This window comes from Blastomyces dermatitidis (assembly GCF_000003525.1).
Source record: "Blastomyces dermatitidis ER-3 genomic scaffold supercont1.6, whole genome shotgun sequence".
Classification (NCBI taxonomy): domain Eukaryota; kingdom Fungi; phylum Ascomycota; class Eurotiomycetes; order Onygenales; family Ajellomycetaceae; genus Blastomyces; species Blastomyces dermatitidis.
In genome coordinates, this window is record NW_025544779.1 from 3,924,501 (window position 1) to 3,985,482 (window position 60,982).

The 60,982-nt window shown below is 31.3% G+C and overlaps 2 protein-coding genes across 2 annotated transcripts; one reads left to right on the forward strand and one right to left on the reverse strand.

Moving 5' to 3' along the window:
• Positions 1-48,349: 48,349 nt before the first annotated feature.
• BDCG_06361 (uncharacterized protein) lies at positions 48,350-49,054 on the forward strand (the record flags this gene model as incomplete). The annotated part of the gene is made up of 3 exons (XM_045422095.1): positions 48,350-48,410; positions 48,470-48,541; positions 48,618-49,054. 3 exons carry the CDS (start codon positions 48,350-48,352, stop codon positions 48,929-48,931), a joined length of 447 nt encoding a protein of 148 aa, XP_045277814.1. The 3' UTR covers positions 48,932-49,054.
• Positions 49,055-54,202: 5,148 nt separating this feature from the next.
• On the reverse strand, positions 54,203-55,476 carry BDCG_17290 (uncharacterized protein; the record flags this gene model as incomplete). Its single annotated transcript, XM_045426431.1, has 3 exons — positions 54,203-54,448; positions 55,212-55,351; positions 55,410-55,476. The coding sequence occupies 3 exons, from the start codon at positions 55,474-55,476 to the stop codon at positions 54,203-54,205; spliced, it is 453 nt and encodes a 150-aa protein (XP_045281647.1).
• Between the last annotated feature and the right edge of the window lie 5,506 nt (positions 55,477-60,982).

The window sequence follows — 60,982 nt, forward strand, 5'->3', positions numbered from 1 at the left end:
GTATCAAAATTTGGTTCTTGAAGAAGTACAAAGTCAACTTTTTGTTCAAATGCAATCTGAAGACAAGAATAAATGCAATTTGAGTTTCTATTCACATTATTTTGAATAAATGTGATTTTTGAAGAGTTTTTAAACTTTTTTTGTTGTTTTTGTTGTACATTCATACTAAAAGAGAGTGAAGATATAGTAGAATCTAATCACTATCACCAGATAGTAGATTATAACTATTTTGAAAAGCAGGAATCTCAACTGCTTGCATTCTATCTAGTTTATTATCAGAGTCATTTCTCAATTCTCTAATCTTAACAGATGTTTGAGGATTCAAATTCTGTTTACATTTAGCTGGAGAATTGAAGTTTGAAGACCTAGATAGTGGAGAGTTTCTTCTTTTTGAGCTTGCAGTTGTGAATTTACTAGCTTGACTTTTCTCTTCAGTTTTAGATTCACTTTGAGCTTCATCTTTTCTTCAGTTCTTCTGAGTTCTTGGAGCAAATACACATTCTTTTGAGCTAGATGCATGTTTTTCTTTGCAATTGAAGCACTTAAGCAGAGTATGTTGACATATTTCACCTCTTTTTGAGCATGTTTCATATTTATGCTCACTAGTTCTGTGATCTCTAGCATAGAATGTGTATTTTGAGTCTCTGAAACAAGAGATTGCAAAGTGTTCATATCTTTGACAGTTTGAACACTGTGTTTGAGCTTTGAGATTCATTCTTGAATCTTTGTATTCATGAACTCTCATTTTCAAACCTGCTACTCTTACTTCAGAGATTCTTGATTGTTCAAGTGTCTTTGTATATACTAGAACAGAGGCATTTCTTCTGCTCTGTCTGAACTCAATTGAATTAAGTCATACAGGCTCTTTTCTCAGTTGAATAGAATTGTATTCTTCTAATTCATTTTTGAGAAGCAGCATTTCTTCCTCACAGTCAAAAATTTCAACTGGAATATCATAAAGAATGAATTTGTCTCACTTTTCATCTCTTTCAGATAGAATTGTTGTATTCAGTAGAGATTCTATTGCTGATTTCCAGAGATTCTCATTCTGAATGAGAAATTCTGCACTGAATTCAGGCATTGTAGTCAAAATAATAGAGTTTTCAAAGAAAGATGACTCAATTGAAGCTATGACTGGTTTTTGAACTTCAATATCAGTCATTAACTGAGAAAAGAACTGCTGATTAATTTCATTTCTAATTCTGAAAATGAGATTTGAGTTTAGCTTGTTTTTTTACAAGCTCTCCTGATTTGAGACTTTGAGAATAAGTCTTCTATTTCTGAAGATTTGAAAGTTCTTCTCTTTTTGCATTTCTTTTTTTTCCTTTCTATGAACAGAGGTCTGAGAAATATTCTTCTCAGTTTTCTCAGAATTTTGAGCAGATTTTGAACTAGCAGGTTTGAAGACAGCAGATTCTGCTACTTGAGCATATATTTTCTTCTGATTTGAAGAAGAAGATGAAGAAGTAGAAGATGAAAAAGAGTCAGTGACTGTACTGAAAGATTTCAATGTTTTTTGAATTGTGTTTGAAATTCCAAGTTTGAACTTGATCACTTCTTGTAGTTGTCTAGCCTGAGTATGAAGAATTAACAGAACTTCTTCATTCTTCTCACTCAGACACTGTTTTCCAAGAATTTTGCTTGCTTTTTCCAGTTTCTGTATTTCAAGAACTTGTTATTTCTCTATTTCTTCCTTCTTTCTTCTCTTTAGAATTTCAATCTCAGGAATGACATCTGGGAAAACATCTTTTTCCACATCAACTGAGTGTACTCTTGAACTCATTTTACTCACTGAATGAAAAGTTGATCAGACTGTTTCAATTAAGAGATTTATCAGTATATTTTCAAATGAAAAGTTGGTCAGACTGTTTCAATTGAGAGATTTATTAATCTATTTTCAAATGAAAAGTTGATCAGACTGTTTCAGTTGAGAGATTTATTAGTCTATTTTCAATTGAAAAGTTGATCAGACTGTTTCAAAAGAAGAATGAAAGACTTTTGTGTATAAAACATCTGATTTTTTTTCACACTAGTTCAGTAACTAGATTAGATTTTTGAAGAGAATCTAATAAACTAAAAGTGATTTTTAAGATAAATCAATAAAATCTTTACAAACTCTTTCTTAAAATACAGTGAGGAAAAGTATGATATTAATTGATAATAAATCAGATAATATGACAGTTTTTAAGAGAAAAACTGACAAAAAATAAGTCAATTTTTTACAGAGAAATTGATTAAAACTATTCAATTTTATTCTAAATCATTCAATTCTCCTCACACAACAAGTATGCAACTCAAATCAGTTAATAAAGAGTGTAAAAGAGAATTAAGTATTAATGAAAGCTCTTCAGTCACTGAAAAAGTAATTCTTACTTAAAAGAATATGAAATTATGATAGAAAACAACTCTGTTTTTAATTCTTTGTAAGAATATTATGTAAAACTCAGAGAAAAACATCTTACTTTTTCAAGAGAAGTAAAAAACTATTTCTAAGATCTTTTTTTTACATTAACTGCTGCAGAAGAATGAGATAGAAACTGCTAAGATATGCACTACTATATATCTTCTATCAAGACTTTCTCTCTTCAGAGTCTTGATATTATAGAGAATATAAGTCTGTTTCTATATAATAATATAAATATTATCAGCAGGATGTAGAGGAACTGATTATTTATATCTCAAAATAGAAGACTTTGTCAATGATTATATCAATATAGAGTTAATTCTCAAATTCAATAGAAATCTAGTGTTGCTGTTCTCAATTCCTTGCAGAATCTATTAAATATTGAGATATTAAAACTAGATTTAATATATCTCACTGTGCAGGGATCAAAGACTCAGTCAGATCTTGAGATATACTGATTTTATAGTTGTTGATATGCTGTTGACTCATTGTTCACTGATTATGTATTGAATGCTGTTGTCAAGATATCTTTTTATATCATTCTGCTGAGAATGGGTCAGATTGAGAGAGGTAGTACAAGGGTGAGACTTGGTGTTGAAGTCTAGATACACTGATGATGAACTGTGAAGATTGCACTTCAGAAGAGTTCATTGATTATGTACTTGATATTATCATCAAGATATCTTTTTGTATTTTTCTGCTGAGGATGAGCCAGATTGAGAAGGGCGGTACAAGGGTGAGACTTGATGTTGATGTTTTGAAACATCAAAGATGAACAGGGTTTTCACAGAGATTGCTTCTCAGATATCTCCACAACTACAGGTTGAGAATCTTTCAAAATCGAGAAGATTGATGCATATGACTAGGTCACTTCACCTTACAATTTGTATGGCACTCTGGCCTGGGGTTGTGGTGTGGTAGGGGAGAACAGGGGATAATCCCACACAGGAGTTTTGAACAATGTCCGGTTCACATTTGGCTGGATAACTCCACCACCACACAGGGTATGCGGTCAGCGATGGGGTCAGAATGCTCGTATGATCGAGGGCTTTTCGATGGATCTATCGGCGGGTTCTTATTCGAAAAATCGAGCGAGTTCGTGGTAGTAGCTAATTCTTTTATTTCGATAATAAGATCTTAATATAGTCAGAGATATGATAATACTCTCTTCTTTAAAAGCATAGTTCTGATGCTTTTAAGATTATCAGATTAGAAGTTATCTTTATTATATAGTAACAGTTACTAATCAATTAACAGCACATGTGCTGCAGTATAAAGAAATAGATGAGTTTCTCTACTAACTCTATAGATCTTTCTTTCTCATCTCTATTCAAATTAAACATGTGATATGTGAGTTTCTTATATATCAATTTGAAATGTGAAAAATGTAGTTAATAAGTAACTTACAGATCTCTTATTATATTTTATTCTATGTATGAAATTCTCTGCAAAAGTGATGTGTTTCAGAGACAAAGTTAACAGTAGTAGCAGGATTTTTCAAAAAGATCTTCTTCTTTTTTATAACACAGTTTTTCCTCTCTCTTTCTTATCTTCAATAGTGAGTGTATGAGAGCATCATTCTTGAAATATAATAAGAGACTTATTCTGATATTTTCTAGTGAATAATAAACATCTTTATAGTGCAGCTGCGGTCTTCATAACTGTTAAGAAAGCCAGATTAAAGGCAGAGACAGTGATGTCAATAAGCTGTGAGAGTATCACTTTTATTATTACATCTTCTTCTGCATCTCTTACAGCTGCAGTGATAGTAGCTGTATCTTACAGTGAGATATTATTTCTTCTATCAGTTAGTTTATCTGTATTCAGTTCATTCTCTGCTCTTCTTATCACTGTTGTAATACTGCTCTTCTCTTCAGTTAACACAGTGATGTATGACTCTGTGTGATCATTCAGAGAGAATCTCAGAGAGAGCTTGATTTCAGAGACAGCAGCTCTGAAAAGCTTAATTCATAGTTTCTCTCTTATAATATATCTGAGCCCTGCTCAGAATACTGCTGAGTTGAGTTCACAAAGTTTTATAATTTCTTTATCTTCTCTCTGTGAGAAGACTCTGATACAGTTTCTAATTAATACTGCTACTTATCTGCACTGTGCTAAATAGCTGCAGAAAGAAGAGATTTTATACATCTGTCTTTTCTCTTACTTTTATTATTTTCATTATATCTGTAACAATAACTTCTATCTCTCTGTAAGTACTATTTATTCTATAAGAAGATATCATATCAGTTCTGACAAGAAGCTCAGATGCTTAAGCAGTACAGAATGAGAGTCTCAGAGCTTTAAGTATTAACAGATTCTGTTAAGACTGAAGAGATCTCTCTTACTTATCTATAAAAGAAGATGAAAGCATGAATCTCTGAGATGAAAAAATATCTCAGAATAACTAATCTTAAGAAGAAGTTAGTTAGTACTGCTGTTGAAAGCACTGCAGAGATAAATCACTGATTAAAGAAAATCTCACTTTAATTAAAGCAGATAACTGAGATATTTTATAAATTAATAAGTTAATACTTTATATATCTCTCATACTCTTCTGCAGTGCTGCAGTACTAACTTCTCAGTAGATAAAGATATCAGTACTGAAGACTTTAATAATGAAGAATGAGTTTAATAAGAGTATAATTATTAATAAGTAGACTCTGAAGTTTCTTCTTTTTATATCTTGATAACATTCTAGTCTTTTTAAACTCATATAATAAATATCTGAAGTATCTTGATAAAGTGCTTATAACTCTGACAGAGTATAAGCTCTACATTAAATCAACAAAGTATGTGTTTGAAATGAAAGAGTTGAAGTTTGTAGAATATGTAGTGAGTGATAACTGTATACATCTCATCTCAGAGAAATTGAATATTATAGTGAATTGACTGTGATTAAGAAACATATATTATGTACAACAGTTTCTTGAGTTAATCTCATATTACTGCAGATTTATCAAGAATTTTATATGAATATCTGCATCACTCTCAGATCTCTTAAGAGAAATGAATACAAATCTGTGAAAGAAGAAGTTTTAATTAATCATCTGAAATACTGTATGTGAAGAGGCTTTTCTCACACTGAGAGAATATATAATAACATTCTCAGTGCTTATTTAATCATATTGTGATAAACCTTTCTATATTAAGACAGATGTATCTGAATGAGCTATTGAAGACACTCTTCTACAGATGAGTAAGAATGACAAGCTGCACTCAGTGATGTATAATGATAGAAAACTATCAGACACTGAGCTCAATTACTCAGTGTATGAAAAGAAATTGCTAGTGATCAAGCATGCACTGGTATTATGAAATAGATATATCAATAACAAGTATACAACAACAGTGATCACAGATCACAAAAGTCTTATCTATCTATAATTGATAATAAAATCTTTCAAACACTTAGTATGTTGAATCTCAGAGTTTCAAGTGTATAATCTTTATATTAAATACTGAAAGAGATTGAATACTGTGATATCTGATGTAATCAGTTACAGATCTGATTTCATGAGTGAGAGTTCTGTGAATCAGATATAAGAGAAGTTCACATTAAATGCACTGAGAGAGTGCAAGAAATCAGAATAAGTAGATGTTATAATCTCTTATTTAAAGAATGACAAGATGTCAGATAATAAGTATCTTATAAAAGTAGTAGAAGAGATGCTTCTGAACTTCAAGCTAAGGAAATTGAAAAATAATGTTATGCTTTACTGTGATCTAGAATATGCAGAAGCTCTCTATCTAGAACATTTATTTAGACATGACTTGATAACTCACATGCACAAGGAATTCAGTCACTTAAAAAGCTCTGAACTTATGAGTGTACTTGAATCAAGAGCATACTGATCAAGCATGACTGAGGACATTCAGACATATACTTACAAATGCCTGAATTATCAGGTTGTGAAAGAATCTAAGAAAGGATTAGAATGTGAGAAAATATAACATCAGATGAAGTGTACAATACAACTGTTTAAACAATGAGAAATAAATCTTATAGACATATTGCTGTGAATGTCAAATGAAAATCAATAAATAATCACTGCTATTGATTATGCTACTGACTAGTCAGTTGTGAAAGCAGTTTCAGAGATAATAGAGAAGATGATGATAAAGTTTCTACATAATAAAATCTATGTTAACTATGAAATGCTGTGCAAGATTCTAACTGATAACAGTGTGAATCTCATAGAAGAAGTAGTGAGACATTTCATAAGCCAGTTACAGACAAGATATTATAGAACAACATCATATCATCTGTAAATAAACAGAAAGATGAAATACTTGAATGAAATCTTGAGCAATATGCTGATGAAATATCTAGTGAGTAAGTCTATAAGATTATGAAATGAATATCTCAGTCAGATGCTATTAGTCACATGAATTCAGCAGCATGCAGTCTTTAAGTGTTTATCATTCTATCTGTTGTATGAATTGCATCCGCGCATCTCAGAGAATGCTTCAGAAAAGATGAGAGAGAGAACAGCAGTTATAGACACAGTAGTAGCAGTTGCAGATGCAACAGTCACAGATACAGAATCAAGATTGAAAGAGATCAGTCACACATATGTAAAAGCTAATAAGTTACTTCTAAACTGAGCAATTCAATTGAAAAGAATATGAGACTCACTAGTTAAGAAATCAAGTCTCAAGATAAGAACATGAGTTCTTGTATGCAATGAGAGTTCTGAGAAGTTTCAATCTAGATAATTTAAACTCTATAAAATACTCAAATCACATTCTTTGAGAACTTATACATTGAAGGAATCAGAGAGACAGATCTTATATAACTTAATAAATAATTTATAACTTGTGAAAGTAAAGATGCAAGATCTGAGCAGATTATAATTATTCACAGCACTATCATCAGTATTGAAAAAGAAGAGACTTATAATTAAAAAGTCTTACAAAGTAAGAGAAATCATAGACACTTACAAATCAGATGATTTCACTTATTTCAATCTTTTCATAATTATAAGAAAAGAATAAGAAGCAATGAAGAAATCAGATGAATATCATACTTTAATAAGTGATGAGACTGTAGTCAGTTGTATAATAACACACTGCAGACAGTGAGTGTAATACAGTAAAAAGCAGTCTCAAAACAGCAGACTTACACATGAGTCAGATCACAGAAGAAAAAGAAATTCAGAGTTAAATTTAACTATTTATACTAGTTCAATTACAGAGATCACAGAGAACAAACTATCTGAAACATCTACAGATATGTGAGATCAAGTCATCTCAATCTCTGAGAATGCTCAGAGATTGAGTGAGATTAGTTTTGATGAGCTGTTCACTGTAGTGATCTGAGCAGATGAAGAGAGACAGTATAATGTGTAAGATAGAATTATAAAAGATGAAAGCTGCTGAATCTAGTCACTGAACACTGTATTATATAGAGATCATGTAAGAGTAGTGACTAGTAGACAAAGAAAAAGTGTAAGAAAGAAAAGAAATAATGAATTAATTATCAACTGTAAGAGTCAGCTGTAAAAGATAAATGTTATTATACATATCTCATTCATTTTCATACATCACATGTTTAATCTATTTTCAACATCATATCATCTGAAAAACATCAAAAAACAAAGAAAATCTCAAAACTTGAGATCTGCAAGAAATTCAAGAGCTGTAAGCTGCTCTTATAATAACACTATACATGTCTCTGATTCCTCTATCACTCTGTATACAACATTAATGTCATTTATCACAAGATTGACTGGAATGCCAATATAGAAATACATACACATATGTGTAGAAAAATTGAAGAAGAGTGTGAGACCTGCAGAATCAGAAGTCAGAGTACAGGAGATAAAGATAGAAGAAACAGAAGAAGAAGAAGATGCAGAACTGAATAAATGACAGTAAGAGTCACTCAGAACTGAATACTTATAATTCAGTATATGCACAACCTTCTCTGCAGAAGAGGGAGAGAAAGTGATAAAAGAAGCTTGAGAATAGAAGAGAATAGTCTCAGTGATATTATTATTTTTGATTAGAATAATCTCTGACACTGAAGCAACTAAGAATCATTGTTAGTGTATAAAAACTGCAAAATCAGAAGTGAGAATAGTTATTAAATAAACACCTGCTAATCTTAAAGTTGTACATGTAATTACAACATACACAAGACTTCTCAGAAAGAGAGAGAGAGACACAAAGAAATGCAGAAAGCAGAACACAGCATATGAACAGCTCATTTTCATAACAATATCTCAGACAAGGTGTACAAGCCTCATATTCACAGATATAAAAGAGTACAACATCTGCATTTCTATTTCTGAAAACATGAATATCTTTTATCTGTATCACAAAGTCAGATGATAGATACTAGAGAATAGACTGATACAGATCTATCATTCTGAAAAAATTTATCAGAGTGAATATCTCTGTAATATTAAACTTTACAGTTGTAAAAAGTTTCTTGATATCTGTGAATATCATGACTTTATGTATAATAAAACTCATAACAATTTCTTCTAAGAACAGAAAAATCAGTGTCAGAAAGAAAAGATGAAAAAGAAAAAGTCTTATAATTTAACACTGTTAAGAGAGAAGATGATTCTCTGATATAAATGAATAATTATCTCATTATAAATATTTAAAATAAATGTAATAATCAGTATTTATAACTGAGCTTCAGATAGTTATATTGTACACTGTCTTTGTACAATAAATTATTCTAGAAGTTAGTAAGAAGAGTGAGAGTGTATACACTGAGAAATATAATTTACTGAGTCTACATAACATCTTCTTAAAATGAGAAGAGCTAGTAACAAAGACAGTGACAGGAGTAGAAGTAGCAGAAGTCAGAGTCACAGAAACAGAGATAGCAGAAGCAGAAGAATCAGATATAGAGACAAGTATAGAAGATTAAGAGAGAGCAGTAGAGAAAGAAACAGAGAAGAAAGTAGTAGAGAAAGAAGCAGCAGAAGAGACAGAGAGAGATATAGAAGATCTGATTATATATAACACAGACAATTTCTTTATTATCATATTCTTCAAGTTCTTAATTAATAATTCAACATTGAGTTCACTATTATTAATAAATATGAATCTGTCAACATGTGAAGATTCTACATGAATAAAAACAAATATATCAGTATCTGTGTTTATATAAAATCATGTCAGAAAACATGATCAGAAACCTGCTGAGAAGAAAAACAGTTAAGAGTATATAAGAAGATAAAGAAGATGTGTTATTCATGATAATACATTCTGATAATTGTTAGAAGATAAACAAGTTCTGATTATATACATTTCATAACATATTACACTTACTGCTAACAAACTGCTCAGTATAAGTACTATAATAACACTTATTATGAGAATAAGAAGCTATTATCAGAAATGTGTATAATGTAATAGATAAATAAATAAAAGGTGTTGAACAGAAGAAGAGACAGTAATCTTGAATAAGATAATAATAACATTCAATGATGACAATGATGAAGAAGATAGTTGAAGAATGAGAAAAGTGAGTGAATAAGTAATGTAATATAGTGAAAGTTTCTTTGTGAGAGTGTATATGAAACACTAGTCAAATCAGAGATAGATTACATAATCATGAACACTAGTGACATGCTAATTCACATGAAGCTAGAATGAATGTTATGATTATGTGAGTGTGACTGAATCTGATGAGAGAGAATGTGATTTGAAAGAATGTATAACTGTCAGATAATAACGCGGCTGCTTCTGAACTTGCTTACAAGTGTAAAGGAGTCATAGCGGCCACTAATTAATTTAGCGTATAATATATAAGAAGCCGGCGTACCTCTGTAATCATACGCTGGCGGAAGAAACCTTTAAATCACACATTTCTGATGAAATTCAGAATGCAAGAGAGCAGTAAGAGCTGATAATCTGATTGAATAAATCTTTGAGTATTTAATAGATTTGATTAATAAGTCTGATCAACAAACATTCTTTAGAAAAGATATGAAACAGAAATCTATTATAGATCTAATCTTCATGTCATAAAATCTAATGAAAAAAAGACTTGTAAACTGGTGACCGAATGGTTAATGCGGCCACCTGGTAGCGCCTTGGCGTGGGAAACCAAGGCGCGTGGGTTCGAAACCCGCAGGGGATACATTAAATCCGGAACTCAAGCACCTCAGGTTTCTAATAAATACAGAGGTGTACAAATCGCTTCAATGAATCGCTCTATGTTCCTGGGCTGAGAAGTTATTATCGCATGTATCTAATTGTCACTTCTTTGTATTTCCTATGTTCTAGTTATCTTGGCGTGGTCTCAACATCTGTATTTCCTCCTGTATAATCAACACTTGGCCTGTATTTAACATCATGCAAGGACTCATTATAAGCTCCGCTTGCATATGAGTATAATGAAAGAATAATAATAATAATAATAATAATAATAATAATAATAATAATAAGACTTGTAAACTGATTTATTAATTTAAATGAGACATCAGAATCAGATCATGAGATTATTCAATTTGAGATTGAACTGAGTGAAAAATAAATGAGTGAAAATCCTCTTCTCTCTAATCAGTTTAACTTTGAAGAAGCTGATTGAAAAGCAGTTGAAGAAAGTATAAAGCTGTTAAAATCTGAAAGACAGAGTGAGCTATATTGAAATTCTGATCAAGATATTTCAAATGAAATACTTGAGAATAGAGTGAAGCTCATTACATCTATTATTCTAATAAGTGTTAGAGATAATATTTCAAAGAGAAAATCTTCTAAGTATTTAAAATCTTGATGAAATGAGAATATCTCATCTAAAAGAAAAGAATTAGCTACTATTAGAAGAGATTGAAAGAATGATATAATATCTGATAAAGAGTTCAAAGCTGTCAGAAATGAATATTTTTCAGATATTAAAAGAGCTAAAACAGACTACTGAAATAAATTTCTTAAAGAAGCATAAGAAAAGAAAGTTTTTAAAACTTTTAACTATACTAAAACAAGAAGTGTAGTAAAACTTCCAGTCTTAAAATATAAGTTTCAGAATGAATTATATACAGTAAACTCTTTTGAGAAAAAATGTCAAGCTTTTATGAGAATTCTCTTTCAGAACTCATCAGATTCAGATTCAGAGAAAGAGAATATATCACTTCTCAACTATATTAATGAAAATGACTGAGAATGACCTGATCTTACATAAGATAAGTTAGAGTCAGCTATCTTCTCAAGTTCTGTTAAAACTGCTGCAGAGCCTGATTCAATTAATCACTTAATTATTCAAAATACATATTTCTACTTAAAGAATGAATATTTTGAGCTCTTTTTCAATCTCTTGAAAAATAAATATCATTCTGAATGCTGAAGAGAAGTCACTGAAGTGATTCTTACAAAATCTAATAGAAAAACTTTAATTTCTAAGTTATATAAAGTAATATCTCTATTGAACTGTCTAGAAAAGGTTTTAGAGAAGATAAGAGCTACTCAACTATCTTTTATAAGCTCTATTAATAATTCTCTTTTATTCAGTGAATAAATGAGAGATAGAAAGCAGTGTTCTGTAATTAACACTGTTCTCTCAGTTGTTTATAATATTTGAATAGCAAAGTATGAAGATCTGGTCTCAACTGCAGTTTTTATTAATATAAAGAAAGCATTTGATCATGTTTCAAAGTCAAAGCTAATTCAGACTTTGAAGATATTAAAACTGTCACTTTCTCTAATTAAATGAGTTAACCACTTTATATTTAAAAGAATCATATAACTATTCTTTAATGAAATGAAATAAGACAAGACTGAGATAAAAATAGAAGTATCACAAGAAACTTCAATCTCACTCATTTTATTTGCAATATACAGTATATCTATTCAAAAATAGAGATATGACAGTAGTGTGATCTCTGAGTTATGTGAATGATATTGATCTAGTCTACAGCTCAAAAACAGTGAGAGATAATTTGAAAGTGATTGAAAAAGCAGCAAAGAAAATCTTTATTAGAGCAGATATCAATTAAATTCAATTTAGTATGAATAAAACTGAGTTAAATCATTTATTTTCTAGATTCAATGAGAAAGAACTATGTCTAACTCTTTTGAATAGAGAGACTAAACCCAGTTTAAATGTTAAATAATTAGAAGTATGATTAAACTCCAAGTTGAATTTTAAATATCATATTCAATAAAGAATTATCAAGGCGGAGAAACTACTGAATAGTATAATCAGACTATTAAATACAGAGAGAGGTCTATTCTTTCAGACTATAAGACAGTTATACATAGCCTGTATTATCTCAGTAGCTGATTATAAAGTTCAAGTTTGATGAAATAATCAGAGTAATTTCACTGAACTCTTTCAAAGTATATAAAATAGAGTTTTGAGAAGAATTCTGAGAGCATTCAAATCATCTTTTATTAAAGTAATAAAAGTGAAAGCTTTAATCTCATCTTCTGCTATTCAATTTGAAAAAGCCTGTATGAACTATGCTCTGAGAGTTATAAAGATGAGCTCAAATCACATAATCAGAAAGAGAGTCTCTTCTTCATTTTCATCAGTTAACTTAGGAAATGAACTGAATTAAAATAGATTTCTTAATTAAAATGAGAATAATGCTTTAAAGAAAATGCTCTCTCATCTGTATAGACTATGTTCACTTATTAAAAATTAATTTTCTGCATTAAATGTTGAGGAAATTGATCATGAGAAGATATCTCTTATAGACTTATAAATAAGTGAACTATCTAAAGAGAGAGAATATGAACAGCATTTAAAGAAGATCTCTATAATCAATATAAAAGACTCTATTCTGATTTACTCAGATGACTCAAAAAATGAGAATTTGAATAGATTAGACACAGGCATTACTTATACTGAAGATAATATCAATTTTATCTCAGATTTCTGAAATTTAGACTGTGAATCTGAAGTCTTTGATACTGAACTATTTGTAATAGTGAAAGCTTTCAAACTTATTGAAATAAAATCTCATAAAAGAGAAAATAGTTTGAAAGAGATATGAATATTCTCTGATAGTCAAGCTGCTTTAAAAAGACTTAGAAATAGTCAGATTCATAATGATCAAATGAATCTTGAACTGATCTTAAACTTCATTTTAAAAATTCAAAAGAGAAGAATATCAAAGCTGATAATTCATCTGCACTGAGTTCCTGCTCATATGAATATTCATGGCAATGAATTGACTGATTCAGCTGCAAAAAAAGGTTCAGAATTAAGCAGATCTATTTAAAAAATTATGTTCTGATCTTTTATAAAGAGAAAAATAAAAGAATCTTATTTAGATAAGTGAAATGAAAGCTGGTGAAAATAAAAGAAGAGTATACATTATTCAAGATTTGAAATAAAACTCAAGTGAAAATCTTGTTCAATTAAATGTAAAAAGAAAATATTCTCATCTATAATTCAGCTGAAACTAGGACATGGTTATTTCAAATCTTATATATAAAGATTTGATGATAGATTTGATTCAATAGAATGCTCATTCTGCAATGCAAATGAGAATTCTGAGCATATTGTAATACACTGTGTATTATACAATAGTCTCAGAGTCAGATTGAAAGACAAGTATGATTTAAATCAATTAAATATAAGATTCTTATTCTCAACTGAGACAGGAATTAAATACTTAATAGACTTTCTATCAGAAACTCAAGCAGCTACAAGAAAATGACTGAATTCAGAAATATCTGAATATGAAGAGAAGGAAATTGATCAGATATAGTCTGTTAAAACAGCTATATACTATCTTTTGATAATTTGTTTCATTACAGTCTCTCTTTATTTTACTTGACTTTTTCCTTTCTATTCTTTTCTATCTATCTATTTAATGTGTCTATGTTTAAGACTGTGTTCTCTTTTCTTTTGTCATGATATTGTCAAATGATTTCAAAGTATCAGAAGATGTTAAAATACTGCAATTTATAAACAGTTTTTGTATTCTGAGCTGGAATTTTCTGATTTTACATATCTGAAATTGATAAATGTATAATAGTTAACTTTATAGATATAGGAAAAACCCTGAGAACTTTTAGTTCTCAGGTAGATGTCATAGTCTCTGACTGCATACATCTATAATTGAAGAATAATAATAATAATAATAATCTATTCAGAGCTTGTCTTAAATATATTTATATTTTAGAAGCTTCTTAGTCTTCTCTAATCTAAAGTACTCTGTATGAGAATTATTATAATGAATTCTTAATAACTTCTGACACACTGTTCTGCTATGAGAAACAAAGACTGAATTATTCAGTAGTAGAAGTTCACATTCTTCTAGTTATCAGTGACTTGATTTCTTAGCAGCACTGTTCTACTCAGAGTCTGTCTTTTTCAAGTTCAAATTAAATTCTTTCTTCTTCAACTTCTGAATTCAAGCTATAGTAGAGATATCTCTCTTCTATAACTTATTAATGAATTTTAAAAGTAGTTGAGTTGAAAGGTTATAGACTGTTTCATTCTTTATCAATTTAATAATAGTAAGATATGATATGAGAAGCTTATAATCTTCAGTATCAGTTCTCTGCAAGAACTCAGATTTTCTTTCATCTTTTATACTGAGTTATATAGCTGTCTTATCAGCACTGTTTCTGAGCTTCAGAGAATTTTAACTCTCTGCAGTCAGCTTCTTCTGCAGTGATGACAGAGATTCTTTTATAGAATTCTTCTTCTCATCAATGATATTATAATCAGACTGTTTAGACAGTGTATTAATAGAGTTAAGCTGATCTGAATACTATCAGATATAGAAATCATACTTTGAAAGCAGCTCTGCTCAACTAGATTGATATTCTGTCAAGCTCTTTGTTGTTAAGAAGTAACACAGATTTGTATAATCAGTGAGAACTTATACTGAGTACTTACTACTCTGAAGATAATGTCATCAGATCTTAAAGAATTTAATAATTACTAATATCTCTTAATCATGAGTATCATATCTTCTCTATATGAGTGATAACTTCTTGAAGAAGAAGATCACTGATCTTTATTTACAGAGTCTTATAGACTCTGTGAAAAAGTCTTCTCTCATAGATATTTTATTATCTGTATTTTCAGAATTTATTATTCTCTTAATTTTTCAATGTTAGAAGATCTTCAGTATCAACTGTGAAAAGATTTCACAGGTCTCATTTTCAGATACATCAGTCTCACACTGACTGAGTAAGTTGAGATTAAAGTGATTCAGTATTATAATATCTGTAAAAGCTTATTTCAATTCTGTAAATATCTGTATAGTATCTTGAATAAGAGTAAACAGTCTCATTTTTCTGTCTTTCACACTTTTCTTTAACAGATCTGTAAGAGAAACAGTAATCTGTGAATATGTATAGATGAATCATCTGTAGAAATTTGTAAATTCTAGAAACATCTGTATCTTACAGTATATCTGCAGTGCTGATCAGTTCTCAATGATAAAGACTCAGCTTCTGTTCATTGAAATGCTGTTCATCTTAATAATATAATTTAAGAAATCAATCTTCTGCATGTAGAATGAGCATTTTTCAGTGTTTATATAGAGTTAATACTGTCTTAAGCAACTCAACACTTCTTAAATATGAATATCATGTTCTTTCTCTGTTTTTAAGAAGATTAGAATGTTGTTTAAGTATACTATACAGAAGACATTGACAAGATCTCAAAGTGTCTCATTTATATAGATCTGAAAGATGGCTGAAGTATTACAAAGATTAAAAGATAAAACAAGATATTTAAAATTACTGTACTTATAAGAAATCCCGCTTCTCGCGGATTCTTTACCTCTATTCCTATCTCTTGTGTAATTAATAGGGCTAGCGGCCCTTGGCTACACACAACTATATAGACTGAAGTTCATGAATACTATTCATAACTCAGCTTAAATACTATTATACATTTAATCTCTACATTTTATCTTTCTACTGTGAATACTTCTAGTAGTTAACAGTACATATCATGTCAAGCTGCAAACACCTGAATAATCATCTGTGAGCACTTATTCTTACATTTCAAGCTCAGTCAGTCAGCAACTGTCTGTTATAACTAAAAGAACTAGAAACTTATATACTTCAATCTCTGCAAACTCTACTGCAGACACTCAGAAGTAGTTATCTGAATTATAAATAACTCTTATAAAAGAAGTTTCAGAGAACTTATCAATCACTCACAGAACATTATTCTCTACATCTGTGACAGAGAAACTCTCTAAACTCATGAATAAATCAATCTCAGTGAAGAACATTCTTAAGCATCTTCTACAGAACTAAGCTATTTTTCTATAAGAAATACTTACTGTCTGCAAACACTCTCAAACTGAGTCTCTAGACATAATCTTCAGAAACACTTATGAACTGAAAAGAAACTTTCTTAAGTTATAATCACTTAAGATCACTTATCAAACCACAATCTATAAAAGCTTTTATAAGTTTATATTTGAAATTGACTCATAAGTCTGACTGTGTGATATGAAAGATGAAGAAGCTATTATCTATACAATGACAGATCTCTATTACACAGAAGTCAAGAACTGGCTGAATTATTTAGAAAATGATTATAAGAGATTCTGCTGATCTGTTCTTAAGAGCTATTTAGAGAATAAGTTAAGAGACTTTATAAGCTGAATAAAGAATATCTGAGCTGCAATTACTAATATTAGAAAAAGAGGTGAGAAATCTGATAAAGACTACTCACAGTGCTTTATAAAATTGTGATATGAATTAAGATCTGTGAAAACAGGGCTCTGAAATAAGATCTGAATAATGATATTTATAAAGAGACTGAATAAAGATATACAGAACAAGCTCATTGAGTAAGACTTTAAGCTCTTAACTCTGAAGAAACTGATAACTCTTATTCACTGCTTACAGATCACTGTGAGAGTCATAGATCTGCAGAGAGTGAATCACTGATCAGCTCTGTAAGAGCTAGAATAACAGAGAACAGATTTATTAGAAAAAGATAATAAGATACAGAGAGATTTGTGTCTGACTGCTGAGTAGAGAGAGAGAGCTTTATAAGCTCTTATAAACAGAGTATATAACAGAAAGATTAAGAAAAAGAGACTCTGCTTTATCTATTCTAAATCAGAATATCTTCATACAAACTGTCTGAATAAATTAAAATAGAAATTTGAGAAGTTATAAACAGAGTTAGTAACAGTCTTCTTAAGAGTCTTGAAGCTGACATCTGAATCTGTTACTTCTCTGATGAAAATGCTTACTTATAGAGAGAGACTGTATCACAGTACTGCTATCTTACAAGTATAAAAAGTATTGATGAACTCAGGATCTCAGATCACTGTAGTGTTTCTAAAGCTCACAGAGTGAATGAGCTGAATAATGAAAACTGAGAATCTGCTCTTATAATAAGCAGAATATGAGAACTCAGACCTGAGAACTGAGAGACTCATGAGAGTCATCTTTGATTTACAAGATCTCTCTGAAATCTGAAGAAGATTTACAGAAACTATGATCATTATGAATATTACAGATAATATATACTTGAGACTTGTATAACTTTAAAGACACAATCTGTACATAGCTGTCTGTGAGTAGACTGACCGTGTGACCGTGTCTGGAACCAGGACCAGATTTTTTGATAGTCCCATTATCAATTCGACTGATCCCATTACACGGTTTTAACATTAGATAGTAGTCTCATACTGTCTCAGTGAGACTTACTGTCTACTCTTATCACATTTTCCAAATGAGACCATGATTTCCACTTCTCAATTTAAATTATTTTTATTGCTTTAAATGACTTTAAATCTCATTTGAGCGTTACCAAAAAGCGTTACTTTTTAAAAAATTAAAAATAGTCTAAAAAAAACCTTAAAATGTCTAAAAATAGTAACTTTATGCCAAGAATGGGACTAAATGGGACCAAATGGGACCACTTTCTCATTTTTTTCAAGTCATGGTCCCATTTTAAAATCTGATATATAGTCACTTTGCATGTTTTTTTGATAGCCAGTCCCAGCGGGATTCACGCCAAGAAATGTATAAGACCAGATCAAATGAGACCAAACATGAAATTCATGATTCTGGCGGCCAGTCTATCTGTGAGTCAGGTTTATACTTTCAATCAGTATTAACAGACTCACTTATAGAGATAGAATCAGTTAATACTATAGAGTTAGTTAGAGAAGACAAGCTCATCTATATAAAAATTTTGTAAGTGTCTGAGAATCTTGCAGTCATGAAAACTGAGCTTCAGATATTAGAGAAATACTGAGATCTCACAGAGATATTCAGCTCAGTAAAGACAGCTGAGCTTCTTTCTCACTATAAGAAGAATCTGATAATAGATTTGATAGAAGAGTAGAAACTCTTCTGAGAATCAATCTATAAACTCTCTTATTATGAGACAGAGGTCTTGTGAGTCTATATGAAGAAGAATCTGAAGAATGACTTTATTCAATCTTCACAGATCTCTGTAAGAGTCTCTGTGATATTCATGAAGAAGAAGAATGAAGATCTTAGATTGTATATAGACTACTATAATCTGAACTTCAAGATAATAAAGAGTCACTATTCTCTATCTCTGATTGAGAATGTGATTAACTGTCTTATAAGAGCTGTTATATTTATAGAACTGAATGTAATTAATACATATACACAGCTATAAATACAGTCTAAGAATGAATAAAAGACTGTCTGTAGAACTGCACTGAAATTATTTAAATATCTAGTGATGTCTTTTAATCTGACTAATACTCTCATAGCATTTCAGTCTTTCATTAATAAAACACTTTATGTATATCTGAATGTCTTTATGATAATATATCTGAATAATGTGATAGTGTACTTCATAAAGAAGAAAGAACACACTGAGTATATACAAAGTGTGTTAAAGATCTTAGATAAGACAGAACTATATATTAAGCTTACAAAGTACAACTTCAGTATCTGCTGAATTAATTTCCTAGAATATATAATTATCACAGATGATATTCAGATAAAACCTTCACAGATTGAGATTATTCTATTATAGTCAGAGTTAACTAGTACTCATGAGATTCAGATCTTTCTGAGCTTTGTAAATTTCTATAGATAGTTTATCTTTATATTTATAAGAATCTTCTTAACTCTTACAGACATGCTGAAGAGTGAAAATAAGAAGAAGTTATTTCATAAACAGAGAATAAAAAGATTATTGAGAAGAGAGAACTGTAAGAACTTTCTTATCTCAGAAGCTCATGAAGTCTTTATAAGATTGAAACAGATATTCACAGACACAGTGATACTGTTTCACTTTGATTTCTTACTCTTAATTAGATTAGAGACAGATATCTTCTTCTTTATAATTTTAGAAATAGTCTCATAACTACAGTTAAATAAGAACTGAGTTTCAGTGATCTTTTTCTCACAGAAGATGTAACTCACAGAGATCAACTATAATATTTATAATCAGAAGTTTCTTATAATAGTGAAATTCTTTCATTACTAGTATCACTACTTTGAGAGTCTTATAACAGTGATTACTGTTAGAACTGATTATAACAGCTTACAATAGTTTACTTCAATTAAGAAACTCTCATAGTAGTAGATTCACTGAGCTCAGAGACTGAGTGAGTTCTGATTCAAGATAGAATATATTAAGAGAACTAAGAACTCAGTAGATAAACTCTCTCACAGATCAGACTATATTAAGAAGATCAGAACAATAGATACAGAGAGACTAGAGAAAACAGAAAAGCTTTACAGAATACTCAGACTGAGTGTTGTAAAGAGATTAACTGAAGAGTCTCTCAATTTCTTATAAGAGAAGAGAGAAGAGAGAGAAAAGAAGTCTGTATAACTACTCTCTATAATACTGAGAGTCAATACTCTGAGAATCTTTATAAGAATTCTTGAAGAGAGTATCTATAATCTGAAGAGTTTGCAGGCTTTGAGAAGCATTATAAAAGACCTGATATAAGAAGAAACAGAGTATAAGTCTTTATAAGATCTTCTATTCAGATTGTCTGAACTATAACTGAAGAATGAATATACTTAGTATATTTAAAAACTGCTTATAGCAGAGATCAACTCTGCAGAAATAAAGAATTAAAGAGACTTAAATAATCTCTTATAAAGAGAGAGCTGAATTTACATATCTGTGAATAAGTTTCTATATATAGAACTTATTAAAAGATATCATGACTCTTCTCTAGTAAGTTATTTTACAGATACTAGAACTTATGAGTTACTTATAAGAAAATACTTCTGATCAAAGATACAAGAACTTGTGAAGAAGATAGTGAATTCTTGTACTGTTTATCAGAATTTACAGATAGTACAGTTCAGATTATATAAAGAACTTACTTCTCTACTTATTCTACAGAAATCTTGAAAACAGCTAGAAATAAATACTCTTGTAAGTCTTTCTGAAAGTAAGAATATATATAATATCTGCTTTAACAGTGTGCTGATAATAGTGAATCACTTTATCAAGATAACATACTTTATACTCACTCACAAGAACTTGAAGTTAAAGAATTTGACTCACATCTTCATCTGTGATATAATCTGATTATATGAGTTATCTGTAAACATTGTCTCAGATAGAGAATTAATCTTTATAGAAGAGTTCTGATCTGATCTGATAATTATACTGAAGATCTCATGAGATCTAAGCACAGCTTTTTATCAATAGACAGATGATCAGACAGAATGTCTGATAAGTATATTGAAACAGTATCTGCAGTACTTTGTCAATTACAATCAGAATGACTGAGTGTATTGATTATCACTCACAGAGTTTATATACAACAACTCAAAGCATGTCAGTATAGATAAAACTCTCTTTGAAATGCTCACTGAGACTCATTCACAGATGATCTTGATGAATCTGTGAGAGTACACTATAGAGTGTGATAATGCCTGTGAACAGGCTGAGAGAATTCAGAAGATCTGAGAGAAAGCCTGTGAATTCTTGAGAAAGACTTAAGAGTATTAGAAGAGATACTATGACTTTAAGCATATTATAAAGAGTTTTAAGAAAGATAATAGAGTCTGACTAAGTCTAGAAAACATCATTATATAAAGATCTAGTAAGAAGCTGAATCTCTTATAGACAGAGTCTTATAAGATTATGAAGAAAGTTAGCTTATAGTTTTATAGATTGAAACTGTTATCTGAGTTACAGATATACAATATTTTTCATGTCTCTTTACTCTGTAAATATAAGAAATTCTTAGAAGAGAACTCTGTGACTCATCACTCTATCTGTAAAACACTAGAGAATGAAAGAGAATATCAGATTAAAGAGATTATTGACTCAGAGAAGTGAGATTATAAGCTCTGATTTAAGATTCAGTGATAAGAATATTCTGATAAGATGAATAAGTTCACTTAAGAATCATCTGACCAGATAAGATATCTGCAGAAGCTGAGACATGACTTTTATACTGTAAATTTTGATAAGTCAGAATAATGCAGTCTTTACTAAGAATCTAATTATAATAAAGATATTAATACTGTTATTTATAAGCTCTAGTTTATAAGATAATGAGTTTCTACTGAGATGAACAGTCTGCAGTATACATAAGAAAAGAAGAAATCATACTCTTATTAAAGCTAAGAAATAAGAAAATAAAAACAGAGCTGTGAACACAATTTAGAGATTAATAAAGAAAAAATAAAGAAAACTCAAATTTATATTCTTATCATTTATAACACTCAACTCTCTTACAACTATTAATTTTCTGCTTCAAAGAAGCAGAGAGTATTATATCTGCAGTACAGATAATTATTATATTTGATATAAAAGTCATCAGAAATGCACAGACTTCAGAGAAGCTGAACATCAGAGTATATGTAGTTATAGCAGAGTCTTGAGAGCTGGCTATCTATATATATAATCAGATACTTCTTACAAAGCTGTGTCTGCTCTCTCAGTTATACTGAAGTATTCAGCTCAGAAATAATTAAGATATGAAGAGAGAGCTTATCTGTTCAGATTAACTCTTATCATAAATTCATAGTATTTACATTGTCTTAATTACTTAGATTTTACAGGTATCTGAGAACTTATCTCTCATTGATAATAAGATTACAGAAATGCGCTGTGATGTGAGAATCATTGATAGAAAACTGAGACATATTCACATATGCCTGATCAGAGATTGTACAGATAGAAGAGAAGTGATTATAGATCTACAGAGCTGCAGAAGACACTGATAACATTAGAAGCTTTGTAAGAATTATCAGCTAGAGTCTGTAAGAAATTACTTATAAGAAGACTTACAGCAAAGAGAAAGACTGCACTGCTTAAATCCAGAAGCTAGTCTGAGAAAGACATGGAATTAACTACTGATCTGAAGATTGAGTGTGATAACAGAGCTGAGAGAGATGAAGGCATAATTGTGAGTGATAGCATCTCTGCTTTAGTAGCTGATAAAAAGTGATCAGAGAAGTTGCAGAGATACTCATAAGAAGCTCAGTAACAGTCAGACATTGTTTACAAAGATATTGAAATTGAAAAATTTTTATTCTTGAGAAGTTCTTGAATTAATATATAGATATTGTCAGAAATACTCTCTCTCTATCATCTAAGTGAAAATACTTTACAGATGAATGAGAATACTCACAGTTTATGAGAATAAAAGCTGTTATAGAAAAAGAAAAAAGAAGATAAGATTTTATAGATAGATCTGAGATATTTATACTACTCTAGAGAGATTTACTTACACTGTAAGTGATTCTACAGAACAGTCAGATTACTCTAGTAAATAAAAATAATTATAAATTACAGATCTGAATCTTTCTATATAACTATAAAGAGTGATTGCAGACTGTAGATATCTTGATTCTACAATTCTATAGAGTTAGTGAAAGAATGAAAAATTCCTCACAATTCTACAGTGTTAAAGAACAATGATTTGTAAGAATGAGTAAAAGATTAACTTACAAATGCTTCTCTTTGATAAGAGTGATCTCACAGAGAGTAATTCATCTGTAAGATGAATTTGTATAATAGTTACACAAGAATCTCATGAAAATGATTGAGAGTTAACTGAAACTCTTCTATATGAAAGATATGAGATGAATCTGTGTGATAGTCAGAGAAGAATCTGTAGACTATAAAGAATCTCACAGAATAAGAAACTGAGTGATAGACTCTTTTTTCTTTATAGTAATAAGAGATTTTTCCTCACTGAGATTTTTTATAGATGTGAAGAGTTTTTAGTGAGTATCACTGCAGTGCTGAGCTGATTCTATGAAGTCACTCAGTGAAAGGCTTCACAGATGAAGCCTTAGAGAGAGAGAAGTATGTAAGAAATCTCACTTCTTACAGATTCTTTATCTCTATTTCTATCTCTCATATAATTAATAGAGCTAGCAGCTCTTGACTACATACAACTATATAGACTGAAGTTCACGAATACTATTCACAACTCAGCTTGAATACTATTATACATTTGATCTCTACATTTTATCTTTCTACTGTGAATACTTCTAGTAGTTAACAGTACATATCACGCCAAGCTGCAAACACCTGAATAATCACCTGCGAGCACTTATTCTTACAGTACTTAGTATGAAAAGTCATTTTTCAAACATCATCTTCATTAACTCTGATTCTATGATAGATATCTCATATATCAATCTTTGAGAACACTCTTGCTTTAGATAATTGATTGATCATCTTATCAATTAACAGTAATGAATAGTGATTCTTAATTATTATTTTATTAAGGCCTCTGTAGTCTATACATAGATATAGTCTACTGTTCTTCTTGAATACAAAGAGTATAGACATCTCTGTCAGACTCTTTGATAAGTATATTCAGTTCTTTGATTGCACTTTCTCAAGATATTTGTACAGAATATTCAATTTCTTTACAGATAAGTTGTAAAGAGATCTGTACAGTGTCATTATATCATCTTCAAGATAAATCTTATATTATATCTTGATATCAGAAAACTTCACTGCTTTCTTTTCTGAAAAGACATTCTTATAATCTGTAAAGAGATATTATATTTATCTGTCTTCAATAATAGATACTGCTGTCAATCTTGCAGTGAGAGTGATTACTTCTTCATCTATTCTTAAGTCTCAGTCATCTGCTATATAGTATATCAACTTTATCTTTTTCTTAAGATTCTTTTAATGAAACTCTTCAGATTTCTCTATCACTGTCTTCTTATTAGTGAGACAGTACTGTCATGTCTGAGTGACTCAGTCAATGAGAGAATTGTTTTCTCTTAATTATAGAAGATCTAGAATAACATTCTCATCTATGATATTAACAGTGTGAAACGCAGACTGCTCTTCTTAAAGATTTCTTCTAAGTCTGTGATTACATACTTTACTTGAATTATGCTAAAACAGTGATATTTCATTTCATCAGTAAATTTCACATAATCTGATAAATATATCTTCTTTCAACTCTTCATCAAAGAAAAGAAATAGAATATAAAGTTAATATCTACTCTGAAGTTAAGTAGATATCTCACTGATATCTTCTCATTCAGAGTATTCATTGTAATTATAATATAAACTCAGAGATATGAGAATTATCAATTCTTTATTTCTTTCTCTTCTTTATCTTTCACAGATACATTTGTCGGAAGAGAAGTTCACTTTGAGAAGATATCTTCTCAGTTTCTTCTCTTCTTCAGCTTCTTATAATTACTAGTATAGTGATTATCAGCTCTGCAGTTAAAATAGAGATCTTTATTAAATCTTCTTTAATATTTCTTCAGAGTGAGTGAAGAATTAGAATACTTAAAATTCCTCTTTACTTTCTTCACACTGAAGCTGTCATAGCACTGTTTAAATCTCATTGTTAATTACTTAGAAGAGATCTTATTGATCTTTTTCTCAGAGTATTAATTATTCAAATAAATCTGAGAAGCTAAGTTAACAAGCTCAGTATAATTATAAGTTCAGATTATTTTCAGTTATTTTTATTAATATAGTTATGAATTGATATATTCTCTTTCTCTGAATCTGAATCTGATGAGTTTTGAAAGAGAATTCTTATAAAAGCTTGACATTTTTTCTCAAAAGAGTTTACTGTATATGATTCATTCTGAAACTTATATTCTAAGACTGAAAGTTTTACTACACTTCTTATTTTAGTATAGTTAAAAGCTTTAAAAACTTCTTTTTCTTATACTTCTTCAAGAAATTTGTTTCAGCAGTCTATTTTAGCTCTTTTAATATCTGAAAAATATTCATTTCTGACAGTTTTGAACTCTTTATCAGATATTACATTATTCTTTCAATCTCTTCTAACAGTAGCTAATTGTTTTCTTGTAAATATGATATTCTCATTTCATCAAAGTTTGTAATACTCAGAAGACTTTCTCTTTGAAATATTATCTCTAACACTTATTAGAATAATAGATGTAATCAGCTTTACTCTATTCTCAAGCATTTTATTTGAGATATCTTGACTGAGATTTCAATATAGCTCACTCTGCTTTTCAGATTTTAACAGTTTTATACTTTCTTTAACTGCTTTTCAATCAGCTTTTTCAAAGTTATTATTATTATTATTCTTATTCTTTCATTATACTCATATACAAGTGAAGCTTATGATGAGTTCTTGCGTGATGCTAAATACAGATTAAGTGTTGATTATACAGGAGGAAATACAGGTGTTGAGACCACGCCAAGATAACAAGAACATAGGAAAATACAAAGAAGTGACAATTAGATACATACAATAATAACTTCTCAGCTTAGAAACATAGAGCAATTCATTGAAGCAATTTGTACACCTCTGTATTTATTAGAAATCTGAGGTGCTTGAGTTCCGGATTTAATATATCTTCTGCGGGTTTCGAACTCACGTGCCTTGATTTCCCATGCCAAGGCGCTACTGAGTGGCCGCATTAATCATTCAGTCACCGGGGCTTTCAAAGTGTTGACTCTTACGGCCGTTGCGGTTAGCGATCCCACTAGATCACGTGACTCATCACTATATTATGTTCTTGTAGATAGATCTATCAATACAACCTTCAACTATTCTATAGATTATAGTCTGAATGACATGTTTTTCTTTTTAGAACATTGCATCAATATTTTTAATACAGATAGTTTATCTTTTTTAAAAAGACTCTCACTCTTTATTAGAGATATTTCATTTTCTCTGAATCTGTCAGTTAGCAGATTCATATACTTTATATTTTTGAGAAAGCATGTTCTTCATTGTGAAGAATATCACTTTTTTATTTTTTTTTACACATCTAGAAGAAGCAGAGTTATCTTGATATAAGTGATACATCTGTTACTTCAGAGTTCAGCTCAAGGCTCAGAATCACACACTTTACTAGATGACTCATTAATAGAATAATTACTTATTATAAGAAGGCTTCTGACTTGTAAGATGAGACTGAGATCAGTTTTTATCAGAGTATGAAATTTGAAGATGAGATAACAGAGAAACTTCAGAATAAAGAAAAACAGAGTTAATATTTATCTACAGAATCTGTTCATTTTAACTCATCAAATTCTTCATCATCTCTTATCTCTGAAATACTGACTTTTAATAATGATCTGAATCAATCTATCTATTACACTGTAGACAATCTTATGAATCTTATACAGATAATACTACAGAATCAAATAACTGCAGCTGAAATCACTTAACATCTCACTACATCTGTCTCTGCACAGAGAGACACTACAAGAGATGAGTTGAAGAAATATCAGAAGAAAGTTAAATATACACTAGATATTAAATCAGAATTACATTTAATAACTCTAATTATAAAGTCTGATGTGTTGATATATTAACTGATACAGAAGTTATTGATGAAACTGACATTCTATTGAGAACTTAATGAGAATTCTCTTTTACATATCATATCAACTCTGAGAAGTGAAGAATTCATTTCAAGTCTTTATATAGATATATGCTATTGAGTCTTGTTGAAAATGTTTAAATCACTATTGAAACCTTGAAAGCTGACAATGCTATGACTCTGTGAGACAAGATCAATGTTGAATATATAATATCACTGACTGAAGAATGAGTTAATGTCTTCAAGAAATTGATAAAATTACAAGTTAAGAAGAATGATTATCTTACTTTTTAGAGACATTTTCACTATCTTATTATCTGTCACAAGAAGCTCTGTCAGAGCACTGAGAATGTATATCATAATCTTTTTCTCAACAATCTACAAGATTATCAAAGATTATTTATCAAGATACATTTGAATGAGTTTTTCTTCACTGATCAGAGACTCATTGTTAACATTGATATTGATAATTTGATGAAGCAACTGATCAATCATACATTCAAGAAGATCATCACTAAGTGAAAAAAGCAGTCTCAGGCCGATTCTGTGACTGTGAAAAAAAACAAAGATAAGAACAAAGATAAGAATAAAGATGAGAACAAAGACACATCTGTATAAAAGTGCACTCACTGTAGAAGACATAAACATACTGTTAACAGGTGTTTCATCTTACACTCTGATAAAAAGAAAAAGAAGGATGATAAGAAGAAAGAGAAGAAGAATGACTTAATAAGTTCTTAACCAGTAGTAAATACAGCAATTACAAAGATTGAGTTCTATTTCTCTTTCACAGTCACTGAAAAATCATCCTCTAGATCTTGATATTTCAACACATGTGCAAGCCTGAATATGACAGATAAGCTTCATTCTTTTTCAAATATTAAATCTTTTAATGATAACATCTCTGTTGATTCTGTCACTGAGAGAACTGAGTTTGTCAAGAAGATTGAGACTGTCATCTTGAAGATTGAGAGTGATGATGTTAACTTGCAGAATATTCACTATATTTCTAATATTACAGTTAACCTGCTCTCATTTACAAAGCTTGAAGATCAGGGATTTCAATTTACATTGTCTTTCACTATTTCCTCATTTTTCATTTGCAGAGCTCTGAACAGTGTTATTTTTCATGCAGTTCAGACTGCTCAGAACAACATATATAAGATCAATGAACAGAAGTTCAATGAGAATCTCAATCATCTAAACAAGGCAGTCAAGTATATTGCAATGCCACACAAGTATAATTTTAACTGAAAAGTTGATCTTTCTGTGACTGCTGCTACTACTGTTAATAACATTGATTCTACAGTTCTGAATACAGGTCTCAAGAATACAAGAATATCAAAGACTTTTTTGAACTGACACTGCAATCTCAGTCACATTCATACTGATGCTATAATTGCTATGATCAAGAATTCTCATACTGAAGTTACAATTAAAGATTCTAAGACTAAGTTCTTTTGCAAGAAATGTGTCAAGACAGATATGACACAAGATTATTCAAAAACACTGATGTCTAAATCTATTCAACTCATTGAGAAGATCTATATTAATCTTACAGATAGTGAACATACATTGAAAGACCTCTCTAATCATCTCTTAGAGTCTCATCAGAGAATTAAATACTGAATGCTTATCATCTGTGATGCAACTCACTATCATTGAGTATATTTTTTAAAGTTCAAGAATGAGACTGTTCAATACTTTGAGTTGTGACTCAGATTCATGAGTAATCTCAGATATACAGCCCCTGCTTTTCTACAGACTGATATTGATAATGTTTTTCAATTCACACATATGCACACAGTTATGAATTCATATGATATCAAATGGAAATTAACAGTATCATATTCATCACATCAGAATGACATTTTCAAATGTGAAATCTGTACTATTATGAGACAGGTTAGAGCTGCTCTTTTGAAAGATAATCTCTCTAAGAAGTTCTGAACAGATGTTCTAGAGACAGTGATTGTAATAATTAATAATACTCTTATGTCTACAGTTCTTTACAACTCAAAATTTTGACCCTCTACTGCAGAGACTTCTGTGATTCCAAGTTCACATAAGATTTCTTAATATGCACTTATAAATATCCCACTGAATGTGAGGCATTTTCACTGATTGAGTGCAGAGGGTTTTGTTCACTTGCATGAATCTCAGAAGCCTGTGAATAAGCTTTCTTCACATGCTAATTTCTATCATATTATTGAATTCAGTGACACATTGATATATTACCTATGACATTCTGAATCTGACAAGATTATTGTCAGTAGTGATATAAGATTCTCAATCACTGAAAAATTGAAATCAGTTGTCATATCTGTGACACTTATTAATAATGTTGATGAACCGGAACCTGATATTTATCTGATTAATGATGAAGATGCTTCTGACATTGATAATCCGAATTTCACATGATTGCGGCCCGCGAAATCACTGGCTACTTACACTTCAAGCTCTGTTACAGGTAACCTTCTGAAATTCTACAAGAATGTCATATCACAGTCAGAGAGAGTAGAAGATTATTAAAAGAAGTTCATATAATATGAGATTATCAATCTGAAGAGATGCAATACATGAAGTTTGATCTCTAGATCTGATATTCTGAGAAATGAACTGATTGCTTCAGACTGTTGAGTGTTTCTTGAGAAAGATAGGTCTGCAGACTCAAATACTAATTCTGATAATATTCTTAGAAAATTACATTGAGTGATTTGTGATAACTGACTTAAGAAGAGTTCTAGAGAAGAGATCTATGCTTCTATCATCACTGATACTGTCAATCATATTCTTTTTACAATAGCAGTACTTCACGGTTGAACACTCTGTTAAGTGAATATAGTGATGATATATCTGTATGAGCATCTCACTAAGAAGATCTATATGAGATAATTCACTGAATTTGAGACAGGTTCACTGAAAACACTTGTCTGCACAGTTGAGAATAGTCTATACAGCCTGAACTCTATGATAAAGATCTGATATGATTACTTAACAGCTCTGTTGAGTAATCTTGAATTTACAGTCAGCATCTATGATCTGACACTCTGATATTATACATTCAGACATCATGTAAGAAATCCCGCTCCTTGCGGATCCTTTACCCCTATTCCTATCTCTCGCGTAATCAATAGGGCTAGCGGCCCTTGGCTACACACAACTATATAGACTGGAGTTCATGAATACTATTCACAACTCAGCTTGAATGCTATTATACATTTAATCTCTATATTTTATCTTTCTACTGTGAACACTTCTAGTAGTTAACAGTACATATCACACCAAGCTGTAAATACTCAAATAATTGCCTGCGAGCACTTATTCTTACATTTCAAGCTCAGTCAGTCAGCAATCACCTGTTATGACTGAAAGAACTAGAAACTCATGTGCTTCAACCCCTGTGAACTCTACTGCAGACACTCAGGAGCAGCCACCTGAATCATGAATAACCTCTGTAAAAGAAGTCTCAGAGAACTTATCAATCACTCACAGAATATCATTCTCTGCATCTGTGACAGAGGAACTCTTCAAACCCACAAATAAATTAATCTCAGTGAAGAACATTCTTGAGCATCTCTCACAGAATCAAGCTATTTTTCTACAAGAAATGCTTACTGTCTGCAAACATTCTCAAACTGAGTCTCTAGACATGATCTTCAGAGATACTCACAAACTGAAAAGAAACTTTCTCAAGCTGTAATCACTTAAGGCCATCTATCAAATCACAATCTATAAAAGCTTTTACAAGTTTGTATTTGAAATTGACTTGCAAGCTCAGCTGTGTGACATGAAAGATGAAGAAGCTGTCATCTACACAATGACAGACCTCTATTATACTGAAGTCAAGAACTGGCTGAATCATCTAGAGAATAATCATGAGAGATTCTGATAATCTGTTCTTAAGACCTATCTAGAGAACAAGTTGAGAGACTTTACAAGCTGAACAGAGAACACCTGGACTGCAATCATCAATATTAGAAAAAGAGGTAAGAAATCTGATAAAGACTACTCACAGTGCTTTATAAAATTGTGGTATGAATTGAGATCTGTGAAAACAGGGCTCTGAAACAAGACCTGAATGATGATATTTATAAAGAGACTGAATAAAGATATGCAGAACAAGCTCATTGAGCAAGACTCTAAGTTCTTAACTCTGAAGAAACTGATGACTCTCATTCATTGCTTACAAATCACTGTGAGAGTCACAGACCTGTAGAGAGTGAATCATCAATCAGTCTCACAAGGGCCAGAATAACAGAGAACAGATTTGTCAGAAAAAGATAATAAGACACAGAGAGATTCATATCTGACTGCTGAGCAGAGAGAGAGAGCTTTACAAGCTTCTATAAACAGAGTGTATAACAGAGAGACTAAGAAAAAGAGACTCTGCTTCATCTGTTCTAAATCAGAACATCTTCACACAAACTGTCTGAATAAATCAAAATAGAAGTTTGAGAAGTTATGAACAGAGTCAGCAACAGTCTTCTTAAGAATCTTGAAGCTGACACCTGAATCTGTTGCTTTCTCAATGAAAATACTTGCTCATGAGAAGAGACTGTGCTGTGATGCTGCTGCCTCACAAGCATGAGAAGTATTGATAAACTCAGAATTCCAGGTCACTATGATGTCTCTGAAGCTCACAGAGTGAATGAGCTGAAAGATGAAGACTGAGAACCTGCTCTTATAATAAGCAGAGTGTGAGAACTCAGACCTGAGAGCTGAGAGACTTATAAGAGTCATCTTTGAATTGCAAGATCTCTCTGAAATCTGAAGAAGATTTACAGAAACTGTGATTATCACAGACATCATAGATGACATGTACTTGAGACTTGCATGACTTTAAAGACACAATCTGCACATAGCTGTTCATGAGTCAGGTTTATACTTCTGATCAGTGTTGACAGACTCACTCATGAAGATAGAATCAGTTGATGCTGCAGAGTTGATCAGAGAAGACAAGCTCATCTATATGATAACTTTGTAAGTGTCTGAGAATCTCACAGTCATGAAAACTGAGCTTTAGATATCAGAGAAATACTGAGATCTCACAGAGATGTTCAGTTCAGCAAAGACAGCTGAGCTTTCTTCTCACTGTAAAAAGAATCTGATAATAGATTTGATAGAAGAGTAGAAACCCTTCTGAGAATCAATCTATAAGCTCTCTCATCATGAGATAGAGGTCTTGTGAATCTATGTGAAGAAGAATCTGAAGAATGACTTCATTCAATCTTCACAGACCTTCATGAGAGCCTCTGTGATATTCATGAAGAAGAAGAATGAAGATCTCAGATTGTGTGTAGACTACTGTAACCTGAACTTCAAGATAACAAAGAGCTGCTACTCTCTGCTTCTGATTGAGAATATGATCAACTGTCTCACAGGAGCTGTCATATTCACATAACTGAATGTGATCAATGTATATACACAGCTGTGAATACAGTCTGAAGATGAATGAAAGACTGTCTTTAGAACTGTACTGAAATTGTTTGAATATCTAGTGATGTCTTTTGATCTAGCTAATGCTCTCACAGTATTTCAGTCTTTTATCAATAAAACACTTCACACATATCTGAATGTCTTCATAGTAATATATCTGAATGATGTGATGATGTACTTCATGAAGAAGGAAGAACACACTGAGTATATATGAAGTGTGTTGAAGACCTTAGATGAGACAGAACTGTATATTAAGCTCACAAAGTGCAACTTCAGTGCTCACTGAATTAATTTTCTAGAATATGTAATCATCACAGATGATATTCAGATGAAATCTTTGCAGATTGAGACTATTCTATTATGATCAGAGTCAACTAGTATTCATGAGATTCAGATCTTTCTGAGCTTTGTGAATTTCTATAGATGATTTATCTTTGTATTTGTGAGAATCTTCTTGACCCTTACAGATATACTGAAGAATGGAAACAAGAAGAAGTCATTCTGTAAATGAAGAATAAAAAGATTATTGAGAAGAAAGAACTGTAAGAACTTTCTTATCTCAGAAGCTCATGAGGTCTTTGCAAGGTTGAAACAGGTATTTGTGAATGCAGTGATGCTGTTCCACTTTGATCTCTTACTCTTAATCAGATTGAAGACAGATGTCTTCTTCTTTGTGATTTCAGAAATAGTCTTGTAACTACAGTTAAATGAGAACTGGGTTTCAGTAGTCTTTTTCTCATGAAAAATACAACCTGTGGAGATCAACTATAGCATTCATGATCAGAAGCTTCTCACAATAGTGAAATTCTTTCATTACTAGTGTCACTACTTTGAGGGCCTCATGACAGTGATTACTGTTAGAACTGATTATGACAGCTTGTGACAGTTTACTTCAACTAAGAAACTCTCATGATAGCAGATTCACTGAGCTCAGAGACTGAGTGAGTTCTGATTCAAGATAGAATATATCAAGAAAACTAAGAACTCAGTGAACAGATTCTCTCACAGGCCAGACTATGTTAAGAAGGCCAGGGTGATAGATACAGAGAGACTAGAGAAGGCAGAAAAGCTTCACAGAATGCTTGAACTGAGTGTTGTAAAGAGATTGACTGAAGAGTCTCTCAATCCCCTATGAGAGAAGAAGAAGAAGAGAGAAAAGAAGCCTGCACAACTACTCTCTGTGACACTGAGAGTCAACACTCTGAGAATCTCTGTAAGAATCCTTGAAGAGAGTATCTATAACCTGAAGAGTTTGTAAGCTTTGAGAAGTACTGCAGAAGACCTGATGCAAGAAGAAACAGAGTATAAGTCTTCACAAGATCTTCTATTCAGATTGTCTGAACTGCAACTGAAGAATGAATATGCTCAGTATATTCAGAAACTGCTCATAGCAGAGATTAATCCTGCAGAAACAAAGAATTGAAGAGACTTAAATAATCTCTTGTAAAGAGAGGACTGAATTTATATGTCTGTAAATAAGTTTCTACATATAGAACTTATTAAAAGATATCATGACTCTTCTCTAGCAGGTCATTTTGCAGATACTAGAACTCATGAGTTATTTATAAGAAAATACTTCTGATCAAAGATGTGAGAACTTATGAAGAAGATAGTGAATTCTTATACTGTTTGTCAGAATTCATGAATAGTGCAGTTCAGATTATATGAAGAACTTACTTCTCTACTCATCTCACAGAAACCTTGGAAATAGCTAGAAATAAATGCTCTTGTGAGTCTCTCTGAAAGCAAGAACATATATGATGCCTGCTTTGACAGTGTACTGATAATAGTGAATCACTTTATCAAGATGACACACTTTATACCTATCTGCAAGAACTTGAAGTTAAAGGATTTGACTCACATCTTTATCTGCAATGTGATTCAGTTGCATGAGTTGTCTGTAAACATTGTCTCAGACAGAGAATCAATCTTTATAGAAGAGTTCTGATCTGATCTGATAACTATACTGAAGATCTTACAAGATCTAAGCATAGCTTTTCATTAACAGACAGATGATCAGACAGAACATCTGATAAGTATATTGAAACAGTATCTGTGATACTTTGTCAATTACAATCAGAATGACTGAGTGCATTGATTATCACTCACAGAGTTTGTATACAATAACTCAAAGCATGTCAGCACAGATAAAACTCTCTTTGAGATACTCACTGAGACTTATTCACAAATGATCTTGATGAACTCATGAGAGTACACTATAGAGTGTGATGATGTCTGTGAACAGACTGAGAGAATTCAGAAGATTCAGGAGAAAGTCTGTGAATTCTTGAGAAAGACTCAAGAGTATCAGAAGAGATACTATGACTTCAAGCACATTGCAAAGAGTTTCAAGAAAGATGATAGAGTCTGGCTGAGCCTAGAAAACATTATCATGTGAAGATCTAGCAAGAAGCTGAATCTCTTATAGATAGAGTCTTGCAAGATTGTGAAGAAGATTAGCTCACAGTTCTACAGATTGAAACTGTCATCTGAGTTGCAGATGTATAATATTTTTCATGTCTCTTTACTTCATAAATATAAGGAATTCTCAGAAGAGAATTCTGTAGCTCATCACTCTGTTCACAATGCACTAGAGAGTGAAAGAGAATATCAGGTCAAAGAGATTGTTGACTCAGAGAAGTGAGATCATGAGCTCTGATTCAAGATTCAGTGACAAGAGTATTCTGACAAGATGAATGAGTTCACTTGAAAATCATCTGAGTAGATAAGACATCTGTAGAAGCTAAGATATGACTTTCATACTGTAAATTCTGATAAGTTAGAATGATGTGATCTTCACTAAGAATCTGATTGTGATAAAGATATTAACACTGTCATTTGCAAATCCTAGTCTATAAGATAATGAGTTTCTACTGAGATGAACAGTCTGCAGTATATGCAAGAAAAGAAGAAATCATGTTCTCATTAAAGCTAAAAAAAAAAACAGAAAATAAACAGAGCTGTGAACATAATTTAGAGATTAATAAAGAAAAAACAAAGAAAACTCACACTTATATTCTCAATATTTATAACACTCAACTCTCTCACAACTATCAATTTCTCTCTTCAAAGAAGTAGAGAGTATCATGTCTGCAGTACAGACAATTGTTACATTTGATGTGAAGACTGTCAGAAATACACAGACTTCAGAGAAGCTGAACACCAGAGCATGTGCAGTTGCAGCAGAGCCTTGAAGACTGATCATCTACACATGTGATCAGATATCTCTTACAAAGCTCTGTCTGCTCTCTCAGTTATGCTGGAGTATTCAGCCTGGAAACAATGAGGATGTGAAGAGAGAGCTCATCTGCCCAGATCAACTTCTGTCATGAATTCATGGCATTCATATTGCCTTGATTACTCAGATTTTACAGGTACCTGAGAACTCATCTCTCATTGACAATGAGATTGTGAAAATGCGCTGCAGCGCGAGGACCATTGATAGAGAACCTAGACATATTTGTATATGCCTGGTCAGAGATTGTGTGGGCAGAGAGAGAGTGATTGTAGGCCTGTGAGACTGCAGGAAACACTGGCAACATCAGAAGCTTTACAAGAACTATCAGCTAGAGTCTGTAAGGAATTACTTATGAGAAGACTTACAGTAAAGAAGGGAACTGCACTGCTTGAAGCCAGAGACTGATCTGAGAGAGACAGAGAATTGACTGCTGGCCTGAAGATCAGGTGCAGTGATGAAGCTGAGAAGAGTGAAGATGCAGTCATGAGTGATGATGCCCCTGCTTCATCAGCCAGTAAAAAGTAATCAGAGGAGTTGCAGGGACACTTATGAGAAGCTCAGCAGTGACCAGACATTGTTTATAAAGAGATTGAAATTGAAAAAATTTTTTTATTCTTGAGAAGTTCTTGAATTAACACATGAACATTGTCAGAAACACTCTCTCTCTGTCATCTGAGTGAAAACACTTCACAGATGAATGAGAATATTCACAGTTTGTGAGAATGAAAGCTGTTATAGAAAAAGAGAAAAGAAGATGAAGTTCTGTGAACAGATCTGAGATATTTATACTACTCTAGAGAGGTTTACTTACACTGTGAGTGATTCTGTGAAACAGTTAGATTACTCTAGTAAATAAGAGTGATTGTGAATCACAGACCTGAATCTTTCTATGTGACTACAAAGAGTGATTGCAGACTGTGAATATCTTGATTCTACAATTCTACAGAGTTGATGAAAGAATGAAAAATTCCTCACAATTCTACAGTGTCAAAGAGCAATGATCTGTGAGAATGAGTGAAAGATCAACTTATGAATGTTTCTCTTTGATGAGAGTGATCTTATAAAAAGTGATTCACCTGTGAGATGAATCTGTGTGATGGTCACACAAGAACCTCATGAAAATGATTGAGAGTCAACCAGAACTCTTCTGTATGAAAGATATGAGATGAATCTGTGTGATAGTCAGAGAAGAATCTGTAGATCACAAAGAATCTCATAGAACAAGAAACTGAGTGACAGACTCTTTTCTCTTTGTGATAACAAGGGATTTTTCCTCACTGAGGTTTTTTATAGATATGAAGAGTTTTTAGTGAGTATTACTGCAGTGCTGAGCTGACTATGAAGTCACTCAGTGAAAGGCTTCGCGGATGAAGCCTTAGAGAGAGGGAGATATGTAAGAAATCTCACTTCTTGCAGATTCTTTATTCCTATTCCTATCTCTTGTGTAATCAATAGGGCTAGCGGCCCTTGACTACACACAACTATATAGACTGGAGTTCACAAATACTATTCACAACTCAGCTTGAATGCTATTATACATTTGATCTCTACATTTTATCTTTCTATCACAAACACTTCTAGTAGTTAACAGTACATATCACGCCAAGCTGCAAACACCCGAATAATCGCCTGCGAGCACTTATTCTTACACATCATCTCTATATAATGATCTATGTTGACAATCTTAACATTATATCTGAAGTTTCTGAGAATGTCAATTGACTAGTGAGTATACTCAGTGAGAAATTGAAAGTCAAGAATCTACACCAGCTAATCAAGTATTTGAGTATGAAGATCAATTGTTCAGACAAGAGAATTGATTTGATACATTATCAATATATCAAATATCTTGTTAAAGATTTCTATCTTGATGATGCAGCTGTTATCAGAACATCAATGAAGAATGAATTCTGCATTGATAATTTCTCTATATCTGAGAAAGAGACTGATTTCACAATTCAGTGATATTAATATGATGTGAATTGCTTGCAATATCTTGCAGTTAAAACACATTCTGATATTACTCACACTGCCTTGCTACTCACTTAACAGAACATTGATTCAACACCTCAATATTGAAAGGCTCTATTACATGTTATACATTATTTGAAAGGGATTATGAATCTGGGTATTTTCTACAGACACGGTCTGTATGAGAGGTCTGTTTCTACTGATCTTTCTGTTTCTACCAATCTTTTCATTCCTACTGATCTTTTCATTATCTCTGATTTTCTCAATGATTTCTACCTACTCTTCAGCTACTCAGATTCTGATTGAGCCGGCCCCTTGAATGATGATAGAAAATCGACATCCGGCTATGTTTTTAAGCTCACAGACAGCCCGATTTCATGATATTCAGTAAAGCAATCTTGTGTATCTCTAAGTTTCAATGAGACTGAATATATGACTCTTAGCAAGACAGTTCATGAAGCAACATGAATTCAGAACCTTATAATTGAGCTTGACTTCATCACTACATCTCTGATACAGATTCTCACTGATAATAAGAGTGCTATAGATCTCACAAAGATGACAGTCATTCCAGTCTAAAGTAAGCACATTGACACACATTTTCATTTTTCATGTTAGCAGTTGAATCAGAGAGTCATTGATTTAGAATACATTTTCATCACTCAGATGACAGTGAATAAACTCACTAAACCTCTAAACACTGTGACATTTGCACAATTCATGATTTTGCTAGGTCTTACAGGCATAAAAGTTGGAAATGTTTAATTTTATATTTATATTTGGTTTTGACAGACTATCTTGATGATTTGAGTGTTTTTGTATGTGATTCTTGTTATCTCAAGAGAAGGTGTTAGCCCTTACAGCTGTTGCAGTTAGCAATTCCACTAGATCACATGACTCACCACTATATTATGTTCTTGTAGATAGATCTATTAATACAACCTTCAACTATTCTACACAAAGTTATACTGATTAGAGAGAAGAGAGTTTTTACTCATTTATTTTTTACTCAGTTCAATATCAAATTGAATAATCTCATGATCTGATTCTGATATCTCATTTGAACTAATAAATCAGTTTATAAGTCTTTTTTCAATTAAATTTTATAACATGAAGATTAAATCTATAATAGATTTCTATTTCATATCTTTTCTAAAAAATGTTTGTTGATCAGACTTGTTAACTAGATCTATTGAATGCTTAAAGATTTTTTCAACTAGATTATCTACTCTCACTGCTCTTTTATATTCTGAATTTCATTAGAAATGATGTGCATTGAAATCTTCTATAATTATAAAGTTTCTTAACAGAGTTATGTTCAAAAATTCTCTATTAATTGTTCAGGCATTGTTATTTTTCTTCAATAACTTTTCATTATAGATATTTATAAGCTGTATAGAATCAAACTCATTCTCTTTATCTATAATATCACTCATCAGAATATCAGAGTCAGACATGATATCAAATCTTAGATTAAATTAATATCTTGATCTCTTTCTTTTATAGATAACTACTCTTGACTTTATCTCAGACTTTTGAGGTAGAAAGCAGTAGTAGCTTGAATGAGAGATGATATATTTTTACTCAGCATCAAAATTCAGTTTCTGAAGAAGTAGACTGGCCGCCAGGACCATGAATTTCACATTTGATCCCATTTGATCTGGTCTCATACATTTCTTGGCGTGAATCCCGCTGGGACTAATCATTAAATAAACATGCAAAGTAACTATATATCAGATCTCAAAATGAAATCATGACTTGAAAAAAATAAGAAAGTGATCTCATTTGGTCTCATTTAATCTCATTCTTGGCATAAAGTTACTATTTTTAGACTATTTAAGGTTTTTTTTAGACTATTTTTAATTTTTTAAAAAGTAATGCTTTTTGATAACGCTTAAATGAGATTTAAAGTTATTTAAAGCAATAAAAATAATTTAAATTGAGAAGTGAAAATCATAGTCTCATTTGGAAAATGTGACAAGAGTAGACAGTAAGTCTCACTGAGACAGTATGAGACTACTATCTAATGTTAGAACCGTGTAATGGGATCTGTCGAATTGACAATGAGACTATCAAAAATTCTGGTCCTGGTTTCAGATACGGTCACACGGTCAGTCTATGAAGAAGTACAAAATCAACTTTTTATTCAAATACAATTTGAAGACAAGAATAAATGGAATTTGAGTTTCTATTTACATTGTTTTGAATAAATGTGATTTTTGAAGAGTTTTTAAACTTTCTTTATTGTTTTTGTTGTATATTCATACTAAAAGAGAATAGAGATAGAGTAAAATCTAATCACTATTATCAGATAGTAGATTATAACTATTTTGAAAAGCAGAAATCTTAACTGCTTGCATTTTATCTAGTTTATTATCAGAGTCATTTCTCAATTCTCAAATCTTAACAGAAGTTTGAGAATTCAAATTCTGTTTAGATTTAACTGGGGAATTAGAGTTTGAAGATTTAGATAGTTAAGAGTTTCTTCTTTTTAAGCTTGCAGTTGCAGGTTTACTGGCTTGACTATTCTCTTCAGTTCTAGATTAACTTTGAGCTTCATCTTTTCTTCAGTTCTTTTGAGTTCTTGAAGTAAACATACATTCTTTTAAGTCAGATGCATGTTTTTCTTTGTAATTAGAGTATTTAAGCAGAGTGTACTGACATATTTCACCTCTTTTTAAGCATGTTTCACATTTATACTCACTAGTTTTGTAATCTCTAATACAGAATGCACATTTTGAGTCTCTAATAGACTGATCACTGAGATCATAAATTTCACATTTGATCACATTTAATCTGATCTCATACATTTCTTGACATGAATCCTGCTGAGACTAATCATTAAAAAAACATGCAAAGTGACTATATGTCAAATCTCAAAATGAAATTATGACTTAGAAAAAATAAGAAAATGATCTCATTTGATCTCATTTAATCTCATTCTTGACATAAAGTTACTATTTTTAGACATTTTAAGGTTTTTTTAGTCTATTTTTAATTTTTTAAAAAGTAACACTTTTTGATAACACTTAAATGAGATTTAAAGTTATTTAAAGCAATAAAAATAATTTAAATTAAGAAGTGAAAATCATGGTTTCATTTGAAAAATGTGATAAGAGTAGACAGTAAGTCTGACTGAGACAGTATGAGACTACTATATAATGTTAAAACTGTGTAATGAGATCAGTCGAATTGATAATAAGACTATTAAAAATTCTGATTCTGATTTCAGACCAGAGTGACCGTGTGACCGTGTCTGAAACCAGGACCAGATTTTTTACTAGTCTTATTCACCAATTCGACTGATTTCATTACACAGTTTTAACATTAGATAGTAGTCTCATACTGTCTCAGTGAGACTTACTGTCTACTCTTGTCACATTTTCCAAATGAGATCATGATTTTCACTTCTCAATTTAAATTATTTTTATTGCTTTAAATGACTTTAAATCTCATTTGAGCATTATCAAAAAGTGTTACTTTTTAAAAAATTAAAAATAGTCTAAAAGAAACCTTAAAATGTCTAAAAATAGTAACTTTATGCCAAGAATGAAACTAAATGGGATCAAATGAGATCACTTTCTCATTTTTTTCAAGTCATGGTTTCATTTTAAGATCTGATATATAGTCACTTTACATGTTTTTTTGATAGCCAGTCCCAGCGGGATTCACGCCAAGAAATGTATGAGATCAGATCAAATGAGATCAAACGTGAAATTCATAGTCTCGGCGGCCTGTCTATTTCAGACATGGTCACACGGTCAGTCTAGTCTCTAAAACAAGAGATTGCAAAGTGTCTGTATCTTTGACAGTTTGAACACTGTGTTTGAGCTTTGAGATTCATTCTTAAGTCTTTGTATTCATGAACTCTCATTTTCAAACCTGCTACTCTTACTTCAGAAATCTTTGATTGTTCAAGTGTTTTTATATATACTAGAACAGAGACATTTCTTCTACTCTATCTGAACTTAATTGAATTTAGTCATACAGGCTCTTTTCTTAGTTGAATAGAATTGTATTCTTCTAATTCATTTTTGAGAAGTAGCATTTCTTCTTCACAGTCAAAATTTTCAACTGAAATGCTATGAAGAATGAATTTGTCTCACTTTTCATCTCTCTCAGATAGAATTGTTGTATTTAACAAAGATTCTACTACTGATTTTCAGAGATTCTCATTCTGAATGAGGAATTCTGTACTGAATTCAGGTATTATAGTCAGAATGATGGAATTTTCAAAGAATAATAACTCAATTGAAGTTATAACTGATTTTTGAACTTTAATATCAGTTATTAACTGAGAAAAGAACTGCTGATTAATTTCATTTCTAATTCTGAAAATAAGATTTAAATTTAACTTGTTTTTCTACAAGATATTCTGATTTGAGACTTTGAGAATAAGTCTTCTATTTCTGAAGATTTGAAAGTTTTTCTCTTTTTGTATTTTTTTCTTCACTTTTCTATGAATAGAAGTATGAGTAGTATTCTTCTCAGTTTTCTCAGAATTTTAAGCAGGTTTTGAGATAGCAGATTTAAAGATAGCAGATTCAGCTGCTTGAGCATATATTTTCTTCTGATTTAAAGAAGAAGAAGAAGAAGAAGTAGAAAAAGAAGAAAAGTGAAATGAAGAATCAGTGATTGTACTAGAAATTTTCAATATTTTTTAAACTGTGTTTGAAATCTTAAGTTTGAACTTGATCATCTTCTGTAGTTATCTAGTCTGAGTATAAAGAATTAACAGAACTTCTTCATTCATCTCACTCAGACACTGCTTTTCAAGAATTTTACTTACTTTTTCAAGCTTCTGTATTTCAAGAACTTGTTATTTCTCTATTTCTTCTTTCTTTCTTCTCTTCAGAATTTCAACCTCAGAAATAGTATTTGAGAAAACATCTTTTTTCACATCAACTGAGTGTATTTTTAAACTCATTGTTCTTACTCAATGAAAAGGTAATCAGACTGATTCAATTGAAAGATTTATTGAACTCTTTTAAATTGAAAAGTTGATTAGACTGTTTTAATTAAGAGATTTCTAAGTCTGTTTTCAATTGAAAAGTTGATCAGACTGTTTCAAAAGAAGAATAAAAGACTTTTATATATAAAACATCTGATTTTTTTCACACTAGTTCAGTAACTAGATTAGATTTTTCAAGAGAATCTAATAAACTAAAATTAATTTTTAAGATAAATTAATAAAATCTTTACAATCTCTTTCTTGCAATATAGTGAGAAAAAGTATGCTATCAATTGATAATAAATCAGATAATATGACAGTTTTTAAGAGAAAAACTGAAAAAAAGTAAGTTAATTTTTTGCAGAGAAATTGATTAAAACTATTTAATTTTATTCTAAATCATTCAATTCTTCTCATACAACAAGTATGCAACTCAAATCAGTTAATAAAGAGTGTAAAAAAGAATTAAGTATTAATAAAAGCTCTTCAGTCACTGAAAAAGTACTTCTTATTTAAAAGAATATGAAATTATGATAAAAAATAACTCTGTTTTTAATTCTTTGTAAGAATACTATATAAAACTCAGAGAAAAATATCTTACTTTTTTAAGAGAAGTAAAAAACTATTTCTAAGATCTTTTTTTTACATTAACTACTGCAGAAGAATGAGATAGAAACTGCTAAGATATACACTACTATATACTCTCTATCAAGACTTTCTCTCTTCAGAGTCTTGATATTATAGAGAATATAAGTCTGTTTCTATATAATAATATAAATATTATCAGCAGAATGTAGAGAAACTGATTATTTATATCTCAAAATAAAAGACTTTGTCAATAATTATATCAATATAGAGTCAATTCTTAAATTTAATAGAAATCTAGTATTGCTGTTCTCAATCTCTTATAGAATCTATTGAATATTAAGATATTAAAACTAGATTTAATATATCTTACTATACAGAAATTAAAGACTCAGTCAGATCTTGAAGTATACTGATTTTATAGTTATTAATATATTATTGACTCATTATTCACTGATTATGTATTGAATACAGTTGCTGAGATATCTTTTTGTATTTTTCTGCCAGAGATGAGCCAGATTGAAATAGATGATATAAGAGTGAAACTTGGTATTAATATCTTAATATATCAGAAACAGACAGAGTTTTCATAGAGAATACACTTCAGATATATCTATTACTTATATACTTAATATTATTACTGAGATATCTTTTTGTCTTTTTCTATCAGAGATAAGTCAGATTGAAAAGAGTGATATAAGAGTGAGACTTAATGTTAATATTTTAAAACATCAAAGATAGACAGAGTTTTTATGAAGATTATTTCTCAGATATCTTCATAATTACAGATTGAGAATATTTCAAAATCAAGAAGATTGACATCTATGACTAGGTCTCTTCACCTTACAATTTGTATGGCAATTTGACCTGGAGTTGTGATGTGATAGAGGTGAATGAGGGATAATCCCACACAGAAGTTTCAAACAATGTCTGGTTCATGTTTGACTGAATAACTTCATCACCACATGAGATATGCAGTCAGCGATGAGGTCAAAATGCTCATATAATTAAGAGCTTTCTGATGAATCTATCGGAGGGTTCTTATTCAAAAGATTGAGCGAGTTCGTGGTGAATAGACTGGCCGCTGAGATCATAAATTTCACATTTAATTCTATTTGGTCTGGTCTCATACATTTCTTGGCGTGAATCCCGCTGGGACTAGTCATCAAAAAAACATGCAAAGTGACTATATATCAGATCTTAAAATAGAACCATGATTTGAAAAAAATGAGAAAGTAATCTCATTTAATCTCATTCAGTCTCATTCTTAGTATAAAGTTACTATTTTTAAACATTTTAAGGTTTTTTTTAGACTATTTTTAATTTTTTAAAAAGTAACACTTTTTGATAATACTTAAATAAGATTTAAAGTCATTTAAAGTAATAAAAATAATTTAAATTGAGAAGTGAAAATCATGATCTCATTTGAAAAATGTGATAAGAGTAGACAGTAAGTCTCACTGAGACTGTATGAAACTACTATCTAATATTAAAACCATGTAATGAGATCAGTTGAATTGATAATGAGACTATCAAAAAATCTGATTCTGGTCTCAGACACGGTTACACGGTCAGTCTAGTAATGAAGCGGTTGAGTACACTGTGTCAATGATTATATTAATATAGAGTTATTCTTATTCGAAAAATTGAGCAAGTTCGTAGTGAAGCGGTTAAGTACACTGTGTCAATGATTATATTAATATAGAGTTAATTCTCAAATTCAATAGAAATCTAGTGTTGCTGTTCTTAATTCCTTGCAGAATTTATTGAATATTAAGGTATTAAAACTAGATTTAATATATCTCACTGTGAAGAAATCAAAGACTCAGTCAGATCTTGAGATATACTGATTTTATAGTTGTTAATATGTTGTTGACTCATTGTCCGCTGATTATGTGTTGAATACAGTTGTTAAGATATCTTTTTATATTTTTCTGCTGAGAGTGAGCTAGATTGAAAGAGGTAATATGAGAGTGAGACTTGATGTTGATGTTTTAATACATCAAAGACAGACAGAGTTTTCACAGAGAATGCACTTCAGATATATCTGTTGATTATATACTTAATATTATTGCTGAGGTATCTTTTTGTATTTTTCTACTGAGAGTGAGCCAGATTGAAAAGAGCAGTATGAGAGTGAGACTTGGCTTTGATGTTTTGAAACATCAAAGATAGACAGGGTTTTCATGAAGATTATTTCTCAGATATCTTCACAATTACAGATCAGAGATCTTTCAAAATCAAGAAGATTGATGTATATGACTAGGTCTCTTCACCTTACAATTTGTATGGCAATTTGGCCTGGGGTTGTGGTGTGGTAGAGGTGAACGGGGGATAATCTCACACAGGAGTTTTGAACAATATCTGGTTCACATTTGACTGGATAACTTCATCATCACACGGGGTATGCAGTTAGCAATAGGGTCAAAATGCTTGTATAATTGAGAGATTTTCAATGAATCTATCAGCGGGTTCTTATTCGAAAAGTTGAGCGAGTTTGTGATGAAGTGACTGAAATGTAAAGTTATTTAAAGTAATAAAAAGAATTTAAATTGAGTAGTAAAAATCATAATCTTATTTAAAAAATGTGATAAGAGTAAATAGTAAGTCTTACTAAGATAGTATAAAACTACTATTTAATCTTAAAATTATATAATAAAATCAATTAAATTAATAATAAGATTATTAAATATTCTGATTCTGATCTTAGACACAGTCATACAGTTAGTCTAGTTAAGATTAATTATTAAAAAATATGCAAAGTAACTATTTATCAGATTTTAAAATAGAACTATAACTTAAAAAAATAAGAAAGTGATCTTATTTAATCTCATTTAATCTCATTCTTAATATAAAGTTACTATTTTTAAATATTTTAAGATTTTTTTTAAACTATTTCTAATTTTTAAAAAGTAATGATATTTAAAAACACTTAAATGAGATTTAAAGTTATTTAAAGTAATAAAATGAATTTAAATTAAGAAGTGAAAATTATAATCTTATTTTAAAAATATAATAAAAGTTAGACTGATCACTGAGATTATAAATTTCATATTTAATCTTATTTAGTCTGATCTTATACATTTCTTAATATGAATCTCACTAAGACTAAGTCTTAAAAAAACATACAAAGTAACTATTTATCAGATCTTAAAATAAGATCATAACTTAGAAAAAATAAGAAAGTGATCTCATTTAGTTTCATTTAGTCTTATTCTTAGTATAAAGTTACTATTTTTAGACATTTTAACATTTTTTTAAACTATTTTTAATTTTTTAAAAAGTAACACTTTTTAGTAATACTTAAATAAGATTTAAAGTCACTTAAACCAATAAAAAGAATTTAAATTGAGAAGTAGAAATCATGATCTTATTTGAAAAATATGATAAAAGTAGATAGTAAGTCTCACTGAGACAGTATGAGACTATTATCTAATCTTAAAATCATGTAATGAAATTAATTAAATTAATAATAAGATTATCAAATATTGTGATTCTGATCTCAGACACAGTTACATAGTTAGTCTAATAAAAGTAGATAATAAGTCTTACTAAGACAGTATAAGATTACTAGACTAACTCAACCGCTTCACCACAAACTCGCTCGATTTTTCGAATAAGAACCCGCTGATAGATCCATTGAAAAGCCCTCGGTCATACGAGCATTTTGACCCCATCACCGACCGCATACCCCGTGTGGTGGTGAAGTTATCCAGTCAAATGTGAACCAGATGTTGTTTGAAACTTCTGTGTGGGATTATCCCCCATTCTCCCCTATCACACCACAACCCCGGGCCAAAGTGCCATACAAATTGTAAGGTGAAGAGACCTAGTCATATGCATCAATCTTCTCAATTTTGGAAGATTCTCAATCTGTAGTTGTGAAGATATCTGAGAAGCAATCTCCGCGAAAACCCTGTTCATCTTTGATGTTTCAAAACATCAACATCAAGTCTCACCCTCATACCGCCCTTTCTAATCTGGCTCATCCCTGGCAGAAAAATACAAAAAGATACCTCAGTGATAATATCAAGTATATAATCAACAGTCACTTCTGAAGTGCAATCTCTGCAGTCTGTCTTCAGTGTATCTAGACATCAATACCAAGTCTCACCCTCATATCACTTCTCTCAATCTGGCTCATCTCTGACAGAAAAGTATAAAAAGATACCTCAGCAACTGTACTCAATACATAATCAGCAGATATAACAACTATAAAATCAGTATATCTTAAGGTCTGACTGAGCCTTTGATCTCTGCACAGTGAGATATATTAAATCTAGTTTTAATATCTCAATATTCAATAGATTCTGCAAGAAATTGAGAACAGTAACACTAGATTTCTATTGAATTTGAGAATTAACTCTATATTAATATAATCATTGATAAAGTCTTTTATTTTGAGATATAAATAACCAGTTTCTCTACATTCTGCTGACAATATTTACATTATTATATAGAAACAGACTTATATTCTCTATAATATCAAGACTCTGAAGAGAGAAAGTCTTGATAGAGAGTATACAGTAGTATTATTATTATTCTTCAATTATAGATGTATGCAGTCAGAGACTATGACATCTACCTGAGAACTTTAGTTCTCATGTGATTCAAAGATTGCTTAAGCCAGCGTACAATTACAGGCGTACGTCAGCTTCTTATATTGTAATATCATACACTAATTAAATTAGCGGCTGCTATAGCCCCTTTACATTTGTACATGTACACTAGTAGTTTGGAAGCAGCTGTGTTATTATTTGACAGTCATACATTCTTCTGAACTACATTCTCTCTCACCAGATTCAGTCACACTCATGTGATCATATCATACACTCTAGCTTTATGTAGATTAGCTCATCACTAGCATTTCATAATTATATAATCTATTTCTGATTCAGCTAGCATTCTGCATACACTCTCACAAAGAAACTTTCACTATATTACATCACTCATTTACTAACTTTTTCATTCTTCAATCATCTTCTTCATCATCATCATCATTAAATATTACTATTTTATTCAAGATTTCTATTTCTTCTTCTGTTCAACTCTTTTCATCTGTTCATCTATCACATTATACACATTTCTGACAATGGTCTCTCATTCTCACAATAAGTGTCATTGTAGTGCTCATACCAGGCAGTTTGTTAGCAGTAAGTGTAATACATTGTGAAATGTGATCAGGACTTGTTTATCTTCTAACAATTGCCAGAACAACATATTATCATGAATGATGACACATCTTCTTCATCTTCTTATACACTCTCAATCATTTCTCTTCTCAGTGAGTTTCTGATTGTGTTTTCTGGCATGATTTTGCATGGATGCAGATGCTGATATGTTTGTTTTTATTCACATAGAATCTTCACATGTTGACAGATCCGTGTCTGCTGATGATAGTGAACCTGATGTGGAATCATTGATTGAGAACTTGAAGGACGCGATAATGAAGGAATTGTCTGTGTCATGTGTGGCCGGGTCTCCAGCGTCCCCCCCTGCCCCTTCTGCCGCTCCTTCCCCTGCTGCTCCCCCTCAATCTCCTACACTTGCCCCTGTGTCTGGTTCTCCCGCTCCTGCTACCCCTGTTCCCGCGACCCCCACTTCTGCTACTCCTGGTTTTGCCGCCTCTGCTTTTGTTTTTGGCGTTTTTCGGGTGGCGTGGTGTTGGAAATAGATTAAACGTGTGGCGTATGAAAATGAATGGGGTGTGTATGATAACATTTGTCTTTTTGCAGCCGACCCTTACAGTTGGTGATCAATTCATTATCCCTTTCCTTTTTCTTATGCTTTTCCTTTATCTGCTAGCCACTACTCTTACGCGACCTCTATATGGTACAGTATTTGGTGACTAGGTTCAGCAGCTTCCATCTTTGTGATTCTGCCTTGCACATTATACTGTCTCTCTTCGCCCGCTCAGACCACTACAGTGAACAGCTCATCAAAACTAACCTCACCTGACCTCTGAGCATCCTCAGGGGTTGAGATGGCTTGGTCTCACACATCTGCGGATGTTTCAGATAGTTCATTCTCTGTGATCTCTGTGATTGAACTGATGTAAATAGTTGAATTCAACTCTGAATTTCTTTTTCTTCTGTAATCTGACTTATGTGTAAGTCTGCTGCTCTGAGACTGCTCTTTACTGTGTTGTGCTCACTGTCTGTGATGCATTATCATATAATCAGCTACAGTCTTATTACTTATTGAAGTGTGATGTTCATCTGATTTCTTCATTTCTTCTCATTCTTTTCTTATAATTGTGAAAAGATCAGAATAAGTGAGATCATCTGATTCATAAGTATCTATAATTTCTCTTACTTTATAAGACTTTTCAATTGTAAGCTTCTTCTTTTTCAACACTGATGATAGTGTTGTGAATAATCATAATCTACTGAGGTCTTGCATCTTTGCTTTTATAAGTTATGAATCATTGATTAAGTTGTATAAGACTCATTCCTCTGATTCTTTCAATGCATACATTCTCAGAGAATGTGATTTGAGTATTTTATATAACACAAATCATCTAGATTGAAACTTCTCAGAACTCTTATTATGTACAAGAACTCATATTCTTATCTTGAGACTTGATTTCTTAATAAGTGAGTCTTGTATTCTTTTCAATTGAATTGCTTGGTTCAGAAGTAACTCATTAGCTTTTGTATGTGTATAACTGATCTCTTTCAATCTTGATTCTGCATCTGTGACTGTTGTGTTCACAACTGTTCTCTCTCTCATCTTTTTCAAAGCATTCTCTGAGATGCGCGGATGCAATTCATACAACAGATAGAATGATGAACACTTGAAGACTGCATACTGTTGAATCTGTGTAGTCAATAGCACCTGTCCGAGATATTCATTTCATAGTCTCATAGGCTTGCTCACTAGATATTTCATCAGTATGTTGTTTAAGATTTCATTCAAGTGTTTCATCTTTCTGTTCATCTGTGAATGATATAGTGTTGTTCTACAATGTCTTGTCTGCAACTGACTCATGAAATGTCTCATCACTTCTTCTACAAGATTTGTACTGTTATTAGTTAGAATCTCACACAGCATTTCATAGTTGATATAGATCTCATTATGTAGAAACTTCATTATCATCTTCTCTATTGTCTCTGAAACTGCTTTCACAACTGATCAGCCAGTAGTGTAATTAATAGCAGTGATTATTCATCAATTTTCATTTGACATTTACAGCAATATGTCTATGAGATTCACTTCTCATTATTTAAATAATTGTATCATACACTTCATCTGATGTTATGCTTTCTCATATTCTAATTCTTTCTTAGATTCTTTCATGACCTGATAATTTGAGTACTCATGAGTGTACATCTGAATGTTCTGAGTCATGCTTGACCAGTATACTCTTGATTCAAGTACACTCATGAGTTCAGAGCTTTCTAAGTGACTGAATTCCTTGTGTATATGAGTCACTAAGTCATATCTAAATGAAGATTCTAGATAGAGAGCTTCTGTGTATTCTAGATCATAGTAAAGCACAATGTTATTTTTCAATTTTCTCAGCTTGAAGCTTGAAAGCATCTCTTCTACTACTTTCACAAAACACTTATCATCTGACATCTTGTCATTCTGCAAGTGAGAGATTATGATGTTCACTTATTCTGATTTCTTGCATTCTCTCAGTGTGTTTAACATGAACATCTCTTATACCTGATTTGCAGAATTCTCACTCATGAAATCAGGTCTGTGACTGATTGTGTCAGGCATCATAATGTCTGATTTCTTTCAGTATTTGATATGAAGATTATACACTTAAAACTTCAAGATTCAATGTACTAAGTGTTTGAAAGATTTTGTTATTAATTGTAGATAGATGAGGCTTTCATAATTCATAATCACTGTTATTATATACCTGTTGTTAATATATCTATTTCATAACATCAGTGTGTGCTTGATCACTAGCAATTTCTTTTCATGCACTGGATAATTGAGCTCAGTACTCAATAGTTTCCTATCATCATATGTCACTGAGTACAGCTTGCTGTTCTTGCCCATCTGTAGAAGAGTGTCTTCAATAGCTCATTCAGATATGTCTGTTATTATTATTATTATTATTCTTCCATTATACTCATATGCAAGCGGAGCTTATGATGAGTCCTTGCGTGATGTTAAATACAGGCCAAGTGTTGATTATACAGGAGGAAATACAGGTGTTGAGACCATGCCAAGATAACAAGAACATAGGAAATACAAAGGAGTGACAATTAGATACATGCGATAATAACTTCCCAGCCCAGGAACATAGAGCAATTTATTGGAGCGATTTATACACCTCTGTATTTATTAGAAACCTGAGGTGCTTGAGTTCCGGATTTAATATATCCCCTGCGGGTTTCGAACCCACACACCTTGGTTTCCCATGCCAAGGCGCTACCGGGTGGCCGCATTAATCATTCGGCCACCGGGGTCAGATATGTCTGTCTCAATGTAGAAAGATTTATTACAATCTGATTAAATAAGTACTGAGGATGTTGTTATACATTCTCTCAGTGTGAGAAAAGCCTCTTCACACACAGCATTTCAGATGATTGAATGAAACTTCTTCTTTCACAGATTTGTATTCATTTCTCTTAAGAGATCTGAGAGTGGTGCAGATATTTGTGCAAAATCCTTAATAAATCTGTGATAGTATGAGATCAACTCAAGAAACTGTTGTATGTGATGTATGTTTCTCAGCCACAGTCAATTTGCTATGACATTCAATTTCTCTGAGATGAGATGTATACAGTTATCACTCACTACATGTTCTACAAACTTCAACTCTTTCATTTCAAACACACACTTGATTGATTTGATATAGAGCTTATACTCTATCAGAGTTGTAAGCACTTCATTAAGATGCTTCAGATATTCATTATATGAGTTTGAAAAGACTAGAATATCATTGAGATATATGAGACATGAGGTTTCATTCTATTTATAAAGAATTGTATTCATCATCATTTGAAAGATGACAGGTGCATTTATCAGATCAAATGACATTGTCAGGAATTTGAACTTTCTTCATTGCATATTAAATGCAGTTCACAGGACTGACAGTTTGTCTACACAGATCTATCAGTATTCTGAGAGAAGATATTGACAATCTTCAATAGATATTGAGTGTTTCTGACTGTATTCAACTGTTGTTGAATCTGTGGCAGTGAATATTCATTCTTGATTATAAGCTTGTTGAGTGCTTGATAATCAATACACATTCACCACTCCTCACCTGTCTTTTTCACAAATAGAACTGGAAAGCCTCATGTACTTGATGAGAATCATATGAGATTACATTCTAGAAGGTCTGTGATCTGACACTTCTGTTCTTCAAGATGCATTTATAACAGAGAGTACACATTCTGATTGACTGGTTTTGCATCCCCTGTGTCAATCTCATGTACAAATCCTTGTTCCAGTGACAATTTCAGTGAAAGATCTGTTCAGAAGATCTTTTCATGCTTCTTCAGAAGCTTCTTCATACACTTGTTCTCTTATATATTCTTTATCTTGATTTCCTCTGCTTCTGAGTTCTGTATGACATACAGAATGCTTTCAGATGAGGTCTTGCAAATCATTCTTTTTGCTTGTTAATGTGTAAGCAGATTTAATTCTTCTATATCAGGGACATGAAATGTCCTTCTCATATCAGTTGATAGGATTGTATGAACCATTTTCTTTCTATCAGTCAACTGCATATAACATGTACATCATTGAATCTGCAGATTGAACCTTTAAAATCAATCAAGTCTGAGAATAAGATTATATTTCACATTCTGCAGCTCTCATGCTCAAATATAGCAAGATCATTCTCTGAAGTGCAAGAGAACTCTTACTCTTGCAGGTGATATTAAATATCAGTTATCAGATAATCTTATACATTGAGAATTCTTCACTCAGCAGACCTCTTTCAATCTTCAGATTATATGATTTTCAATATATTATGTAGAAGCTTCTGTGTCTGTTAACACTTTTGCAGCCATCTCTTAATTCTTACTCAAGTGCTCTCTATACATTAATATTTCAGGTCTTAAGACATTGAGATGAGTGTTCACTTCATCATCCTCATCTGCACCTCATTCAGAAGCCTGCTTCTTCTTTATATTCACAGAATTCAGAGAATCATCTAATGCGGGCATCTCTTTCACTTTGAAGACTTTTCATAGAATATCAGTGAGTGTCTTCAAGCTCACTGATTCAGCTAGTTTTTTAACTGTGTACACTGAGTGCAATCTTTTGCATCATGATTTTGATGTCTGCAGTTGAAGCAAGCTTGATGCTTGCAATATCAAGGTTTTCACTCAGAGAATCTCTTTTTTGAGAGATTCAGTGCTTTAGCAATGGCATTCAGATCTAGATTCATTGTATCTGAGTGTGTGACTTGTGTCATAGAAGTCTGATTACTCATTCTCTGCTGAGATATACTTGATTGCAGTATTTTCTGTTGTAATTGACTTACTTGTTTCTGTATAATAAGAATATTGTATGCTTTCTTCACTGTGTCTGACTGTGAGATTAAGCATTTTCATTTCACTCTCAACTTAAGTGTAAGATCATGAATGAAGATCTGTAAACAGAAAGATGTTGAAAGCTCTTCATTCAACATAAGATAGTGTAAGCTGAAGTGTGTGAAATATAATATAAGATCACTCACTTATCTACACTCAGTGAAGTGTTCATAACACTTATCTTGCACATTCACTTTCTTGAAGTTGTGCAAGATTCATTTGAAAAACTCATTTCATGTTTGTGAGAATGAATATCACTCTGAGTCTGTGAGATTCATCTTTTCATCAGTCATTTATAATGACTTCACTTTTCCATGTAGAAATGCAGCAGATCTTAAGACTTGTTGAAATTTTATTGACTGTCTGTCTGTGAGTTCACATTCAATCTGATAATATGATTGCATCTGACTTAGCCAGCTGATTACAGCATTATTTTTTCAGTCATCATTGAAGCTTAGTGACTCTGACAGATCTTCTGACTTGATATATTTCATGCTTGAATTCTCATCCTGTGCAGTGATCTTCAATGATGTGTACACTTCTGAAGAGATCATGAATGATTGTAGTAGAATCTTCAGATTCAGCATAGTCACCTGTCTGTGTAAATGTTCAATCTTCTGCTGCAGACCTAAGATCTGGTTTTCTCTATTCTTATTAATGATGATAATTGTGTCAGTGAAGCTCTTTATAGTGAATGCTTGATCTGCAGTGAATGTCAATTATTGTTTGACTTTCACCTCAGCCTGCCACTGCAGACACAAGGCCTTGATCTCATTTAGAATTCTTGTACATGTACAGAGCTTCAATTTCAGTTCAGTGATCTCAGTCACTTTTCTTACTGCTTTAAGTAAACTCTCTGAGAGATTCTGCATATCTTCTGATTCAGGTAGCAGAGAAGAGTGTTGTTTGTATCTGCTAGAGAAGGTATTCATTTCAGTGATTTTCTTATTAATCATACAATGTCTATTGTTATATTATTATATTACTGTATCATTATATTACTATATCATTCTATTGCTATATCATTATATGATTTCTGTTATCATTGTACAACTCTGGTGATGATCACTCTCTCTTTTATCTCTTTAGATGGAGAGTAGTCTTCTTTGAATCTGGTTCATCACTTTCATTTCTTTTTTCTCACATCTCATCTGTTCACATCTCATATGTGGCATTCGCCTGAGTGTGGAGTTTTCCCTCAACAAGCAAAGCAGCATCAATCAGATGCTTTTTCACTCACTGCTCTTCATATGCTATCTTTTGAGATGTTCTAGAACCACACTGGTATGATAACTATGAATCACTTTGTAGACAGAATTATCATACTCTGGAGGAGTCTGCACTTCTCACTGATTTTTAGACATGCTATCAGATGTGATTCAAAGGTTGCTTAAGCCAGTGTACAATTACAGGTGTATGTCAGCTTCTTATATTGTAATATCGTACACTAATTAAATTAGCGGCCGCTATGGCCCCTTTACATTCGTACGCGTACGCTAGTAGTTCGGAAGCGGCCGCGTTATTATCCGACGGTCGTACGTTCTTCCGAACCACACTCAGGGTTTTTTCTATGTCTGTAAAGTTAACTATTGTACATTCATCAATTTCAGATATGTAAAATCAGAAAATTCCAGCTCAGAATACAAAAACTGTTTACAAATTGCAGTGTTTTAACATCTTTTGATACTTTGAAACCATTTGACAATATCATGACAAAAGAAAAGAGAGAAAGAACACAGTCTCAAAGATAGACACATTAAATAGATAGATAGAAAGAAATTGAAAGAAAAAGATACAGAAAAAGATAAAGTAAAGAGAGACTATAACAAAACAAATTATTAAAAGAGAGTGTATAGCTGTTTTAACAGACTATATCTGATTGATTTTCTTCTCTTCATATTCAGATAATTCTGAATTTAGTCATTTTCTTGTAGCTGCTTGAGTTTCTGATAGAAAGTCTATTAAGTATTTAATTCCTGTCTCAGTTGAGAATAAGAATCTCATATTTAATTGATTTAGATCATACTTCTCTTTCAATCTGACTCTGAGACTATTGTATAATGCACAGTGCATTATAATAAGCTCAGAATTCTCATTTGTATTGCAGAATGAGCATTCTATTAAGTCAAATCTATCATCAAATCTTTGTATATAAGATTTGAAATAGCCATGTTCTAGTTTCAGCTGAATTATAGATGAGAATATTTTCTTTTTACATTTAATTGAACAAGATTTCCACTTGGATTTTGTTTCAAATCTTGAATAATGTATACTCTTCTTTTGTTTCTGCCAGCTTTCATTTCACTTGTCTAAACAAGATTCTTTTATTTTTCTCTTTATAAAAGATCAGAACATAATTTTTTGAATAGATCTGCTTAATTCTGCATTCTTTTTTGCAGCTGAATCAGTCAATTCATTGCCATGAATATTCATATGAGCAGGAACTTAGTGCAGATGAATTCTCAGCTTTGATATTCTTCTCTTTTGAATTTTTAAAACAGAGTTTAAGATCAGTTCAAGATTCATTTGATCATTATGAATCTGACTATTTCTAAGTCTTTTTAAAGCAGCTTGACTATCAGAGAATATTCATACCTCTTTCAAACAATTTCCTCTTTTATTAGATTTTATTTCAATAAGTTTGAAAGCTTTCACTATTGCAAATAGTTCAGCATCAAAGACTTCACATTCAGAGCCTAGATTTCAGAAATCTGAGATAAAATTAATATTATCTTCAGTATAAGCAATGCCTGCATCTAATCTATTCAAGTTCTCATTTTTTGAGTCATCTGAATAAATCAGAATAGAGTCTTTTATATTGATTGTAGAAATTCTCTTCAAATACTGTTCATATTCTTTCTCTTTTAATAGTTCACTTATTTATAAGTCTATAAGAGATTCAAGCTTTTTTCTTCAGAGAGATAACTTCTCATGATCAACTTTTTCAACATTTAAAGAAGAAAATTGATTTTTAATCAGAGAGTATAGTCTGTACAGTTGAGAAGGCATTTTCTTTGAAGAATTATTTTCATTTCAATCAAGAAATCTATTTCAATTCAGTTCATTTCCAGAGTTAATTGATGAAAATGAAGAAGAGACTCTTTCTCTGATTATATGATTTGAGCTCATCTTTACAACTCTCAGAGCATAGTTCATACAGGTCTTTTCAAATCTAATAGTAGAAGGAGAAATTGAAGCTTCAATTTTCATTGCTTTAATAGGAGATGATTTGAATACTCTCAGAATTCTTCTCAAGGCTCTGTTTTACAGACTTTGAAAGAGTTCAGTGAAATTCTCTTGATTATTTCATCAAACTTGAACTTCATAATCAGCTACTGATGTAATACAGGCTATATATAACTGTCTCATAGCCTGGAAGAATAGACCTCTCTCTGTATTTAATAGTCTGATTATGTTATTTAATAGTCTTTCTGCCTTGACAGTTCTTTGTTGAATGTGATATTTAAAATTCAACTTGGAGTTTAATCATACTTCTAATTATTTGACATTTACACTGAGTTTAATCTCTCTATTTAAAAGAGTTAGAGATAGTTCTTTCTCATTGAATCTAGGAAAGAAATGAATTAACTCAGTTTTATTCATATTAAATTAAATTTGATTGATATCTGCTCTAATAAAGATTTTCTTTGCAGCTTCTTCAATTACTTTCAAATTCTCTTTGATAGTTTTTAAGCTGTAGACTAGATCAATATCATCCACATAACTCAGAGATCACACTATTCTCATATTTCTATTTTTGAATAGATATGCAGTGTATGTTGCAAATAAAATGAGTGAGATTGAAGATCTCTGTAATACTTCTATTTTTATCTCAGTCTTGTCTTATTTCATTCCATCAAAGAAAAGTTGTATAATTCTTTTAGATATAAAACAGTTAACTCATTTTATTAGAGAAAGTGACAGTTTTAATATCTTCAATATCTGAATTAACTTTGACTTTGAAACATGATCAAATGCTTCTTTTATATCAATAAAAACTGCAGTTGAGACCAGACTCTCATGCTTTGCTATTTGAATATCATGAACAACTGAGAGAACAGTGTCAATTACAGAACACTGTTTTCTACCTCTCATTTATTCACTGAATAAAAGAGAATCATCTATAGAGCTTATAAAAGATAGTCAAGTAGCTATTATCTTTTCTAAAACCTTTTCTAGGCAGTTCAATAGAGATATTACTCTATATGATTTAGGAATTGAAGTTTTTCTATTAGGTTTTGCAAGAATCACTTCAGTGGCTTCTCTCCAGCATTCAGAATGATATTCATTTTTCAAGAGATTGAAAAAGAGCTCAAAATATTCATTCTTTAAGTAGGAATATGTATTTTGAATAATCAAGTGATTAATTGAATCAGGATCTGCAGCAGTTTTAACAGAACTTGAGAAGATAGCTGACTCTAATTCATCTTGTGTAAGATCAGGTCATTCTCAGTCATTTTCATCAATGTAGTTGAGAAGTGATATATTCTCTTCCTCTGAATCTGAATCTGAATCTGGTGAGTTCTGAAAGAGAATTCTCATGAAAGCTTGACATTTTTCCTTAAAAGAGTTTGCTGTATATGATTCATTCTGAAACTCATATTCTAGAGCTGGAAGTTTTGCTACACTTCTTGTTTTAGTATAGTTAAAAGCTTTAAAAACTTCCTTTTCTTGTGCTTCTTCAAGAAATTTATTCCAGCAGTCTGTTTTAGCTCTTTTAATATCTGAAAAATACTCATTTCTGACAGCTTTGAACTCTTCATCAGATATTACATCATTCTTTCAATCTCTTCTAGCAGTAGTTAATTCTTTTCTTTTAGATGAGATATTCTCATTTCATCAAGGTTTTAAATACTCAGAAGATTTTCTTTTTGAAATATTATCTCTAACACTTGTTAGAATAATAGATGTAATAAGCTTCACTCTATTCTCAAGCATTTCATTTGAGATATCTTGACCAGAATTCCAATATAGCTCATTCTGTCTTTCAGATTTTAACAGTTTTATGCTTTCTTCAACTGCTTTTCAATCAGCTTTTTCAAAGTTATACTGATTAGAGAGAAGAGGATTTTCACTCATTTGTTTTTCACTCAGTTCAATATCAAATTGAATAATCTCATGACCTGATTCTGATGTCTCATTTGAATTAATAAACCAGTTTACAAGTCTTCTTTTCATTAGATTTTGTGACATGAATGTTAGATCTATAATAGACTTCTGTTTCATGTCTTTTCTAAAGAATGTTTGTTGATCAGACTTATTAATCAAATCTATTGAATGCTTAAAGGTTTATTCAATCAGATTATCAGCTCTCACTGCTCTCTTGCATTCTGAATTTCATCAGAGATGATGTGCATTGAAATCTCCTGCAATTATAGAGTTTCTTGATGAAGTTATAATCAGAAATTCTCTATCAATTGTTCAGATATTGTTATTTTTCTTCAATGACTTTTCATTATACATATTTATGAGCTGTATAGTATCAAACTCATTTTCTTTATCTATAATATCACTCACCAGAATATCAGGGTCAGACATGATATCAAATCTTAGATTAAATTGATATCTTGATCTCTTTCTTTCATAGATCACTACTCTTGACTTTATCTCAGACTTTTGAGGTAGAAAGCAGTAGTAGCTTGAATGAGAAATGACATATTTTTACTCAGCATCAAAATTCAGCTCCTGAAGCAGTATAAAATTAACTTTTTATTCAAATGTAATTTGAAGATAAGAATAAATGCAATTTGAGTTTCTATTCACATTATTTTGAATAAATGTGATTTTTGAAGAGTTTTTAAACTTTTTTTGTTGTTTTTATTGTATATTCATACTAAAAGAGAGTAGAGAAGAATCTAATCACTATCATCAGATAGTAGATTATAACTGTTCTGAAAAGTAGGAATCTCAACTGCTTGCATTATATCTAGTTTATCATCAGAGTCATTTCTCAATTCTCTAATCTTAACAGAAGTTTGAGGATTCAAATTCTGTTTTCATTTCACTGAAGAATTGAAGTTTGAAGACTAAGATAATTGAGAGTTTCTTCTTTTTGAGCTTGCAGTTGTGAGTTTACTGACTTGACTCTTCTCTTCAGTTCTAGATTGACTTTGAGCTTCATCTTTTCTCCAGTTCTTTTGAGTTCTAGAAGCAAATATACATTCTTTTGAGCTAGATGCATGTTTTTCTTTGCAATTAGAGCACTTAAGCAAAGTATGTTGACAAATTTCATCTCTTTTTAAGCATCTTTCACATTTATGTGCACTAGTTTTATGATCTCTGGCACAGAATGCACATTTTGAGTCTCTAAAACATGAGATTGCAAAGTGTCCATATCTTTGACAGTTTGAACACTGTGTTTGAGCTTTGAGATTCATTCTTGAGTCTTTGTATTCATGAACTCTCATTTTCAAATCTGCTACTCTTACTTCAGAGATCTTTGACTGTTCAAGTGTTTTTATATATACTAGAATAGAGGCATTTCTCCTGCTTTGTCTGAACTCAATTGAATTTAGCTATACAGGCTTCTTTCTCAGTTGAATGAAGTTGTATTCTTTCAATTCATTTTTGAGAAGTAGCATTTCTTCTTCACAGACAAAAATTTCAACTGGAATATCATGAAGAATGAATTTGTCTCACTTTTCATCTCTTTCAGATAGAATTGTTGTGTTTAACAAAGATTCTACTACTGACTTTCAGAGATTCTCATTCTGAATAAGGAATTCAGCACTGAATTCAGACATTGTAGTCAGAATGATAGAGTTTTCAAAGAATGATGACTCAATTGAAGCTATAACTGGTTTTTGAACTTCAATATCAGTCATCAACTGAGAAAAGAACTGCTGATTAATTTCATTTCTGATTCTGAAAATGAGATTTGAGTTTAGCTTGTTTCTTTGCAGAATGTTCTGATTTGAGACTTTGAGAATAAGTCTTCTATTTCTGAAGATTTGAAAGTTTTTCTCTTTTTACATTTTCTTTTCCACTTTTCTATGAATAGAGGCATGAGCAGTATTCTTCTCAGTTTTCTCAGGATATTGAGCAGGTTTTGAGACAGCAGGTTTAGAGACAGCAGATTCAGCTGCTTGAGCATATGTTTTCTTCTGATTCAAAGAAGAAGAAGAAGTAGGAAGAAAGAAAGAAGAAGAGCAAGATAAAGAGTCAGTGATTTTACTAGGAATTTTCAACATTTTTTGAACTGTGTTTGAGATTCCAAG